Source organism: Aplidium turbinatum, chromosome 6 (assembly GCF_918807975.1).
Source record: "Aplidium turbinatum chromosome 6, kaAplTurb1.1, whole genome shotgun sequence".
Lineage (NCBI taxonomy): Eukaryota > Metazoa > Chordata > Ascidiacea > Aplousobranchia > Polyclinidae > Aplidium > Aplidium turbinatum.
This window is the reverse complement of record NC_137477.1, coordinates 19789301-19861389: the sequence shown is the minus strand read 5'-3', so window position 1 is coordinate 19861389 and position 72089 is coordinate 19789301. Positions and strand designations below refer to the sequence as shown.

Sequence of the window (72089 nt, the reverse complement as noted above, 5' to 3'; positions counted from 1 at the left end):
GCTGCTATGCCGTAATAACTGAACTCAGAAAAATAACAATTTTTTTAATAATGTACTTTTAAGTAACGTACTTTGCAATTTATTGTTACATAGGCTGCGTTATTGTAAAAATTTAACAAAAATTTTATTGCAATAAAATTAATTACAGTATGACTGCGCAGGCACGGAAAATCAGAAAAACAGCAAAAAATTTAAACATTCCTTTCAATATTGCTTTTTTGTTTATAATTAAAAACTATATTATGTTTGCATAAACTCAAACATGTTAATCAAGAAGCTATGTGATTATTTCATGTTGCCATCAATTTAAGCCAAAATTTCAATTTCATAAATGTTTAAATTTTATGTTTTTGCAGGAACGAACAGTTAATCAATTCCATTTAAAACTTCATCAATTACTTGCAGTTTTTTTTAATGGACAAAGATTAAATTTTACAGATATCTGTCAATATTTTTAACTCATAAGCTTGCTTCTGACGATTACATGATGTGCTGCTGCACTACACTATTTTAACTACAATTTTTAGAACAACTATCATTTCATCTGTGACTTTGTAACCTTTGATCTGATTGCTAAGAATGCATTTTTCTTGAAGCTGCACGTTTTACACCGACTGCCAACCAGTCAGATGAGAAGGCAATGTTTCAAATCAACCAAAATGAACGTCTGACAAAAGTGTGGCGGCTTTATTTCTTCACATGTCAATAAGCTTGACAAACTTATCAAAAACTGATCACAAATAAATCACAACAATTACTCAGCTGAGAGCCTTTTTGCAGCCGCGTTCTATTCAAGTGTGATTTACTTAAATGTTAGAATGCTAATCAAAATTAGTTTACAGTTGCAACCGCAAGTTTTCATCAAGCAGTTAAAAAATCAAAATTAACATTTTACAATGGCGAAAAGATCCTCAGACCAGTATAAACATTCGCTTTTACTAACTGCCTGGCTGGGGTCTATCAGCAGGTGGGGGATTGTGTTAAAAAAACGTTTTATTATTGTTTAATGAAGAAATTTTACATTAAATTAACGTATCCACAACATCAACATCTACTGTTGTAAAAATCACATGAAGACAATTTGGTGTTAATTTGCATTTCAACTTCAATTTCTTGGTGTTATGTTTTAGTAAACTTTTTAATTATTTGCAAGGCAGGAAAATTTGTTAACTTTTTAAAGTACTTTTGCTTTTTTTGTTTGATCATACTCCAACTGAGCACCTCAGCTGGATGACGCAGGTTCTGCAAACGTCAGAACTCAGAGTTTATTTAACCAAGAGGGTGTGATTATGAGACTGAACCCAATATATTCAGTGTGTCAAACACTATTTTCAAATTGCAATTATTTGGAGACAATTGTAGCACTAGCAAGCTTTAAGTTGTTCATATGATGATACTGACTATATTAGTAGTTGATTTTGCAGTGACATAATTGTTTTGTGGTCATGTGATTGTAACTCTTTTTGCACAATATTCCACCACTGATTCTTGCAGAATTGCAATTCACGGAGGAATGAATTGCTGCTTTTATTAACCAACCGCTGTATGCTGAATATTTGCATCAAACAATACTTAGGGGAGCCAGCATTTGCAAGGAATATTCTGAGTCTGTTTTTTTTTTTTTTGAATAGGTACTTTGGAAATTTGTTCTTTCTTTAATCAAAAGATAATTTGTTGTGGAATAGTTAAAAAGTAGAGATATTTTTTTCTATCAATTAGAAGTTAAAAGTTGATTGGTTTTCGTAAAAAATAAATCAATTTAAATTGAAAAGAAAGACATAATCAATCTCATTCCACATAAGTCAATGTCAGAAACAAATTGAACAAAACAAATTAATAGTTTTGCCGCTTTTAAGTGACTTTTAAGGAAGGTTTGAATTGCACGAAAAACTGAACAATAAAACTCAATTTGATTTCTCTGTCAATAAAATAAACCGTGAATTGGACATGATACAACTTAAATAGAGTTTGCCAGATATTTTCACGGGTCCACAAGTTTATATTATAAACATCAATAATATCAGCTTTGGGAATAATTCCATCAAATTTTTTTAAAGCTGAAAACACTCGTTTGTACAGTCACAAAAGATTCGTGACTATCATGACAGCGCACAAATGATGAAATTGAGTTTTGGCAGACACCTAAAACAAAAACCTTGCGACGACGTTTTTTCGATGTTAGTCCGACGTTTTGCAAACGTGGAGCAATAGAATAAGCAACATCTAAAACATAACAAATCGATTTTAAAAACGAACTTTCGTTTTTTTCCTTTATTGTTGTTTGTCTCCAGTGATTGTTGTGGATGAATCTGACAAAACCAGCCATCTGGAAGAATGCGATGGTCGCGGCAGAGAGACTGCTTTATAATTCAAATAAGGAGCAATCCCTTTTTAATTAATCTGATTGTTTTTCTCTCCTAAGAAAGAATGTTTTAAGATACAAATTTGATAGAAAAATTTGTAGCTTGCTTCTATAGCTCTTCTCGATTTTTTTTAAGCGGAGTTATATTTACCAAAATGATACAAAAAAAAAGTATTCATCGTACCGTTGTTTAATTTGACGGCCGAAAGTTCAAAAGTCAAAAGTCCAACAAGTTGTTAAATTGCTTCATGACAAAAAGGGAAATTGCTTTCTTTCCCTTGTTTGAAGCAAGTAAAGAATTCAAAACTTTTGCGATTATCTATAACACAGGCAACAAAGATGTTCCATTAAGAAAAATTATACCTAAAACTTAATTTCAAACAGTGGTTATCATTTTTTCACCAGCACTTTAATTTTGAATCCGGAAGGACACAAGTGATGTTGGAGATGTTGCAACAGACGGTTTATCAATTTGCTTTGTAGGAGCTTAACTTTCATTTTTCAAATTGAGTTTTTTCGAATGAAAGAATTTAATTATATATTTGAAAACTCAGAAATTTCAGCAAGAAGTGAAATCGAATTTTCTTCGTGAATGCTCTTCCGGGTCGCATTAGCCATTTAGTCGCCAGTTTACAGAAGACAGAATTAAAACAAAGCTAATCTCGTAATTAAAACCAATTTATTTAAGTTGGATGAAATTTGAAAGTGTATCAGTTTATGAGAATAGAAAGATTAAGAGTGTTTTTTTTAATTAACCTTGAAGCAAGTGAAAAGAATCTTTTCTTTAAAGAACGTTTGCACTTTGTTGAGATAAGAAATTTTCCATAACATTTTGTTACACTAACTAAAGAGTCCATGAGTAAATCGTAGCCAATAAAACACCTGCAGACAAATCTCAACCTTATTATCAAAAAAGAGGACAAAGTGATATAATGGAGAGAAAGCAATAAGAAACTTCTACAGACAGCAAAATCCGTCATTTTACAATGATTCAACGCCTGCAGACTTTGAGTCAATGCAAAAATAACGGATTTTGCTAAACGAGTCAGTTCACACCAGTGGAACGTTATCTGGAAAAGTGAGAAGGTGCAAATTGTCAAAAATGATGGTGTTTCTTGAAAGGTTTCGTAAAATGTACGTAATTTAGGTGATCCAATTTGTTTTTGAAAGTATTTAAACTATGATATTTTACTGCTTTAAAAATTTGATTACGTAGCATTCATCGTAACCTGGAGAAGCAGCCTGATTTGTCACATTTTGCAGGTTTTAATTACCGCCACTGCTACTGTTTGACAGAAACCTTCCGAGATTTTTTTTACTTTTTGGTGCTTCGTAATGATATGAAAGTTTTTGTTGTCTTGGAAGCAGTCAAACATGACAAAAGTAAGTTGAAAAACGCTGTTGAAAAGCGATTAACAGTCTGACTGAAATTTTTGAAATCAAATTATCTTTGTTTTTCAACGTCTGAAGATAAAAATGTTAAAATGTAATTTTTAAAGAAATCATTCAGGCGGTCGCAAAAAGTTGGTAAAATTTGGAAAATTCTACAAAATGTGACTAATCAAGCCGTATTAAGATAGCCGATGTAGCATTTTATTTGATGAAACCGGATACAAACGTATTTCTTTGGGTGTTAAACGAAGAAGAAGAATGTAACTCTTTGTTTTTGTAGAAAAAGTTTACATGTTCATGTCTTGTACAATGTACAGTGTCAGTGTGTGTCTGTTAATACGTTTGTGGTACAACTAAGAAAAATCTCTGTTAAAGTCTAATTTCAAAAGCACGAAGTGCAAATGAATTTGTGAACGCATTAGTAAAAATTGTCTTCAATAGAAAGTTTATGCTAGAATGAACAGTAACCGCCGTTTTTTTTTCTGGCCATTATATATTTCACGAAAATGATCGGGTTCTCACTCATTCTTACAAATCATTGCGCTAGGTTTTAACCAAGGTTTGTATCAAGATGTAACCCCAGCTAGCAAAAGTTGCCTTTTTTATAACTTTAACGTTGTCAGACGTTGCAACTTCTTCCACTTGAGATATAGCTGAAATATGCCCACTGACCACATTTTGATGCATAAACTATACTTTTGGTGCATTAAATTTATTATTACAAAAAGAACGTCCAAGTATTATTTATATTTAACTGGACAAGGAAAAGTTTTTTTTGCGGTGATGCTGTCATTATTCTAAGATTCAGGGGCTTTATCCACTTTTAAAATTCGGGGGGGGGTGGGTGATTTTTGGACAATGAGATAAAATCGTCACAGTTATTTCAACTTCTAGGGGGGCTACGCACCCCAGACCCCCATGGTGGCGTTGGCTTCATTGGTCATCAACATGCACTGGGTTTCCAAATCGTTTCAACAAGTATGTGTCGGAAGGCACTGGTGCCGAAGTCGGGGAGAATATATCCTCCCCCCCCAATATTTTGGTAGTATCCTCTTCCAATAAATCAGAAAAAAAGTATTTGCTATGAAGTTGTACTTCAATTTAGTTGTTTGCAAGCATCTGGAATTGCTATTGTTTTTCTTTTATTGATGTTTGATCACAGTTCTAAATTGTCTTGGATTTGACGCTAGACAATGACGGACTTTCATTGAAGGTATTAAGGACGAGTTGGACCAGGCCACTGGCCACAGCACTGCAGTAATGAAGAAACTGCAGAAACATATTTGGGACTTGTGCTGATTTTGAAGCCTTTGGCACTTACACTATAGAGCAATTTAGTATCACGTTGCAAGGAGAAAAGCTTGACATTGACTCTTGTGATTAGCTGTTTCAGACCCTGAAAATCACTCGAGAGGAATATCGTGATTTGGAGTTTGAGAACAATTACAAAAATGCAGTTTCACTTCCGGAAAAATTTGCTGCTAATTTTATCACGCCTTTGCAAGCACCACGCAAAAAAGAGTCCCTGAAAGATTGGATGGAGACTCCATGGAAATTATAGCCTACTGCAGACACTCAACTGCATTATAAAATAAGTTACTTTAGAATCAGTTCATGGACAGAGTTATCTTTGAACTGACCGAACGGTTTGAAAGTAGCCTGAATTCCGATTCGGCAAAGTAGGCTATAAAAAATTTGGTCAAAAATTATCCAAAGCTGAATAGACTATCGATGAGTTATCAAATTGATTCATTCAGCAAGGCAACAGGAGCAAAATCTCTGTAGGCTACGATGCTAAAAGAGCTTACCAGGCATTGTCCGAGTTGGAAAAACCTCTCTATTCTCAAATACTCCAGCTGATTAAGATCCTCTTAATTTTCCCGGTAAGCTCTGCTGCTTGTGAGAGGTCGTTTTCCAATCTTCGTAGATTAGAAACCTGGCTGAGAAATACTTTGGGACAGGAAAGGTTGAATGCTAGCATTATTTGCAACATTCACCAAAATATTCTTAAACACATCAGCATAAATGACTGTGCTAATGAGTTTTCAATGCCTACTATCGTAAGACGCAATATGTTTGGTTGTAACAAGTTCTTGTGATATGTTTGAAAGTATTTTTGTCATAAATTTGCTATTCTAGATTCTAGTGAAGGAGAGGGCAAGAAGAAAAGTATAACTTCTGTTTTTTTTGTTTTTTTTTGGAAAAACTAAGTAACTTATTCATTGGAAGGTCATATACAGTAGGTTCGAATCCCGCTGGGGGTAGCCTACCAATTTTTCTTTGCTTGTTGCTTAATCATGCAGCAGTCATTCACAAGAGCACTGGTAGCGCTTTTATCTCCATGATTGCTTGTCTGTATATTATGCTGTTAGAAGTTAATTTACCGAGGTCCGGTGATTGTTTAATAAACTTAATAGGCTACCAGTAGCCTACCACTAAAATTGTGTATACAAGTATGCATCCCCCAATGTTCAAAATCGTCTAAAATTTGATAAAATTTTGATTTATCCCCCCCAATCCTCAACTAACTTCGGCACCACTGTCGGAAGGGCATTTATGGGTAAGCAAACCTAGTTAAAACTCCACTCCACAGTGTAAACTGCCTGGTTCGTAGTTCAGGGTTGTCAAATCAAAAATTCAAAAAAGTGACAACAGCCGAAATATTTTTTTCAAAATTCGATCAATAAAATATCCCAAAACCTTTTCAAAGCCAAATGAGTGGGGGGTGATTTTGCATTGCTCACCTCCCCACTCCAATGAGTGGGGGTGATCACCCCCCTCACCCCCTCTTGGATAGAGCCCATACTAAGATTGGGTGGACACAGCTTGAAGCAAAGTATTATTTTGAACATGATGGCAGATTGTTTTTTGACTGACAGATTTTACGAAACTCATTCTATTTTACACTTTTCGTGAATAATAATTATTAATCAACCAAATCGGTCCACAAAACAAAACAACAAAACAAATTGTTTTTGCAGTAATCTGTTGTTAACAAACATCAAATAAACGTAAATAAAACTATTTTATATAATTAATAAGTGTGCTGGTGTTGGTTTCAAATCTCTTCTCGGCAGAGCAGCTTGGCTCATATTTTGGCACTTGAGGGTCATTAAGTGGCCACTTAGCGCATTAAAGTGCAACCTATCAGATTGGAAGGTCGTGGGTTCGATTCTTGAAGTGGGGAAAATCGATGTGGATTAAACAAAGATATGACAACATAAGCGTGCAATTGTGTTCTTGTCTATTTTATCTCGATTTCTCGCCTATTAACAAACGTGAGTAGATTTAAAGATGCTGGTTTTTATTTTGATTAGTTTTCGAAAGCGTTCGTAATCGTCACCCTCTTTATTCTAATAATGACTACTTATTTAGATTAGATGGAGTTGTCTCGTGACATACACGGGCTTAGCTGCAGTATGATCCATTTTATTGACAGATATTCCAATGACACTGAGAAAAGATTTACAGAAAAGAACTTAAAAGAAATTTGGACTTCGCGTATGCGATACCACTAAAGGTACACTCCTACAAAAACTGTGATCAAAATATTTGAAAATCAAAAACATGTGACGCAGAATGAAGAAAACGTTTTTAAAAATCGGGCTTTTTTTGTTTTTATTGGGTTTTCCATATCAATCTAATGTACAGTAAACAGCCGCCAAAACACGAAAAGTCGCTGCTTACTTGCTTGACATTGTTTTCGTATGTAAAACGAACATAACAGCATTGAGTTTCCTGCCATTTTAAATGCAAACCACAAGTGCAATAGCCTTAGCTTACGTCATATATGCCTGGCAAAAGTTCAAAATATTTGTAACCAATAAAATATTGCAATAAAGGTTATCTAATAATAAAATAAACCAATTAGCCTGGCAATGATCATCAAGTGATTATTTTTGGTTTATTTTTGCAAAACTACATGAAAGTGTTTCCCTCCCACTTTACAACTTGTTGTTTTATGGCTATTTCGCAAAGAATTGTTGTTCAATCCATTCCAAAAATCAACAGGAATAGAATGTTAATTTAGCTACAATTCCACTCGTTTAAACAGATAAATATAAAGTTAATGTGGACAGATTACTCACATGTGTTGGGTAGAAGCGCTGATCATTACCGAACTCGTCACAAACTGTGCCAAACACCTGGGATGGGACTGTGCAATGCATTGCAGGCTCAGACAGATGCAAAGAGAACTAAGTCGTTCCCAACTCTGCGGGCGGTGCCACCGATACGAAAAAAAATAACAGGACCCGAAAGTAGTTTGGTTGTACAGAAAGGAATATATCGCAATTGAAAGGTGTAATCGTAGTGCGTCACCGTGGAATGTAACCCACACAAAAATGAACTCGCGAAAAACTCGGCAAGACAAAAGGCTGTGAGAAGAGAAATAAATAAGAAGCGTAGCAAAGCACAAACAAAAAAAGTGTGAACAACAGCTGTTGTGAAGAGGGGCTGATTTGAAGTGTTACTTGTTGTACTGACTGCTGATCAATCAACAGCAATCACCATAAAAGAGTGAAAAAAATTGCATTCTCACTCGTTTGCACATCACATGCACAGCAAAGGTTGCGTTGTAGCATAAAGGGAAACCTATAGATAACAGAAGAAAAACGAACTTTCGCTTACGATATATGACCAATTGTTTCATAATTTCCCACTAAAGACAATTGCTAACAGTCTGTAATGTATAAAACATGCAAATACTGTAACATTGCAATTTTTCATGGCGAACCTATTTGTCATGACAAAGCACACACCTGGGCCTTAGTTGTGTAAACATACGATCAGATTGGTTACGTTAATCGCCATTCAAAACAAACACACTAATTTCAAATCCATGTTGGTTTTATGAAAATAACTTGAAACAATTAATTTTGAATTATCATTATTAAACCTAATTAGTTAAGACTTACTTAAGTCAGTCTCCTAAAACAAATAAAACATTTAAAATCACCTCGTCAGTTTTATGTCATATCATCAATGACTCTGTCATACCATCAAGCTTGAATCCATCAAAAGAACAGCAAATTGAGCAGTGACAAAAGTAAAGTGCACTGTGCCGTACCGTAGCCTAGGCATAGCTTGGAGATATGAAAAGGATTTTATCGTTTCTAAATTTTCCAATTTCTAAAGTTAGTTTTTCTCTCTTCAATTCGTGAACTATTTGGTTAGTTCATTTTTTGCAGGTCTCGCCAGATACAAGACCCTGTCCTGGAAACATTTTAGAAAGTCTACAGTAATTTGGGTAAACTAACTTTTCTTTTGTTGATTGAAACCCATAACCGTAGGAGAGTAAAACATTTTGGGGGGCAAACAAAATTCGCCTAAATGTTGTCAGTGCAAAAATACTTTCAAAAACGCAACATTACTCACAATCTCTGAGGTGGTGTATAGTCTAATACAGGGTCGGGAACCTTTTTAGGTAAGAGAGCTATGAAAGCTACATTTTTGAAAATGTATTTTCGAAAGAACCATACAATGCCACTTAATACAACTAACATGTAGTGGTAGGTGATGTTGTAAAAGTGGAGCCATGTGATTTCTGAAGATGAGAAAAACAGCGGGAGGTCTGGAGGAACTTTTCCAAAAAAAAATTGAAAAAAAAATGAATTTAATTTGGTGCTTTCTGATCGTATTTTCAGCTTTAAATTGTGTTAAAAAGTTAAGAGAAAAACTTTCTGTGAGCCAGGTGCCGTCATGAAGAGCCATATAAGGCTGGCGAGCAATCGGTTCTCGACCCCTGGTCTAATAACTACACGGTCATCAACTTGGCAGTGCACGAAAACACAGACAACAAAACATTCAACGTAGGTGAACAAGGCTGACTTAACTTTAATCTACATTCAAAAACCCGTCCGTGTCCAAATTACCGTAAATAAACCATTAAATTGAATCTTTCTTGTATCAAACTTGCATCTTTGAACAAAACTATTTTTAGTAGCCTATTTGATAAAATATTACAATGAAATCATAGTCATTTTTCTTTCAGTACCATCGTTACGTTAATAACTGGACATTCTCTCCAAAATATTTTTACAAATAATTGCATAAGTAGAATATGGACAAAGAAATCAAAAAACCAAAATGTTTTAACATGTTCAGTTGCATTTTGATCATTTCAGTTTATTGGTGCATCGTTATCTTTACGGCAATCTTATTTCTCGACGTTATTTAAGAATCAATTTGGCAATGATCGTTGTGTCTTCCTCTTTTTCGAGATTGACAAAGCTTTGGTAGAGAGTTCACGTTGTTGTAGTACAGAGTACAGACAGTTAAAACTAACTTACCGTAGTCACTTCAATGGGTTTGACATTTTTTTTTGTTTACCCGAAAAAATATACGGACATAATATGAATAAAATATTAACCTTATTCAACATAATCTAAATAGAATCAAGCTTGAGTGAAAGGAACTCATATTAGCGATGTATGCCGCGTTGAGCCACATTCAAAAACAGGTCCACATCAGTTTTAATGATTGTGTAAACTTTGCGGTGAGCAAAACCAGTATAGTAAATCATACCAAAAGTTGCCTCCTCCTTCCCAGACAGCAAATCAACCGTTTTTACATTGATTCAATGTCTGTAAACGTTAAACTTAAAATCAATGTAAATAACGGTTAATTTGCACTCTGCGTTTTAACAAATTGAAGAAACAGCACAACACACTTTTAACTCATTATTTCCTGCATTTATATCAAACAATGGGGAATTAGCTTTGTTTTCCACAAGGCAAGAAAAAGCACTGAAAGTGATTGACATGAAGATGTTGCGCTATTCTATTATGACGTCGTGCCAACTTTGTTGGAAAGTTATTGGAATTATACATGCAATGAAGTGTAAAAATACAAAGCTTACTGTAGCATAATCGTTAGGCTTTACAAACACTTCGCGTTAATTCAATACCTTAAAAAACAATCTACTGTATACGTTTGTACAGAATAAAATAACCGCTACAGAAAGCATTGTTGCAAATTGATAATGCCAAGAATACATTAAGCTTGAATACTTCTGACGGTCGCATTTGAATTTGAAAGATAACTCTTAAAATGTTTTATTATGCAGTAGTTTAATAGTTTAAACGTTCAATCATTGCCATAGATGGGGGGCATGGGCAGGGGCGCCGGAACGATTTTTGACTGGGGGGGCAAGATTACGAAAAAAGGGCACTTTTGTTTACTAAAAGGCCAATTTTTTTTTAAAGTTTTAGGTTAAGATATAGCGATAATGCTAATCTATCACCTCACTATGTATTGAGTAATGATAGCCTACAAGTGTCCGGTATACAAAGAAGGGCATCATGCTATGTTATAATGATGTAACCTACTGTCAAGCCTTAAAGCAGCCTGCGGCCATGGCCGCTAAGTAGTGCTTGAATGACCGCCGTTGCTACCTCCTCAACTGGCCAAGTTTGGCCGCCGGTCTCTTCTAGCCAAGTATTTAATTTCGCAATAGAATGATTGTGGATTAACTGTCGAAAACATGTAGTATCAAAGAGTGACACAAAATTAGGTCAGCGCGTCATAATCGCCACTGTTGCATTGTGCGGGAATATTTGTTATTGATGGAATATAGCCTATCCATCTGCGATCACCAGCGCTGTAAGTCTTGTTTGTAATTCAAGACGTTTATTTTAACAAAGTCTTAATCCGAAGTGCTAATTTACGTGGGCTGGCAATATTGTCGTTTTTATGTCGATTCGTTGTTAAAAAGAAGAACTAGGTTAGTTGACATCCGAGGGGAAAATATGTTTTGATCATATTTTGCAAAAATTATGCTTCTTTTAGTAATGTCCTTCACATCATTGAAATACTTATTTTATTACCTTGCCGTCATCGTCAACACAATCATGTCGAACGTTGTTTTTCGTTGCTAAAAAGAATTCTAGGGTGGTGGCGAACCTTTAAAATCAGCCACATTGGAGACACTCCAGTGACATAGCCAGGGAATGTGCCGGAATGTGCCGCCCGGGGTCGGATTCAGATTTTTCCGCCCCTTCAAGAAAAAGCATGTGAAAATGAAATGCGTTTTTTTTATCAGATTATAATCAAAATCAAAAATCGTAGTCTGAAAGTGCCGCCCCCAGACGTGCCGCCCGGGGCGGTCCGCCCCCTCGCCCCGCCCTAGCTAAGCCACTGAGGCACTCGTGCGAGTGTCGTTAGATGGTCCCGCAGTACTGGATTACAATCCCGATAAAGCAATTATTGCGTGGTGCATCGATTCTATTGTAGGACGTCGCCCAGGCCCAGACTTCAACAACGCTAAGTGATCATTTTAGCATTGTTGCAAGTTTAATTCTATTTACTTGTGCCATCGTTGTTTTTATTTTGTATTTTGGCCTCCAAGCACGCAGATTTGGCCGCCGAGAAGAAGCTCCCGGTAGGCCACGATGGCTGCCGAAAAAAAACGAGTTTTAAGGCCTGTACTGTGTTGCAAAATTTTGTGCGGTAAATATTATTTTGAGGCAAAAATGAAAGATTATAATTAGGCTAAAAGCGAATAGCAGAAATTGTTATATTGCAAAATGTGCAGTAGTTTACATGACATTAAAAGGGCACCATTGCCCCCCCTGCCCCTCCATCTGCAGAAAAATAGAGGGCAGGGGGGGCATCCGCCCCCCCTGCCCCCCCCGCTTCCGGCGCCCCTGGGCATGGGTGGCGGTCGCTCTCCCGCAGAAAAAAAACAAAAAAAACGTCGCGAATGTGGGGAAAAAATGTCCAGTTATTTGGACAAATCAATCTTACCATGATGTTTCGACATCTTACCAGTTTACAAACTTTACATAATTGTTATAATTTATGAGATAGGCTACATTGATATTTCCCAATGAACGTAAAATGCATTAAATCAATTTTGGAAACTATTGCATGTAGTATTGCAATTTGGGTAGTGATAAGTTTCGATTCAACATTTGCAAAAATTAAGTGTAAAAGAAGATAACTGGTAACTAAGATAACTTTCGATTCAACATTTGCAAAAATTAATTAAGAAGATAACTGGCGAATAGAGGCAAGCTTGTTCACTAGCATATATTGATTTCCATTAAGGATATGCTAGGGGATCTCCTGACTAAGAAGCAGCGGGCCAGCGATTCTCCATCAAGTATCAATTAATCATTCTTTATTACAAAATACATGGGAAATCAGCAGAGCCCTATTGGCATATGCATTTCGCTCTAACTTTAGAGCATCTTTAGTGCCTTATTCAAATAGAAACTTTAGAGCATCTTTAGTGCCTTATTCAAATAGAATTGATTCTATTTGAATAAGGCACTAAAGATGCTCTAAAGTTAGAGCGAAATGCATATGCCAATAGGGCTCTGCTGATTTTCCATGTATTTTGTAATAAAGAATGATTGTTCACTAGCATGTAGGCTACGTTTATTTATGGGTAGGATTCAAAAGCCTGCTGGGTACTGGTAACTTGATAAGTTTTTTTTACCTTTTTCTCTATGTCCTACTAATGCAGTTATTAATAAAATCGTTTGGGCAAAAATGTCTAATTATTTACACAAATCAATTTTTACCATGAGTTTTCAACATTTTACCAGTTTAGCAACTTTGTATTTTGAAGTGTTGCATTTTGAAGTACATTAACATTTTCTTAGAAGGTAGATGAAGCATTATCAAAAAGCTTTTGTATTTGGTATTGCAATTTGGGCTGAATGTTAGGCTAAACTTCGAATCAGTATCTGCAGAAATTAAATGTAAAAGAATGCAATTGATAAGCAGATGTAAGCTTTTTTCATGTAGCCTACAGTGTTCATTAAGATACTAGCCTACATTTACTCATAGGTAGGCTACAATTTTGAAAGCCTGCTGGGCACTGGTAACCTTATAAGGTTTCTGTTTTAGCATTGAAAACTTGTTTAGGTTTTCTTTTGGCACAATTCCTTCAGTGAGTATTGGCGTCGAAAAATAAACCTGAACTAAGTGATGATTTTTTACTTAGTAGGCTATCAAATTTTTCATTTACTTTTATCTATATGTTTCATGTTCTTTGTTACTTCAGCGTGTTTCCAGTTTGTTTCAATTCAAAAGATTAACAAGACAATGCTTAGTTTTATCAGGGAAATGTTTTTTTGTTGGGCTACAGTTGGAAACCCGAGTACATCTCGAGTTCTTGCCACCAAATTGTTCACAAGCAAAGTTGTTTTTTTAAAGAGGGCTTTTTAAAAGAAAAAAATACAGTTGTTTGTAACTAGATAATTAGAAATGGCTCGTGTTTTTTCAGAGTCTGTTTAAATACAAGAACGGCCTGTTTCATGTTTTGGCAGCTCGTCTCAATTTAGCGAAGTTTGTGCAAATCAGCAGTGACAATTAATTGTTTAAATAATCACTTCTTCCGCAAATACAAAAAACCACCTGGACAAAATAGAGAGTGATGAAAGAAGAACGTCTTTATTTATACAAGAATGATGGATGCGTTTTAAGAAGACACCCGACTCCAACTCGAAGTAATGACTGGAATGTTTATGCAACAAGTTTTCACACACTTTGTAGCGATGGCAAAGTTCTTGGGAGAATAAATGCCTCATCAACACTGGGCTAGCGACGTACCTTCACGAAGGCTAACCGCAGTTATTAGTTCACTTTTCATTTTAAGCTTGATATTACTTTTATTAACCACCAAAACGTTTTGTGAACGTAGACCAGAATAATTTTAATTTTAATTTGTGAGACTATGGTGAGACTAGGATTGATCAACCAGAAGAGAGGTGGAATTTCGTTGACAAATTGTTTTATTTTTCTGGCCCAATATACGGGGTACAGGCTGTGTTAAGAAACTTATGAGATCTTTCCAAACAAAAATAGGATCACACCCATAGACAAACCGCGTGAAACAATGAAACAAGCGTGTTTACATTGGTAGCCGTAAGAACGTGGTGTACACAGAAACAGAATGGAAGGGAGTTGCCAGATGGAAGATAAGATTGTGTCTGTGTAGAATGAGATGGAGGATATGGGATCTCGAGTAGTCGAGTACCATTCTCTTTAATTCCAAATAGGTAATCCGGAATTATTTGCCTTGTAACTGGAAGACATTTTCGCCCAATAAGAGGCCTTAATAATAAAATAATTGCAGATGTTCTGAAAATATATGAACTGAGTTAACATCAGTTGAGACCAAACATGTTTTTTGAACTCAAGGATAAAAGCTAAAGGTGAGTCCCATACTTTATCGAAGCATCGGGGGACGAAAAGATAAGGTTCTCATTATACCAAGTCTTCGGCACTAACGAGAGTAGGGTGGCCAGTTCCTTTTTCTCGGCCGTTTTCCTTCTGCAACTACGCCCACCCAATCTATTACACCCTGAGTAAAGGTGAGCAGTCTTCTTCAACAACCAGCTTAAGCCGGGAGTCGAACCAGGATTGCATGACTGGAAAGCGAGCGCCATCCCACCGCAAGGGCAGTTTATCCATAAAATCATAAGTCGTATTAAAGATTACTTTTCGAATATTAATACAGTTTTTATTGTGACGCCAATATTAAATATTTTTTTGTTATTTTTATAAATTTTGTTCTTGTGTTGATATCTCCAACATACACATAATAATAATAATAATAATGTTAGTTTTTATATAGCGCTGTATCCAACGCAGAATGCGTTGCTCCTCAGCGCTTTACAAAACAGACAGTGTCAATGCAGCCGTATAGAGGCGCAACTGAGTACATTATTACCCGAATCCACTCCATTGCTCAGTGCGAAGCAGGAATTAGATTCAGTACCATTTTTAAAAAGTCTTTGGTATGACCCGACAAGGTATCGAACCCATGCCTACCGATTCAGAGGCGGGCGCACTAACCACTAAGCCACCGAGCCGGTTTCACATGATTTCATATCGAAATTTCTTCCAAAATCCCTCATTTCACCTCCGTTTACTTATCTTTTCTATTCATTTTAATGTTGTCTCTGGACAACGGGGTTGTACAAGAATCAAGAGTTGTGAGCTTTTGTCATCAAAATCATTCGAGCCAAATACAGGATCGGTGGAATTTTTACATCAAAATTTTTTCTTGGCAAGCCACAAACCTTAAATTCCTGTGTCACATGTAGGCTACAACTTGGAAAATTCCTGCAAGAAAATGATATAACAACAAAGTGAAGAGAATAGCAGAGATGAAGACAACAATTCTAACTTATTCTTCAATTAAATTGTTTTGTTTTGAACTATTAACAAGCCACATAGGCTATTTACTTCTTTATTAAAAATTTAATCATTTGATGATGTGAGACGTCGGCTCGAGCTGACGTGAATAATTTATTAACTTTCAAAATCAGTTCTGTATGACCGCTTCAGTTTAATCAAAGGTTAAATTGATGACATGTGGCAACATTGTTCAAGCAAATTAACGCATCTCACTTAATGAATTTCGCATCGTTTCGTAATTGAGCTAGACCAAGGGACACGGTTTAAGCAAGGTTTAAGTCAAAATTTAAAAATTGATGCTTCAATGAACTCACTAATTGTTTTCTTCTGTTGTAAAACAACACACGCACCAGATAGAAATTTCCTTGTCAATGCACTAATGTTAACTTACATCTTTCAAAAAGTAACCACGGACGTCTTGGCTTCATAACCTTTATAACCTGAACAAAAATTTCCCGAAATTTTATGTGGAGATTTCGTCTTGGATTTCTTTTTTATAACTATTGCAAATTTTAACCTATTTAATTTCAAAAGCTTAATGCAGAGGGTTTTATAAGTATCAAAAGTTTAGCAATAGCCTATTTCCATGAGTTTTTTTTAATTTTTCAAATAAGGTGAAGTTGTTTTTTTGTTTTCAAGCGCTCTGTCTGAGTTGAGTAGTTTTGTGATAGGTGTCCATAGGAAATGAAAATACTACACAACTGTTTCGTCAATTAACTTTCTCAAATTACAAGACACAGATATCTTAATGGATTTTACCATTTTTAACAAAGTTGCAACGCCTGAAATACACAGGAAAAAAAATCCTCATTGAATAATTGTTTTGTATAAACAACTAAATAGATTTTTTCTGATGTAAGGTCAAGGGTTAATAGTAATGTGTTTTCAAGTGATTTAACCTCACAGTGTTGACTCAGGAATATTTGCTGAAGCATTTGCAAAGAATTAAAAAAGATGCTGCCAGAAAACAGTATTACACGCCCCAAAAAAAATTCCTGGTGTTTACTTTTGTTCTCTAAGCAATACGTGAAAGATGGAAGCATTTTAAAGTCGCTGGTCATAAACCGAATGGTGAAATTGACGTGTTAGCTATAAAAGTTATGAAATTGACAGGTATCATTGACAAATCAATAGTTTTCATTTGATCATTTCTATTAGATTTGTAACCAAAAACGTAGACTAATTATGCGAAAAAACATTAAAGTCTTCACTGTTGCAAATCTACAGTCGATCTTAAGCTCATGCGTTAACCAGTAGCGTAGTCAAAAAGGGTCGTGAATTTAAATCCTTCTCTAGGTAAATGGATCAGCAATGATAAGATTAAGACCAATTAAATTTATTGATTCAAATATTATCTTAACGTCACACGCGCCTTTAGGTAGGTTTGTCGTTTACAAACTCTTTTCTATAGTAACTGCTGGCGTTAACATGGCGCCAGTTTGGCAATTTAACAACAGATTGATAAATTTTCTAAATTGTAGCTCGTTTTGAAATCCAATTCCTTCCCCAAACAGGAAAAAGCGGAAAAGTTAGCTTGTCGTTTTATTTATATCCTTCCTGAAAATAGACTGGTACTCTAAAACTCAACCAATTGAATGTAGGCTTATATGTAGTGGTTAATGCGTAAGACATCATTCGAACGTCACTTTTACTTAAAAAATATTGTAGGCGATGTTGATTTGGATAAAGAGTAAATAATACATAAAAAAGATAACTTTGCAAGGAAATACAAATTAGGCCTGTATTTTTTTCGGAAACCTTGACCGTCGCTTATCACAAAACATAAGGTAGCTTTGTTGATGTGCTAGTTACGTTATGCATGATGTGCTGTACCTTACTAGTATTACACTATGTAGGCTAACACCCACACAGCAATCCATGCACAGATGCAGCTCGTTAGGTTTTACCACCTTTTGCTGTTCATCGGAGTGCTGGTATGTCGCTCAATGGAGCTAGATATTTCTTTTTTGTCTGGCATGCGTTAATGGCGATCCAGAAATGATTTATGCTATAACAGGCTATCGCATAGACATTAATAATAAGGACCTCTTCGCAGTGAGGTCAATAACTTATTCTTAAACAATTTGTTAAACTTATTGATGGAGTGCATCCAAGGTCAAAGCATAACTTTTGGCATGGCAGCTGGGTTGATGAAGAAATGCTCGGGCAGACTTGCACAAAACGATTTACTACTTCTTTATCATTTTCCTCGTAAATGCAGTCATTAAGAAGCATATTAATAAGCGAGAAACAAACTCCTTTATGGCCTGGTCTATTGAGAGTGATCACTTCGGTTATAAAACTATGCTTCTATTGCCGTGTAAGCTACTTCCTAGCACAGCAACGTCTAATAAACACAAAGCATTGTAATTTTAATGTATAACCGCGCGACCACTGACAGTTCGAAAAACTGAGGTGATTTGTTCAGACAAATAATTGTTTTCTGTCGTGTGTTCGGCTGTGACGTCACTAGCAGGTGTGCTCTTTCGGGGAGTGATTTACAAAACCGAATGTAAAACCATCAAACTTTTTACGACTTTTACGAGCTAGATTACACATATTTGTAGAGAGAAAGTTTTAGCAATCAGCAATCAAAGGACAGAGATTTGGCCAAGACAGGTGCAACTTGTCAAACAGTTGTGATGAAGTAGCCCAACACGTAATGCAAACAATCTATGAAGAACTCTCGTTTGCTTTTTTGTTCCTGTCAAATCAAACAAATCTTATTTTCAATCTTTGCGCGAAATTGTAACTTGGTATTGTGAAGCTTAAAATAATGTAGAATAAATTTAAATCAAACTGTTTTCAAGTTCAAGTGCTTTTCGTTTTGGTTGAAATTAAATAAGATTCTTCACAAAAAAATCGAAACGAAACGAAAGACAAATGATTAAATTCGGCAAAATTTCGAAACATAACCGGTATTCTCAAAAGTTAACTTAACACACGAAAACATGTGACCAATACAATTTGTGCTGTTTGCGTTTACGTTGTTTATATTATTTTGCAATTAATATTATAAGTTATTAGATTTTTGCTACTGTATCAAAGTTGATACATCTTGCTTTAAATGAATGTGGAAAAACAGAAAAACAATATAAGCCTACTGCACTAGAAATGAGAGTTGTGAAGGTGCAAAACTCCAAACATACAAAACTCGGACTCCGCGAAGTCTTAAGGATCGATTGTAATTCGGACTTCACAGCCTTTAATTGTAAATGGATATGAAGTTATGTTTTATATTCCTGAGCTGGATAGGGTTCTGTTTGGTTCAACTTCACACCTTTTGGGGCTGCAAACAACCTAGGTTTAAATTATAACTTAGTGAAGTTTTCGTTGGCTGGTGATGTTTTATTAACTGAGAATTATTCCATCCCCTATTATTCATATTTCATAAAAATCGTAAGTTAATTGGTAGAAGGACTACTGTATGTTTACCGCAAAACATGATTTTGAGGATACCTCAGACAAAGAGCATTTGAAATCAAATTATGCACTTTCTTTTTATCAGGCTATTTGCAGAAAAAGTACAGTGCAAGCAGTGGCGGCTCGTCATAAGGGACTGCGGGACTGCAGCCCCCCCAACATTTTTGTGCATATGTGAATTATATTACATATAGATAGTTTTGCCATGTTTTTTTTAATTTATTTCGCTTGAAGAATTAAAAAAACTCTCAATATTAATTTTTTTTAAATAAAAAAAAAAATTGTGTTACAAACATTAATTGGCAACTCTGGGTCTGCAAATTCTGCAGGTCCGGTGTTGCTTGTTCTTTTTTTTATGACGTAGGTTTTTCAGAAAAAAGTTTTCTAGCGTCACTGAACAAGCGCTGTAGGGACTGCAAATAGAACAGACCCTGGTCAGGGATTCCAACTTTGATTCTCGTAAATCTTTAGGGTAAGCGTGTGGAAGCTATCAGTGATTAGGTGAAGGGATCGTAGGTTACTTTAATTGATCTGTGTTTTGAGAAGTCACTGAGACAGACTAGTTTTGATGTGAAGTAAAACCAATTACTGTAATTATTGGTGCTCTTTCACAATTCGTCCTTTTGGGATAATGACGTCATGAAACGTCACACACGTTGGAATGGACTATTATAAAGGAGGAAGTACAGGAAATGCACTGAAAAACACCTGAAGAAAATTGTCTCCCATTTATTCATTTGTTGTTCAATTTCAACAAATTTGCTATTGTTGGAAAGCACAAGCATAGATCTAACCAACTAAGTTAATACCAAGTCCCATAATAGTACTAGCTCCATCTGGTGACCACCTAAACTTGACCAAATTCAAGCCATTATCAAAGTTTGCTTTAAATGATAAAAACATTAAACGACAGCCAATTAAAAGAACATGTTACTGTGTTACTAACCCTAACTCAGTGCATTTATAACTCAGTCCGGTACAGGTTTATAATTATTTATATTAGGTTAGCCTACTGGTTGATGCAGCCCCCTCATGTTTTGAGACCACGAGCCGCCACTGAGTGCAAGAACAACCAAACTAACAAACAAAATTATTAAAATATATTAAACGATTAGGCTACGATGATTTGAACAGATATTTTAAAGCAATTAACCGCTACTGCTCGCACGATTGCAAACACCGATTAGGCTATTTTCCAAATATTTTTTTGGTCAATAACGTCCTTAACCGAGACATTTGTTGAATAAAAACACTAGTAGCCTAAATATGTTTTTTATTTTATTTACGTTATTTTCTACAAAACATTTATCCTATAGGCCTATATGAGATAATATGGATGATAGTAACGGTTAAAATTGTAGGCTAAAAAGGTGTAAAGTAAAATCCTCTACACACAACAATCGCACATGCGCCAACTAGTAATGTAAAGCGAAGCAAAAATATATCCGCTGCCAGTAGAGTAAAACATTGGAACTGTCATACGTGCCTGAAGCTCACTGAGTACCAACTACTTAATGTTCAAAAGGGAGTCTGGGGTAGGCTACATTTCGACCCGCGCCTAAGATAACGTTTAAGTTCCGAATTTGTTTCAGGAGTCGAAAACAAGAAGAAATACCGCATAGCCTACTATTTGGAGTCCTACCATAGCATAGGCTACGCTATTGCATCTGCATCCATTAACAAAAATTCTTTACTTTTCTTCTTACGTTTTAGGCCGCCGCTGGTCATGTTATTAAATCCAAGCACAAGCCAATGGATTGTGTGTTTATAAAACGTTTTTAGGTCCACATATCTATCCTGGGGTCGGTATACAGGACATTGGTAGAATAATGTGGTATGCAGTCTAAAAATCTGAGCCGCATGCACAAGATGGTAAGTAGACGAGGCGTCATTGAAACATGTTACTATTGAAAAGGCTCACCTCAGTCTGCAAGCGATTGAGCTTCAACCATTCCTTGCGAGGTAGCTTAATTCTGTTTCGGGTGGTGTAGGCTATTGGTATTGGGAAGGACTGGAAATTGAATTGGTCTCGTGACGTCACTCACTGTTCCAAACTTCGGAAATTTGAAAGTTGGAGTTGCAGATAGCTGCAGCATGGTAGGATATAGGCGTCGAAATTTCAAGCGCTGGGGCCTTTGAAAGTGTGAGTTTAGGATAATCTGGTTGAGGAGGTGATCATCCCTTGACATAGTCTGTAAACCAGACTTTGTACGTGATTTTCCCTACGCATTCTACCTGGGGCAATGCCTGATAATAGCCTACTGGCAGAAAGTCAGTTGGAGTTGGAAGTAGGAAACCGGTGATTTTACTTATTTATGGTGGTGATAAAAATACTAGATAATTTAAAATACTTGTCCGCCCCGTTAGCTCAGTGGTTACGCGCCGGGTTCAAGATCACGCGGCGCTGGTTCGACTCTCGGGGTGTGCGTTTGAGCAACGCATTTCAGGACTGCTCTCCATTCAGCGGCACCTAGTGAATGGAATAATTTCTCGGCAACAACACTTCAACAATCGGAAAAACTTCACTCTGCCAATCTCGGTAACCGGCCCTGCGTCAAGAGCCTCTACAAGTATGCAAACAAGTACCAGGAATAACCTATCAAGGCTTTGTCAGTCCGAGGATAAAGATTCAAAACCAACCAACCAAGGCAGTGTCAATTTTGCTAGTGTGTACGCTACGACACCAAGCGGGATAACATATTCGTAGGTGCTGTAAACAAGTGCAAGAGCACTTGTATGTAGTGTGGAGGTAGGCTTACTAGCACACTAGGATGTTTCAGCTAAGCATCTCAAAAAGTTGTTGCGTGCTGATAGCTTAGTATGAAGGGCTTCAGCATAGAGTGTGGAGGTTAATTATATCGGTCGACTACTTCTAAGTAGTTGAAACACGGGTTGTGTGGGAGTGGGTTTCCGTTAAGAAAGACTGACAATTCACGCGTGGATTTCACGTGACTAAGATGAAAGGGTGTGACAGTGGTCTTTGCCAGGCTCAATTTCAATCTCCAAAACTTCATGTTGGCTAATCTGCGTTTCTGGCCATGTCGTCTGTAGCCTATAAGTGCTTCCTCTAAAACGTGCCAGTAGCCTACTTGTCAGAATGGAGTAGGCTAATGCCTGATCGTCAGCATAGCCATACTAACGTATAACGTGACATAGTTTTGGGGATTTTGGCATGTTACTGATGCAGTGGCGTACACAGGAATGTTTCATGTGGGGGATTTTGAAAAAAATTCATGAAACCATTCTACTCGTAACCTACATTTAGTTCACGGCACGAAAGTGAGCCTATGACAGGTCACTAAATGTACAGTGTACATTTGTCATTGTGCTGATGGTTAGTGCTACAAGATGGTCGAAAAAGTTTGACAAATATTAGCATACCTTTTTTTGTTAAAAGTTTGTTGGTTAATGCAAATATGCAATGTAAATTGTGAAGGAAATCCACTGTCGTTTCAGAATTTGGCCAGTGTTTCCTGTAGAGTAGACCTAACCTACGAAGACGTTTTTCATTTGAGTTACGTTAAGATGCATTTTGTAGCAAAACGGAATTTAAAATACTCGTTGCAGTGCTTTGCTTCTACTTTGAGACAGAAAAGGGTGTGTAAAAGATGATAAAAATCTCTAGAAACCCTGCGATTAATATTTATTTATCAAGCAAAACAAAATTTGTAAATAGGTTGTGTCTTGTTTGAAACACCCCTGAGTGAAAGTTTATTTTAAAATAAACACTTTTTACGCAATTCCACGCACTTTTGTCTTGAAGCTTTCTACCTTGTTGTAGCCTACGATTTTCATGCATTGGCAGTTCACATTTATTTTCAACGCATAACGAAACCAAATTGCCGAGATCTCGAAATCAAAGAGGATAAAATAATTTTCCTTCAAAATGAAACAAAACATTGTTAAACGTTTCAACGCAACATTAGATTTACTCATATAGGACTTAGGAGATGTCCAATCAAACGGTGGAAACTGTGGTTGTCTACTAAAAAACAGGCTAGCCATCAGCGAAAAACAGACCGGTTATTCAAGCTGGTGGCGAGCCTGGGTCCACAATAGCCTACAGTTTGGCTTCCAGCAGCAGCTGCTGTACTAAACTTATACACAAAAGCTTTGGTAGAGAGTATGCTTTGTTGAACCATGGATAAACAAAACGAAATAACCTTAGCGGGTTTAACATAATCTAGGCTATTAGGCCTACACAAAAAATATATATAGCCTAACATAACAACTCAAACGTTTTCGACACGTAGCCTACGTGTGTCCTCATCAGGAATTACTTAAATCTGCAATATAAATAGGCTACATAAAATGAAAGTGTATGATAAATTTGACTGCACTATAACTGTAACCACACTCCGGACAGAAAAGCACAAACTGAACAAGTGATACAAGAATGATTACAAGTAAATTATACGGTGGGAAATAAATCATGTAAGGAGTAAACTCAGGGATTCATAGTATAGGCTATCATTAATCCTTGAGTAAACTACAGGCATGTGACAAACAATTAGAACACACACAAAAGGAACGATGAGCCACAGGCGAATAACTGCAGGTTAAAAGATGGATTATTACGTTTGATGCTTAAGGCTTCCAATTTACAGTAGTTGTTTGCGTGACGCAAGCCAGGCATACATGGGTATGTCAACCAGACATTTGCTGACAAGGGCCGGGGAGCAGTTCAGTGACGATCGGTGAAGGAAAGCAAGGAAAGCAGTGCTTACCTGAGCGAAAACTATGCAAAATATAATGACTGAATTCTAGGTTTAACTTCTTATTAATTTTATCACGTCTATTTTAACTTGAAAGTTACTGTATTCGTGACTAGAATTACTCGTAACGCTTGTGAGTAGTCTAAGTCCTCACCAAACCGCATGTCTTGCCTATAAATGCTAATTAACGCAAACGCTCCTGTCAGAAACAACCACTGAAGCTCCAGGGAAGCAACTTTCACAGTTGCTTTCCCTACGTTCAAAAATGTCAAAAAACGTCTTCGTTTTATCTAATCCTCACTCGTTTTGCAAAACGTCACTAGCTGCTTAGCCAATCAGATGTGTTATGGTTAGAGTTGCTTTCACAGTGACGTCAATGCGTACATTCGCTAAACTAACTCGTCATACGCACAGAATGGTCTCTCGTCACGGTACACAGCACAGCATCATAAAGGCGAAAAGATTGTTGCTGTTTTTTGATGTCTCCTCGCCATATACTTTAGCCTACTAGCTTTCATAGTCATGCCTTTGCCCTTTTTACAGCGTTGATATAACGTTACTTCGCCAATGAACGTTCAGGTGCGGGTGCAATATTTAGTTCGTTAAGCTTCTATACGCAGGAGGCAAACTTATCCAGCTTTTTGTACAAATTGCTTGCGGTTGTGTTGTTTAGGCCTAAGTGTTGGTTTTTGTAGTGTAGGCCTAACTGAATATCTGAGAATGAACATTCATGACGAATTAAATATTTAGACAACTATTATTCCATGTCTAACACAGGATTTTGGTCCTGCAACGTTAAAATTAAAATTGTTCATGACTTCTAAACATTAAATGGATGTATGATCACGACATAGGCGAAGCACAATTTGACAGATTTTTATTTTTGATTTGTTTTGGAAATGCTCTCAGAGCGCACCAAATTGGAAGTGTTTTTCAAAAATTTCTGGGGGAGGCCCCCCAGACCCCGCTGGAAGTATTGCCTTCGGCAACACGCCTTCGGGCTTCGCCCGACGGTTACGCCCATTCGTGCCTACTACCTTGCTGCAGCATATTTCCAAGTTGTTTTCCCAACGGTTTAAGCCACCGAACGTCACCGGGGAGCACTTAAAGTAAAAGCCAAACTTAACAATCAAAAATGCAACTAAAGAGCACATCGCCTTTTGTGAAACGTGCACTGACAATGTCTCAATCGACCAATTTAAAATCATCTCTGGAGGCAGATTTGAATTTCAAACTAAGATCATGGAGTCTGACTTAACGGTATTCAGTTTTAGTCAGTATTAGTCTACTCAGAAGAATTCTGAATTTCTAAAGTCAAGCTAACCATGTAGGACGACAGCGCATTGTAGCCTACTGAGTTCTGGTGGTGGAATCGTTAGTTGTTCTGGTGTTTTCATTTGGTGTTCTTGTTGGATTCTGTCGTTCAGCGCTACTCAGTTAAAGTAAGTCATAATAAGCGAATCAATGGTGAAGACCTCGTGTCCCGGTCACTCAACGCCAACCGTTGAGTCAACGGTTATATACACATTGCCTACAGTAGGCTATACAAATTATCCCATGGACACATTTTATACTTTGCAGCAGATTGTGACGCTATGAACGTGAAATTTATCTTTTGTTTTTTCTTGTTCAAGCTATTATAATATATTTATTCAATTATCTTCATCTGTCTCACATTTCGATTATATGGCTAATAGGGGAAAAACGATTAACGAACTGCCCAGCATTATTGCTATATCTTATCTTAAAACTTTAAAAAATTGACCTTCTTTTCATAATCCTGCCCCCCCCCCCCAGTCAAAAATCGTTCCGGGGCCCCTGAACTAACCCCTGATCTAACGGGGCGGAAAGTAATTTGAGTGGCTTCGGAAAGAAAAGAAAAAAAATTTATAAACTTTTATTTTCGCTTTCTTTTTATTTTTTATTTATTTTAAACATTTCGAATATTCAGAACAAGCTTCGAGACCCACCACTAAAGTAAGTGACCTTTTTGTCATTCGTATATTTTCTTTGTCGTTCTGTAGCCTACATATTTGCACCAGCAGCAAAAAATAAAATTGATTGAAAATTGATTGATTGTGATCACGCTCGGTTGAATTTTTTGTTGGGGTCTGGCAACGCTGCTTTAAAGTCTGACTCTGATTTTAAGTTTTGACCAGTTTGGCTTGGCAGTTTTGACAGTTTGAAGAGTGAAGGAAACGTTCAAGGAAGTTTATTGCTGAGACTTTGTATGATGGCTTGAAGTTTGCCGTTTTTTAAAAATAACTGAGTTATTGTACTAAAATTTGAAAATTCTAATTTCAGTTGGGACATCACTCATTAAGTGTACTGTTTGGTTTGACATCAATTGCTTACGTTAGCTCAGTGGTTACGCTCATGATCACATGGCGCTAGTTCGACTCTCGGGGTCAATGCTTGAGCAATGCATATTCAGGACTGCTCTTCATTCAGCGGCACCTAGTGCATGGAATAATTCCCTGGCAACAATCAAAAACTTCACTCTGCCAATCTCGGTAACCGGCCCTGCGTCAAGAGCAAGGCGATCTCTATAACAGGCCTGGACACCACGTGCCTCTAGTTAAAAACTGGAGGCGGATGGTATAAATACACATTTCCTCAATAAGACTACCGGTACATATTTTTGTAGTCCAGGTATTTTCTGCTAAGCATGGGTCAATAGCAACTATTTGGGGGTGATGCAGGTTGTTTATGGCATCATAATGATATCATAGAAGATTATAATATTTTGTTTAATTGATGCATTTATATAATATATAGTTATACCTTGTAAGTGAATGTGCCTTGCTTGTTGGTAGCACAAGAAAAAGAGAATAACACAAAACCTTGAAACTACTGTAACTCAGCTTATTGCATTGGTTGGTTTTTGAATCTTTTTCTACATCGGCAGGGTTCGATCTTAGCACTGGTCCTCTGGCCAATGTCTAGTGCGAGTTCCCCGCAGACCAGTACGAATTGTTTCGCACTGGTCCGACTGTCCAGTGCGAAAATATCGTATTATGTCATTTGATCATTCTCGTTGATTCTCGTTGCGCTTCTCTTCAAACAACAAAACACGTGATCCGTGCGTGTTAAATCGTAAGAAAAAAGCAATCGCAACATCACGTGACGGTGTTGAATCGTAAGAAAAACGAAGCTGAGGTCAAGGCTCTGGGCTGACCACGTAACAGATCTTTTGACCATCCAGCTACAGTCAGCAGAAATAAAAGATTTCGACCCCAAACCTGCCATGGCAAACGATTCATCTGTGAGGTCAAGAAGGCCTAACACTGGCTATGTGTTTACAAGGCCAGACAAAGACACATCGGATTCCGATTATGACCCCGTGATTGTCCCGTCATCAAATTCCGATTATGACCCATCATCGGATTCAGAAATTGAAGAAGAGCCCCAAGTAGATTGAAGACTCAACGTAGATTGAATGTCTTGCCAGATAAACTGTTGTTACTGTTATTGCCATTGTACATTTCTATGTTATTGCCACCCTTCATTATTGTCGTTTTAAGGTGGTTTTCCCTGGGTTGGCCTCGTGCTTCCCACAACAATCTGGTTTTTATCAGTAAACAGGACGGACCAGTGCGAGCTCGTGCGACCAGTGCAAATGGTGAGCCACTGGTCCGGTTGGCCAGTGCGAAAAAAAGTTAAGGTTGAACCCTGATCGGTGTTAAAGCGCTACTTCTGCGGACAATACGCCATTTCACGCCCGGCTTGTTTCCGCAGTTCCGCCTTTTAGTGTTGCCCGGGTGAAACATAAATGTAACAAACTCAGTTATGCGACAAAAACTTCCTGTGCAATCTTGCTTTCCTTACAAACATGGCAATGCACTTGAATGTGTTAAACCTAAATGTGCAGGCCTAACCTCGACCACAGGCATCTCACTGATAGAGATTTGTAATAAATTTCTGTTTGCTATAGTTTAACAATTTCGATTACGCACTCACTATCGTTTTATTGGAAATGGCCCGCAAGTTGTCACGTTTTTGTAAAGTGGCCCGTAAATCAAAAGTAGTTGGATATACATTAGGGTGTTTCATTTTTTCACCATTTTTGAAATTCAAAATGCCTGGGGTCCCATCTGGTGGTATTTGGGGTAAAAAGTTTATACCCCAATTTTTTTTCAATTATGACGTCATATTGAGGTGGTCCACGAGGTTTGAAATTTTTGGGCCTCAAAATCTCGAAGTTTGGCCGTATCTCCGGAACCACTCATCATAGATCGACAAAATTAGTATCAAAATGCGCAGAAGGGTCGGTTTTCTATACCCGATGTAGAGAATATTAAGGTCTATCTGCTTCAGAAAAAAAGTTATTTAAAAAAATCTGATTTTTGGTATATTTTCTTCTGATGAACAGAGATCAGGTGATCAAGATAAGAAGTTTTTCTGTATTTTTCCATCTTGGAAGCTGCTATTGCGTAATAATAGTCCTTGTTCGTTTTGCAAGAGATGAAATAGTAATTTGAAGGTATTCATCATCATAATCCATCGTCGGTTTGTTCCCTACTAGTGGGGGTGGCAGATTGTTTCCGTGCAGCAATTGTTTTAATCCCTTTTCTCCATTTCACCCTGTCCCTTGCATCTTCCTCCTTCAGTCCGACTTTTTTTAAATTCATCCTTCACTTGTAGTTTTCACGTTCTTCTTGGACGACCGCGTTTCCTCTTCCCATCCACCTTTAGATCTAGTGCCTTTCTAAGAAAACTTCCTTCCTCCCTCCTTATCATGAAACCGAAACATGTCCATACCATCTTACTCCATTTGCCCTTGCCAGTTGGTCTATGCCTATGGTCTCTCTCATCTCTAGCATATCCAACAATTCTTCAGTCCTTTTTTCCCTTCTCGTTTTCACCCCACACATTGCTCTCACCATTGACCTTTCCTACTATTATAATATTAATGTAACCGTTGAGGAAGAGGTATGCTGCTCACCTGCTTTAGATTAAGTGTCATTATGGCATTAAGGTCAGGTAAGTCGATGCAAAACTTCAAGGAATTGGAGAGAAATGTGCTTCCCCTTAATTCAGATATAGTCAGTCACTATTTTTACTTGAGGAAGAAAGTAGCCAAAACTAATTCTAAGTTTTTGAAGAAAATACTTCATTTCAAAGATTTGAAAGATGAACTGCTGAATGATGTAGTTCGCATATGGAAAAAAGCTGGTCTTCCAGTGCTTAGCAAACAGAGAAACCTAGCACTTCTGGCATACAATCTGCCAAAGCATCGGCACTACTATGTTTGAAACAGAGAAAAAGAAATGAAGTAGTTAGATGTCTACACAGTAGCGAAAGCGACTCTGATGGTGATATGAATAGGGAAGATGATAAGGAATACGTGCCTCTGAAACCAGCTGTTTGGGGAAAAGTGTACAAGAAAGTACATTTTTTTTCCATAAAAGATAAAAGTTGTGTACTTGCTGATCTTAGGATGACTTCGGTACGCCAGCAATCAAATCTTATGAGCTCGGTTCTTGGAAAAGATCAAGTAGCTGCAATGCTGCATCACCTTCGACAGTATACCACCAACGACAAAAAACGAGAGAAAAATCTCTGATGGAAAGTGAGAATCTTCTCAACTCAGCTTCTGCCATGCAGTTATGTTATGATGGGCGCGTTGTCGATGAAATAGATCGATACGTTTTCTTGGGCCAACTTGTTGATGATAATGGCATGAAGCACGAAAGTGTCCTTCTGTTAAATCTTTTCCTAAGTGTGTCGGTCACTGCAGAACTGATTTTTGGCACCATCATCCAGGAGGCTTGCAGAGTTCACCTATCCCAAGTATATTTAGTCATGGCTGATACGACTGCTCTCAACACAGGAAAAAGTCCGGAGTCAATACTCTAATGGTCAATTATTTTAATGATGAAGTTGGTCATGATATTCATACCCCTGAATGCATGTTCCACATCAACGAAATATATCTTTCCCATGTCATTTCTTTTGTGGATGGCGCCAAGAAGAGTCACGGAGCAATGCAAGATGGGGCTTTGCTTAACCAGATAGCAAGACTAGACAAGCCCAGTACTAAAACCTTAACACCAACTATTATTACGCAATAACAGCTTCCAAGATGGAAAAATACAGAAAAACTTTTATTTTGATCACCTGATCTCTGTTCATCAGAAGAAAATAGACCGAAAATCAGATTTTTTGAAATAACTTTTTTTCCGAAGCAGATAGACCTTAATATTCTCTACAGCAGGTATAGGAAACCGACTCTTTTGCGCATTTTGATACTAATTTTGTCAATCTATGATGAGCGGTTCCGGAGATACGGCCAAATTTCGAGATTTTGAGGCCCAAAAATTTCAAACCTCGTGGACCACCTCAATATGACGTCATAATTGAAAAAAATTTGGAGTGTAAACTTTTTTCCCCAAATACCACCAGATGCGACCCCAGGCATTTTGAATTTCAAAAATGGTGAAAAAATGAAACACCCTAATATACATATAACATTGCTTAATGCTTATTAACACATACGGCATATTTTGTGCCTATGCCACCGGACCTTAAATTCGGTAGTTTATTTAAACGATTTTTCCTACAATTATTGTCATAGGTTTTAGAAAGAGATTAGAGAATTAGCTGGGTATAAATGTCACAAACTCGTGCCTCACGGTACACGACCTTGTGTTGTGGTCTGAATGCTGCGAATCCTGCAATGTCTACATAGCAAGACACAAATGATAGGCGATTTGGTTGTTGAAGCTGTGGTGGTCACAGATATCGCTTGCAGTTCTACTGCAGTGAAATTACTTTTTTAAATGATGTGAGTTATTTCACTAGTCGGTATCATGGCATTGTCAAAATACTCTATTTTTGTCGTTTCTTTAGAAATCCTGCTGAAATATTGCTATGGCCAGCTTGCTTTACTGATGTATGGAATTGAATGGGTTACATCACACGTCTTTCAATGTACAGCCTGCTAATTTATTGAATGCCATACACCGCAAACAACAAGCGTACCAGATGGCTGGCGGACACATTCATATCTTAGTAAATCGATTCCTTGCCCGTGATCAGCAGCCTCTCCAAAGAATGTTGAAATTTCTTAAAGGGATTTTGTATCATTTTGAAATAGAACATTGAACATTTAGACATGCAATTGTATGCGCTGCTCTTGTTTGTCGGTTTTGTAAGGTAATCAAACGTCATTCTTTATTGCAGGTTTTAGAGACAGTTTTTGAAAATGAAAGACTGGTGTATAAAATAAAAAATCATACTAAGATTCAACTTTGTCAAACCTCAACAAAATGTTTCGTACTTTGCTGAAACCACAACTGCTCATTGGAGCAGGGTCGGTGGTGATGCTTGGCGCTGCTGTGTATGAATATTCGATTCGTTATTCGAATGACACTGGATTTCACATCAGAGACCCGGATCCAAGGCTTCGTAAAATTGAAAAAGACGTTCTTATTCCAAAAATTATGAGAGATTTGTCTCGTACCGAAGATTGTGCTACACAAGTTGAGGCTTTCAACAAGTGCTGCATGAAATACAAGCCTGGTACACTCCAAAGCTACATGACATTCAGAAACTGCAAGAAAGAAAATGCGGACATGATGGATTGCATGAACTCAAAGTTTGTTGATTGGCAGTTTTACGAAAAATGCAAAGGCCTGTATTTGCAAGAGAAAAAGGTTTTTGAGATCACTAAACTTGATAAGAAAAAGCGAAATATTATGAAAGATGTTGTTCAAAGTGGGAAACCTCCAAATTTTCCCATGAAAGAGGATGTACAGTTTTATTATGATTCTTTGAAATCTGCCTACGAAACCTCAAAAGACATTAATAGTTATGATGAAAGTTTACTTTCGAAATGATAAAACTATTCCACTGCTGAAATGTACCAAAGAACAACAAAAATCTTTACTTTGACTATTCAAAACACAACAGTGTCTGTTAAAAGCACAAGTTATCGAAAAGCAGTTTCGTTTTAAACGATAATGCTATGTTTTATTGTGCCAGCAGAAAAAGTAGTCATTTTACTGCAATCGTGTTCAGAGATGGGAGTTTTGATGGTTTTAACACTGGATTGATTTCTATGATATTTGTCATGTATACAGTAATTCGACGTACCGTATGATTTAGTGTTTCCAGTGCAGTGGTCTTCCAACCTTTTTTTTGTAACCACTAAAACTATACAAAGTTGGTGGTGGCCCTTGAGCAAATGGGTAATTGGGTATACTGTATAAATATATTGTAACAAGATTTTATTTTTGTTTGCTGTTTTTCCACGTTTTCTTTGAATCTTGTAAATCTAACAATTGTACAATGCTATTTCACCACCACACATTCGCCAACTGAACGAAATAAACTGAACGGTCCGACTCTAAAGCTAATAAATATTCCATACCAAATGAAGCATGTGGCATACATGCAACGTCCGCGCTTTGTCGCTTCTACCTTTTTGTAGATCTGCTATGTTTGGCATATACTTTTTTCGTTGTGATAGTCAGAAGTGAAAACAAACTGAATTGATGATTGGTTCTGTATTGCGTTTTTTGCGAGTGGTGTTAACCAGCAAGCTGTGTCTTGCACAACCCAATGAGATGAGATCCCGGTTAAACGGTTTGTGGCGAAACAGTTGAATCAAGAACTGAGTTAGTAGCGTAATAAAGTGTGAATTTCACTAAAGCTAGACAAAAATTAGTAAATTTAGACGCGTTTTTACACAAATTTAAACAAATCACTTCGACAATTATTATTTTGTTACTGGAATAAATGAGTGTAATTCCTGATCAGGCTGGGCTTAATAGGCGAGGAACTGTATAGGTTATTTTTTAAATGTAATTAAAAAATATATATAGTCTTTGTAATTTTGAGCTACTTTTGTGCTTTTACCATGCAAACATTGAACTAGATTTTGGCACTTGTGGTGGAAATATGAAGAGCATCTATGTCCTGAGAACAGGGCAAGGTTCAGTTAGACAGAGGGAGGGAGGCTTGCCTCCCGTTTTTTGGATGTCACTATCACAGCAAATAACGATATTATTAAAAACTAAGAAAATGCTAAATCCACTGATCAATGTCCCTCCTGCGTACGCCACTGGTAAGGTTCGTCATTTAAAATAAAATTAGGAGCTTTGCAGTAATTTCAGGCTCAGTGGCCGGCCACAGTTTGAAAATTTGGTTTCACAAAACCGCTATTTAAAAACGATATAAGGTACATTTAGTGTAGAATTCATAATCCAAACTTCATCGGGCTGTCGTTATTATGGGTCACATGTTGGCAATGCTTGTGTATATAAGTGGTACCGTCACTAAGATTGTGGCGTTCATGATTTATGGTCTACTGATATTTATAAAAATTTGTATTTTTTTGCGTTTAATTTTTTTTTTACTTCCGCCAACGTCACATTCAATGGCAATGCAATCGTGTTTAACGTTTTAAAATTGTGTTCTTTTTGCATTAAAGATGAGGCATTTCCATACTTTTCTTATTGATTTTTTAAACTGAAGTGGATTGGAGTGGGCTAACCACAAAGTTTGAGACTTCATATGCAGGATAGTTAAGTCTTTTTATTTGATCAATGGCCGTTAGCAATAATTTTTTACATATAGTATACCTACTGCACTGAGGAGGCCGGAAGACCTAAACGGCATGCCACTGTCTGTAGTTATATGCTGGCTACATACACAAAATATGTGCGCAAGTACAGGGCCACCGAGAGAAATTAGGACTGGTCCGGAAGCAATACGAAAAATGCCCCCCCCCCCAAAAAAAAAAAAATCCTGTGTAGCCTACTTAAACCACGTTTTCCACTAGCAACAGTTGGAAATAGCCCATAACTTAGGTCAGTCGGTCCAACTCCAAACGCGAGCCGTAGGCTATGCGGCTCGTGAACAATTTGTATGCGTAATTTCCCGTGACAACGAGGCATTTCTTTTCAATAGCAATGGGAAATCACAGTGTTTGGCATGCGTTACATTTATATGAGTTACAAAGAAGTTTGTTCTAAAACGGCATTACAGCATCCAAAACCAGAAAAACAAAAACGATTACAACAATGGAACGTTTAGGAAAGCAGTTTTTGAAAATCATTTTTATTGTCCCGAACCAGCAGAAACGCACCAAAAAGTCAGTCATTTCAAAGGATTTCTCTTTTTGTGACCCCTACATGCCTACAATTTTGGTTGGTTTTGAATGTTTATCCTCGGACTGACAAGGCCTCTGATAAGTCAGTCCTGGCAGTTTTGCATACTTTGTAGATGTAAGCTAGAAGCTTTGAACCACTGACGCAGGGCCGGTTACATAGATTAACAAAGTGAAGTTTCTTATAATGTTGTTTCCTGGGAATTGTCTATGTTCATCATGATTCCGTTTGTAGAGAAGATTCTGCTTCCTCATTGCTTTCAATGTGTATTAATTGTGACGTCACACTAACATGAAGTTATCTCAAATTTGCCACTGAATTCACAAAAATGATTTCTGAGGATAATACTCGGCTATGAACGAGTTTTCTTCAGGGAAACATGATTCTTCACGTGCAAAGGCATCATCTTCAAAGTGAGTGAGTAGTTAGAAGATTTTTCTGAATAAAAGTACAGGATGTAACATATTTTTTAAGCTGCTACTGTGATTTATTTACTATTCGTTTACGTAGGGGAAAGGAGTTAAACATGGGCCACTCAAGCAGAAATTGCGATAGCTCTCGCATATTGCCTTATTTTTGCACGAAACTTGGCTTATTGATAAAAACTCCAGTATCGAAGAAGTACAGTAACCAAAAAGCCACCGAAAACGTCACACTTCCTGCACAAAGTGCCGTTAAATTTTGACCTGGCGGTGGCCCTTACTACACAGCTGCTGTGTAGCATGGACCACCGAATCGTCTTTAAAAAATAACCTGTTCTTTGTCTAATGCTGATCTAATTAACTATCCAGTTCTTAAATACAGATATATAAGTTCTCGGAACCCCAAATTATCTGGGGCTCTAGTTCAAAAGTAGCCCTGGCCTCCCTGTCAACGCTACTGCCAACTGGCCCATATTCAGGGCCGTGTTAACCGCCCCCCGGCCGGGGTGGGCCCACGGCTGTTTAGCGGCCCACTCATTTTAGTCTGTCTAAAGTTTTTTGACTATTGAAATAAGAAAAACGCTGCAATAGAAACTCGATAATTAAAAGCTTAGATCATGCAAAACCGTATTTACTGGTTCACAAACCTTAGACTGGGGGCTCATCTTGTTCCCGACAATTTTCACCAAATCAAACGTCATATAAAAACCGTTCAAGTCTACTGAATATTACGTCATGGAAATTCCTAAAGCATGTGCCAAAATTGCACCATCGTTCATAAGACCTGTTTGGACCTGTTTGGGCCTGTTTAAACAGGAAATATTACATCAGCTTAAACACCTGTTGGAATGACTTCATAATTGTCTTTCATTTATTGCGTCACAGTTACTTTCTACGTGAATTTGAGATATTGATATCTATTCTGGTCATTCGTAAAATGATTGTTTGAAAGTTGGCCGCACATTTAACTGTTGGCTTAGTGCTTGCTAGCTGGACAAAAGTTCCGTCTTTTATCCAAGTAATCTGTTGTGTAGTGACAGTTTAAGTGGTGTACGCGTTGCACCCCCTCGTTTTTGGTAGCCGTGGGCTAATTTTTACAGAAATACACTGTTTGAAAAGAAGTTCAAGTGTGTGTTTCTTCGGTCATTATATGCAGACGAAAGGATCCGGGAACTTTAAGTTACAATTTTCCCACGAAGAAATTATGGTTTACCGCTGTGACCATAAAAAATAAAAGACGATTCTCTGGCTAGTGTTTGTACGGAAGCACAGGCAGCATAAAAAAATAAAAGACGATTCTCTGTCTAGTGTTTGGCACAGAAGCACTTAGAAGCAAAAAAAATAAAAGACGAAGTTGGTTAGTTGGTAGGCTAAGAAGCACTTAGAAGCAAAGAAATAATAAAAGAAGATCTTATTGGTTGGTAGTCTAAAGAAGTAAAGAAAAGTAAAGACATTTCTTCTCAGTTTGGTACAGAAGAAAAATAACTTTGACATTCATTGGCAAGAAAGAAGATTAAAGGCAATCCATCTGTGCTTGAAGATTCAAGTGGAAGAATCCAAGCAAGTTTTGTGGACGTTTGGACTTCACATACTCGTACAGCTACGGTATCGTGCATTTAAATTCTTTTTTGTATTTTTTACGGTCTTTGCAGTTAAGTTTTTTATAACTACTGTAATTTGTGTGTTTGTGTAACTTAATTTTTTAATTGTTAAATTTAGCCCTAACATTTAATATGTCTACACTCGGTGGCGACAGGGACTCGACCGCCGTCGACTCGACTGAGTTTAAGCCTGATGATGTTCTTTGCGGTCGGGCAGGCCATTCTGGGGAGGGACCCATTAACGATGAGGCTAAGTCAGTTCGAGAGGCCCGGCATCTTAGACGGGATATTTTGACTCAAATTGGGAAACTTTCTGTGGCCCTAGGTTCTTTGAGTGATAAGCAGGAACTGTTAATTTTTCGATCTAACTTATCTACTTTAGAAGAGGAATTACGGCATTTCCATGCTCTTTTGAGTAAAATTGTTAACTCTGCAATCTTGGCAGAACTTCGTGATAGGGTAGATCCCGAATTTAACTCGTTAAAAAATAGCTTCGAACAAAAAGAAAGTGAGTTCTCAGATAGGTTGGATGCTGACATACATCCTGAGGATAGCGCCTCAAATGTAAGCACTAGGATGTCTGAGAGCTCGTCACGAATAGTTGCACAAATTAACCTACAGTTAAGACGAGAGGAGCTAAAGATCCAAGCTGAGGCCGAAGCAAGAGCTGCTGAGGCCATCGCAAGAGCTGAAGCCATACGAGCTGAGGCTGCCGCACGAGCAGAGGCTGCCGCAAGAGCTGAGGCCATACGAGCTGAGGCTGCCGCGAGAGCTGAGGCCGACGCGAGAGCTGCTGAGGCCGAAGCGAGAGCTGCTGAGGCCGCCGCGAGAGCCGAAGCTAGAGCTGCTGAGTTCGCACTCAAAGACGCTCAGTTGAGGGCCGAACAACGTAAAGAGGTAGTTTTAGCTGAATATCGTTCTGAGTTGGGCTCCCGGCGTAGCTCTAGGAAGGGCTCTTCTAGGCATTCCAGAAGTGAACATCAATCACAGTTTAATTTACCTAACCTTTTCCACACGCCTGTTCAATCCGTAAGTGGACCTGTACAATCCACATGTTTTCCAGCTGTTTCAGGAGGTCTCGGGGCCGCGGCTAAGGGTATTCCGAAGGCTGTAGAGCCAAGGTCTGCAAATTACAACCGAACTCCTCCCCCAGAGCGTACAGGTCACGGGGCCGCCATTAGCAGTAATGCTTTGCCCCCTTCACAGTTTTCTGCGCCGCTAGTTTTTGATCGCCCAGCTACACGTAATTTGGGTGGTTGTGAGAGGCGTATCGTGTCTCCTGATTTTAACGTGTTTGAGGATCGTGATCGGGCTGTGCATGTGACTGAGCCCACTCAGCCCCTTAAGGGATATAGCTTGTCTTCTCCCGCTAAATCGAGTTCTCAACAGCAGGATTGCTTTTTTGAATACCAAAATAGTAGGACGTTCTTCGATAAGGCGGCCTTGATTGGTTACGATGGTAATAATATGCCATTTGTCTTCTTTAAAAATCGTGTTATGGCCTTGATGGTAGCTTCGCCCTTTAAGGGAACTCGTTTGACTTTGTTGCAAGCAGCTTGTGTTAGAACAGCTGCACAAACGATTGCTAATTTGGTTTCTGACACTCCTGGCTTGTCAGAGGAAGACAGGATAGAAATGTCGTTAGCTCGCTTGTCCCAGCGTTTTGGGGTTCGTGGAGGTCTTTTTGCAGAACCAGAAATTAGAAAGTATCGCTATGGTAGCAAATTGACTTCTATCTCTTCCAGTGATTTGAAAGAGTTTAAAGATGAATTGTCGCAGTGTTTGCTTTACGCGAAAGCTTATGGTCAGCGTGATAAATTAGAAGGACGTTTTGTTTTGGATTTGGCTAAGCGACTCCCGTTTGACGCTAAGCAGCGTTATCTTGACTTTTTAGGTGATCAGTATGGTAGCACTGAGGAACCTACTTTTCAGAGTTTGTTTGAATTTGTAGTACGGGAGGAAACGCGCAAGTCGACTGATTTTAGCATTATGCTAATGGGCGATTCTGGTGAGTCGCAGCATTTTAAAAAGTTTGGCAAAGGAAAATTGCCTTCATGTCCGGTTAGGCAGACGTCTGTAAAACCCCATGATATTGTCATGTCAGGAAGTTCGCAGTACTCGACTGCTGTTGGCGCACCGCGCGGTGGTGAGGCTAGACGTAAAGACCTACCGGCATGTTTTTGTTGTTCATCACGTGGTCAAGTTGAATATCATTTTTTGTCTAATTGTAAAGAATTTTTGCGCTTGACACCTAAAGGTCGGAGAGATGTCATTGTGAAAGCTGGAAAATGCTTGAACTGTTTGCGCCAGCATATGGTTAAGGACTGTAATCATGCAAACAACTGTCGTCAGTGTGGGCCTAACAACGATAGGAAACACTATTTTCTTCTGCATGATTTTTATGTGACGTCACGTGATTCTCTGGATTCGGTCGGTAAAGATGATGCTGGTGCCAGAGTTCCTGTGCGTAATGTTAAGATTGGAAATGTTAAAGCAGCCTTTAACCGCGTTACTGCTGCTCGTGTTTTGAATCCAATGACTGGCAAATCGAAGTTGGTGTATTGTCAGCATGATCCTGGTTCGCAGTTGACCTTTGTTTCGAGTGACTTGGTGTGCGAACTTGGTCTTAAACCGTATGATAAAGCGTCGTTTAAAATGGATACTCTGGCTGGTCAGAAACCTACTTGTGCTGAACTTGTTAAACTCAACATTCAGTCGTTAGAGACGAATGAACTGTTTTGTGATATAACCTCGGTGGTTAACCCAGCTTGGGCTGACGATGTTAAAACTTTACCCCATAAACAAGATTTAAGTGGTTTCCGTCATTTTCATGACGTGAATATGTTTCATTTGAATGATTGTAGTACTGTAGATGTACTGATTGGCAATGACAACGCTTATTTGATGTGGGCAAAAGAAGAACGTGTTGGTGAAAATCGCAGTGAACCGCATGCTTTACTCACTCCTCTCGGTTGGTTGGCTTGTGGTGGTAAGTCACCCTTAGTTGAAAGCGTTGCTAAAGTGTGCAGAGTGCAGACGTCTTCAGAGTCGGATGTCATCTCTGGCTTTCAGCGTAAAATTGAGTCTCGCGATATGGAAATAGCAGACCTGAATAAAGTCATTCAGGATTTGACTTTGCAAAATGAAACCTGTGAATTGTCTCGCAATGATAATTTGGCTAGAGAACTTGTCGAACCGAATATTGAGTTGAAAGATGGTCGATTTGAGATACCTGTTCCGTTGAAGGAAGATATTGATTTACCTAACAATTTTGTGTTGGCGTCAGATAGAGCTGCTGCTTTAAGAAAGAAAGCTTTAAAACAACCTGAACTTCGTGATTTCCTTACTGACACCATGAAAGATCTTAAATCTAATGGCTATATTGAGCGTGCTGGTGAAGCAGGAAATGTCAAGGGATTTGAATGGTATTTACCATACTTTGTGACGTCACAATTAAAAAAGCGTATTGTTTACGATGGCAAGTCTGAATTTCGAGGAACTTGTGTTAATGATGTAATGTTTTCGGGTCCTGACTTGTTAAACCCTCTGGTAGATGTCTTGGCTAGATTTCGGCTTGGTAGGTTTGGTTTCATGGCCGATGTGATTAAATACTTTTTTCACATTTTGGACTCTTCAATTCGTAAGCCCAATTTTATTGAACTGCTTACGTACACAGGCAGTGCCGTTCGGATCGTGAACGAACGCCCTTTGGTACCTTTGAGTGACGACCCTAGGGATTTTACTGTCATCACCCCTGCCTCACTTTTGACCCCATACTTAGACCCATACTGTGCTGTTGGGCAACCACATGATCGTGACCAATTAAGAAGGGATTATCGGTTTAATTTGTCACTTTCTCATCAGTTTTGGAGTAAATGGATCGATTTTTACTTGCCAGGTCTTCAGGGCCGGAAAAAATGGCTAAAAATGGCCGAGAATTTGGAGCCTGGTCAACTTGTAGTGGTAGGTTCTCTCCAAGACATTGGTAAACGTGGGAAGTATCAACTTGGGAGGGTGCATGAGGTAGTTCCACAAATTAGGAAAGGGAAGCCTGTGGTTCGTAGAGCCAAAGTTGCCGTCTGCAACTATGATGAGAGTACGGGGAAAGTGAAAGTAGACTACGTGTTGAGGGATATTTCGTGCCTCGCCCCCGTAAAGAACACCTAAGTGTTAGGGTTTGAGCCTGGTTTTGTCTGCGGTGGCCGACCCTTGTCTGAGCCCGGAACAGTCGGTTATTAGCGCAACCATTGTATATAGCGTCATTTAGCGTGTACCTATGGTACCAATTTCATGTATCGTCGTGTTTATTCTTATTGCTGTTCATTCTTTGCATGCCCTTTGTATTTGCGTATTAACTTAAACGTGAGTGATTCAAACAATTTGTGTATCATGTGTTTTTATTCATTGGCTCACAATTGTCGTCATTTCTTTTTAGTTATGCCATGTCAGACTGTCATAACTAGGGGCCGCTATGTTCCCGACAATTTTCACCAAATCAAACGTCATATAAAAACCGTTCAAGTCTACTGAATATTACGTCATGGAAATTCCTAAAGCATGTGCCAAAATTGCACCATCGTTCATAAGACCTGTTTGGACCTGTTTGGGCCTGTTTAAACAGGAAATATTACATCAGCTTAAACACCTGTTGGAATGACTTCATAATTGTCTTTCATTTATTGCGTCACAGTTACTTTCTACGTGAATTTGAGATATTGATATCTATTCTGGTCATTCGTAAAATGATTGTTTGAAAGTTGGCCGCACATTTAACTGTTGGCTTAGTGCTTGCTAGCTGGACAAAAGTTCCGTCTTTTATCCAAGTAATCTGTTGTGTAGTGACAGTTTAAGTGGTGTACGCGTTGCACCCCCTCGTTTTTTGGTAGCCGTGGGCTAATTTTTACAGAAATACACTGTTTGAAAAGAAGTTCAAGTGTGTGTTTCTTCGGTCATTATATGCAGACGAAAGGATCCGGGAACTTTAAGTTACAATTTTCCCACGAAGAAATTATGGTTTACCGCTGTGACCACATCTCTGTTTAACGCATATTTAGTTTGTGCAGCGTTTTTGGGCTTTTACGTTAACATTAGTTAATAGTCTATGTATTTTTTCTTCTATTTTTGCAAAATTTTCTCGCTTGCTCGACCACATTTTGTTCGCTTAACCGGCGATGTTGGACATGCATAGTTCCTAAAGTGAATTAAGGGAGTAGGCCTAAAAAGTTGTTGGTGACCCACAAAAAAACTATGTAATATGCCGAAGTAAGCACTTCTCTCACTCAAATAGCCTTGTACTAGTTTAATTAAACAGATAAATTTCAGTGTTAATGAAGATACGGTGAGCTATAAAATAAAATGTGCGTGAAAATATTACAGGTGAAAGTGGGGACACCTCAGATAAATTTTTGAAGTTCTACAGTCTGCTGAAAGACTACATCACACTAGGCTATACAAATTTTCAAGAAATAAATTATAAAAATCCTTCTGTGATCGTGAAGGATTTTTTTTAATGATATAAATAGGCTAACTTAAATTTTATACAAAATCCAATTTTCATTTGATGGATTTGGTTACATACAAAGTGTGTATCTTGATAAAAAAAAACATTATTGCGCCAAAAATGAGCAAAACAAGGTTAGTTTTTTCAATTGTTTTCGGGGGCAACCCCCACACCCAGGGCCGGATTAACCATTAGGCTAATAAGGCTATAGCCTTAGGCCCTGGAAAAATTCGGCTCTCAATTTTTGTAAGGCTGATAGTGATACAGATCCAGTAGCCTACCAGTAGGCCTACAGATTTTGCTTAAAAACGAATGACTGAGTTGAGTCAATAGCCCACATACGAAGAGCCCATTTCTAAAACCACCTTGGCGCCACTTTTACTGAAATTGAGTTTAGAGCAGGGCTTTTTAACCTGGGGGTCGCGGCGAGCCGTTTTTCAGAGGTTCGCAAGGTGCTTGAAATTCCAGTGTAGGCTATTGTTTTCAATTCTTTTTTGCCAGAAAAGATTAAAAACTGTGTTTTTTTGGCAATCGTCCATTCCTCTACTTGAAGTTATTATATCGTTTAAGCTTTCAGACGTCGCAAGGCTTTAACTATAGGAAAGCATTTTATATTTTTCACCAAGTTCTTGTACGTTGCATTCTGCAGACTAAACTTAACCAGTAACAACGCTATGGTAAAAAAGCAAAATTATGTAGAATCCTATGCAAAATAGATTTCTCAGTATTGTTTTCAATGGCATTGAAAAAAATTGGTTTCGGCTATCTTGTTTGAAAGTTCTTTCAGCAATAGGTGCACGCATTGACAAACTTAATAGTTAAAAATATGCAGCACCAACCATCTCACTGAAATTGATTTAAATAAATCCATAAAAGATTGCAATAAATTCAACCGGTGAAAATGCAAAAACTTGGATTATTCTCATTATTTTTTCTTCTATTGTCTAGCTAAGCTTGATAGAAAATGGAAATAATAATCGGAGGAAATGTAATAAAAGCGTGATAACATCGCAAAAAACGTTTTTCGTTTCGGAAGTTTACGTTGGAACAGCAAAACTAAACATAACTGGATGTCGGCATGAATCAAATTTGGTTAAATTTTGCATTAAATATGCTTTTGTTGAATACTTTTATGGGGGGGGGGGGGGCGCGAGACTACATTGATTGCTCTGAGGGGGTCGCGGTGGAAAAAGGTTGAAAACTCCTGGTTTAGAGTGCCATCAAGTAAAGTATTACCATAGGTACCTACCATTCATTTCTTTTCAGAATCTTTTCTCTCTGCTTCAAATTTGACAATAAAAATTGTGTTTGTTCCCAAAGCCAATTAGCCTATGCGCCATTTTTCTGTTAACTTATGTTTATGTTATTTTGCAGTAAATAATTTCAATCTTTCTTGTATGTATTTTTATTACTTTTTGTAGCTTGGTTTGCAAAAATAGGCCCTTCTCTAGTAAACAGCCTTGGGCCTACAGTACCCTTAATCCGGCCCTGCCCACACCCCTGTTTACTTTACTACCTCAGATATTAAGTTTTGCGCTGTCCATTTATCTTATAAATTTTGTTTTGTTAAAACTTTGGTCCATATTTGGGCTAGGCCTACTACTTTTTTCGAAAAAAAATGTAGAGTTTAGCCTACTCTTTGCTGATATGATAAATGTGATTTTTTTCCCTACATTGAAAGAGTTTGCGATCGTAACCAAAGATTTTATTCTCTTATTTTTAAAACCCATCACTAAACATAGGGGTCCTTTAATGTATTTCGGCAAAAGGGGCAAGATGGTGCTCACACGGCCTTGCCCATATTATCCTACTTTTCCCTAACCACGTTCTCCATTTTATTTTTATTTTATGCGTGATTATCAAAGTTAAAAATAATAAAATGGGCCTATTCGTCGGTTTGACATAGCAGGAGTCTTCTAAAAAAAGTAAAAAGAAAAAACTCGAACCTTGTAACGTTGTAGCCTATTTGAGACCGAAACATAATAGCCTATTAAGTAGGCCAGGCTATCTAATTCATATTTAATAGGTTTTTAGAGGTGTCTTGGCTGCAAAACTCGTCGACTAAAGGACAGGGTGGCAATTCGCGCTCGATAGAAGAGAACTGTTGTCACAATAAGCTCAAAAAAAATTATTGTTATATCTAAGTTGTATGTTTCAGCCAGTTGCTTGATTTCTATTATGATCAAATGAACGATGGAAAACAAAGTTTATCGGAGCACAACGCCAAGTCCTCCAATCCTTTGGCAAGTACGAATTTTTTCTGCTGATTAAAAGCAACTAAGATCGGAAAAGGTTGAGTAGCACCAAAATGGAATATTGTTTTGACACTAAGTATTCAACCGGCTGCCGTTTATTATTTTCTTAATAGCAAATGAAATTGTATTCCAGTTCAACTTAGTTATAGCCTAGAATTAATTTATTTCGTGTAATAATAAATTAAGTTTCATGAACTAATGCCTTAGTGCACTTGATTGATGGAAAGAAATGACTTTTGTATTGTAATGTATTTTGTAGTGTTTGGTTACTTTAGCCACATCCAAGATGTGGATTCGTTATTATTTCTACTTGCAGTACAATATTACCGCAACTAGGCATAAAATACCCATGGTCTGTAGGTTACTATTGCATTATTGTGATACATATAACCTATCAGGTTTTGGTATGATCAGGTAGAGAATCTAACCTAGCCCTACAGGAAGCAGCAGTGAGAAAAGCAGTTTAGGCTACTCGTGTCTTGTAAAAATATGTTTTGCATATAACAAAAAGAACGCATAGTATTTATAATACTAGGTGGTTTGCTTCTTGGAACATTGAAAAAATTCAGTTTTTTGTGTAAAAGCCCATTTACTTTTTTAACCTGAAGTTGATGCTACGTTGCCCCAATTGCCTTCGAACTAATTCCTAGAGCTTTTATTAGGCCAAACTTCAATATTTTAAGCCTACCTGATTGAAAAAGTCTTTTTAGAAGCTTAATTTGTAAGGCAGTTTTGCATACTTGCAAAGGCTTTGAACCACTTACGCAGGTCCCTACTGATAAGTTAGACGGTGTGAAGTTTCTGCTTGTTGATGACATGCAGTTGTAAGTTCTTTGATTCGCTAGATGTCGCCGAATGTATCACTGTCGTTGAAACGCGTCACTCAAGCAAGCACATAAAAAGACTTTTCGCCTGTGATTTCAACATCTTGAGTTGATCTTACCGTTTTTGTTTTTTTTTGTTTACAGAGCTGGGAATATATTTCATACGCTAGCGGCTGGCAACGTTCTTTGCACTACGGATCGGTTTTAGGCAGGCATAAGCTTATTTTGCGGACCGACCTTCAATAAAACTATGTTTGGTGCAAGCACAATTGCACAAATGTTAAAACTCATTCAGTCATCGTAACGCTGCCTCTGTAAAAACCCTGGGCTTGCCTTGCATCAATGTGTTCGTTATGTCTAGCCAAGGCAACTTCATTATTTGTCTTGTTTGCTGTTTTTGAAGGATATTTTGGTTTAAGTATTTTTTGCAGTAAACTTTTTTTACTCGTTGGCCTTGGTTTTGCGCGGCCTAGTAACAATTCCTCACAAACCGGCACCGGGTCGCCGGCTGAAGCCCGGTGGTTGCCAACCGCTGGGGCTAAGGTACAGTAAACTACCCTTTCAACTCAATCAGTCCATGTAGAATTATATAATTTTTGTACAGAAAAAGAGCAGAAAAACACCACAAAGCAGGAACCTGGTGAATTCTCGAAATACAAAAATGAAATCGAGAAAATGTCTAAAAAAGAACAATCAACTTTGAAACCATCACAGATTGCTGGAGTTCCTCCCGATGTTGGAAAAAAAGCCTCTCGTGGTTTCCGTGGTGCTCCACCTCTTGATAACAATCATGCTTTAGCAACTAAGCGACAAAAGGCGATTTTGCTTCTCGAGACAGGAAAGAAGCTAGGTCTGAAAAAAGAGTTCATATGTATTTCTAATAGCGAAGTGCTATCGTCTTGCGATCACAATCCGATGAAGCACAGCACCGCAACGTTTCGACGATCTCGACGTGACGAAACCGCCTCTTTGCCATCGTTGGCAACCGGAGCTTTTTCGAACCTAAAGAAAAACCTCAGGGAATGCCGTTCTTTTCCCGAAAAAAGACAACAGTCTTCTTACACGATTCGACAACCGATCGCTCCCTTGCGCAGCCATTTGTCTACCGTTGAAGTGAGTAACTATATTAGGATCATCCGATCACATAATGTAGGTTTGCAGTAGGTTTGCGCTTTGCATTGCCTACCTTTTATATCTGAACAGTTATGTCAATTATGTTGAAAGTTCAACTATGATCATGATTATAATTAACGTCACTTCTTTTAAAAAGTTTCAATCACATTACAATATCTCCATGCTGGAAAACTAAAAAATACAGATTGCATTTATTTTCAAACGCAACTTTATGCGGAGTTACAAAGTTTAGTTTTCTAATCACATTTTTACTTGCTCAAATGTGGTTGGATGACGTTTTCTCAGTTTTGCAATCGTTTTACAAAGTCAGTTTTGCAATTTATGTCAGTTTGCAATATCAGACCTCCAATAATTTTTGTCAGCCATACAAAAGTTACCTTGATTGATAAAAAATCTGTTGGGACTGATGTTGTTAATAGTGACAAATATTACTTTGGCTAATGGAGAAAAAGTGGGAGTTTTTATTTGTATTTTTTCATTAAATTAGTGATTAGCCTACACTAATCATCAAAGATCAAAGAGTAGCTTATAGATCTTTTTTCTCATTCGTTAGCCTTCCTTAAAAAGTATGGAACCACTGCTTTGCTCTGCAAATGAATCTGTGAAAGAGCTGCATGAACGTCCTTATAATCCTTCGAGACACTTTTTGACTAGTTGAAATAGCTGTCTACGACAATCATAAAATATTTCAGGTCGATAAAAAAATGTCCTCTCAATCTTGGCCCGGTGCTCAATCGTCACCAGACAAACACCGAGGAATACATCGCACGAATCGCGTTCAGAGGTGTGATTTATACCAATCGCCGACAAAAAGTAAAGAGTTCTATTGGGAAAACAGGTCAAAAGGTAAAATATGTTATAAATATATTAAAAATTTTGTTGGAATTGGCAACCCAGCTTGTTTTTTTTAGCATCTAGGAACAATATTGGCCTATACAATATTTTTAAGCTTGTACAATTATTCAGTAAGGGTCTGAACTTCTTTGTGAAAGCTGTTCCAGAGGCTATAATAAATTAATACAATCTACCGAAGGTATAAAGGAAAGATCGAATGTGTTTTGGGTCTTTGGTAGCGGATGTAGAGGTGGAATCCTGGTCAGCTGCTTGTTTAAAAACTAAAACAGATTGCAACCACCTAAAGTTAAAAATCTAATTAATTTATATCGTATATTTGTGGTAGGCTAATAGAAGTAAAAGAGGTATGAAACTAATAGGTCCACAAATCCATGAGCACTGCTCAGAATTTCGCCACCACTGAAAGAAAAAAAACAAAAAAAACAGTTCTGCTCTCTGAAAAACATTGATTTACTTTAAATATGGATTTCGAAGAGATTAATTCCGAGAGCTAGGCTATGCTTCCTTCGTACGTTTGGAGATGTGAGCCAATTCAGTGGACTATTCTGTATATTACACTGCAATCGGCAATGGAGCTCTGAACAATCTTGGTGTACATTCTTGCTATTTTCAAGTAGCTACCAGGCAAAAGAAAAAGGACAGTCCTCTGATAAGCGGCTGAGAATAATATGACAGCGTGATCTTTTTTCAATCTTTGAAGTTTCTTATAGCACAATCTAATGAGTTTATGTTCTTTTCACGTTCTATTTCTCTAGCTTGAGCGAGTTTTGGTGCCTACAGATTTCTATCAACAGCACTTTTTAATTTTTTCAAAAATATTCAATCTTCCAAAGACCCGCAACAATCAGCATGCTTCTGCTTTTGCAATGATTTCGGTTTCAAAGAAAATGAAAAAATATATTTATTTTATCTCAAAATTCCGCACATTACAAAAACTATCAAGACAAAACAAACGGAGTTCGATTTTTAAAGTTTTGTGATTTAGTTTTTTGTGGATTTTGTTAATCGTGTTGTTGTCTATGGATTGCTGGTTATATTTTGGGAATTAGTTTTGTCACAAGAGTTGTTAAAAATTGCGATTTGCTGCAAACAGTGAGTGGGTTTAATTTCAATGAATGATTCAGATTTTTCCGACGGTTTAAATGAAATCAACAAAGAAAAACAAAGACTGGAATCAATCAAACGATCCTCCAACAAAGCGTTTTTACCAGGGTTCTTTGCTTCCGACGCTCAATCAAAGAGAAAGTCTAGAGATAGGCCTAAGCGAGTCTCCATCTCAAAACGTAAGTCGCTAGATTCTTTACCACACATTTATACAAATACCTACTACTAAGAGACTGTCTAGCAATTAGGCTACATTGCACTTAAACCATAGAAACTAAGAAAAGATCATGACTGATGCAAGTTCAGAAAACTTATATGCTTGAAAATATTGCAAGTTCTAGAAATCTCAAGTGCATGTTGCATGCCATTGTCTGCTGCGTGGCCGAGTGACCAGAACGCGTTGCACGGCTCTTTTGAAGACGTCACACAGACGAGGTTTAGTAAAACACATAGGTTAATGGCATATAAAATAAAAGAAGCTGATTCCATAATTGTGTGCATTGTAGACTAGTATCTTGCTAAACTAGTTTCCTTGTTTTGAAGGAGACAATTGTCACATTAAGTAACAAACTAATGACGCTTTTATGCAGTAGCGTAGCCTATTGAAATTATATGGCTTACATGTTTTCTCGCTACCGAACGTTAACTCAAAACAACTATCATCACCAGCGTTTTAGGAAGCACTTTGGTGCATCTCGACATGGTATCAAACTCGCAAATACGCAGACATTAGCGGGCGGATAATCCAGTATAGATCAAATCAAACTGTTCCCTGGTGCAGGGGCGTTGATAGGGGGGTCTAGGTGGTACTTTTAGACCCGGGCCCGGAATAATAATGGGGCCCGGATTTAAAAGATTCCCTGCGACTTGAAACATTAAGCTATCAAGATCTTAATATAATCAGATCTAAAGGAATTGCCATCAGAGGTTAAAAGAGCCATTTCAGCCGTCAGATGGTAAAGTAGGCTACCTGGCCCCCTTCCGAGTAGGCTATAGTGATTTCCCTAACCACGATTTTTTTTTTAAAACACAAAATATTTTTCTTCGTCCACTCTTTAATTCTGAATATATATATTTTTAGTCGTAATCACTTCTAGCTACTTGCGTCTACTTTACAAAGAATTAATTTCAGCCGAAAACTCCAACAACTTTAAACATACCGACGAAGATCGTGATTGAGAGCAAGGATTTCGCGGTTTACGAAAAAATACCTAATGCGTAATGGCGTAGTTGGGGAATTTTTTAGGATAGGCATGGCCACCTGGAAATGCGGCCTGATTTGTCACATTTTGCAGATTTTGATTACAGCTACTGCTTGTGCTTGACTGACATTTTTTGAGATGTTCTTACTTTTTGCGGTTTCCTAATGACATAAAACTTTTTTGTTGCCTTTGGGAAGCAGTAGCAAATGAGAAAAAGTAAGTTGAAAAACGCAAAATCAGACTGTTATTGAAAATTAACAGTCTGACTAAAATCTTCAAAATCGAAATTTCTTTGTTTTTCAACATGTGAAGGTGTTAAAACCTATTGTGTCATCTGGGGAAAAGAATAAAGAAAGCGTAAAAATCTAATTTTTAGAAAAATTTATTTAAACGTTTGCCCAAAGTTAGAAAAGCCTGAAAATTTCTGCAAAATGTGACAAATCAGGCCGTACCTTTAGGTGGCCATGGGATAGGCTACAAAAAATCTTTGAGAATATAATAATACATTTATATAAATGATATTCCTCTTAATTTTCTACTTTGAACGGCATGTGTCATCTTCATTTTAACAGCACATCAATAAAAGTTTGTAGGCTACACAACCTTTATATTCATGACATTGTCGATCAAGGGGGCCCGAAAATAAATTGGTACCGGGCCTGAGAAATCCTGTCAACGGCCCTGCCCTGGCGCATCGTTCCAATTTTCTAAGGCGTCGAACAATAATTCTGTGTCACATCTAAACTCAATTGCGGTAATAAAATGCTCAAAAGCAGCAGTTGAACTCATTATTACGAAACTGTAGCATTAAGATTTAACAATCACATAGAAAGCACAACTCCTATACTTACTTTTACTTCACTGCACGACATAATTTATAAAGGCTGGAAACACAAACAAATAAATAAAAGTGATTGAAATTACCATCGCTGTGTGTGTTGCAAGTTCAGAAAACTTATCTAAAGGCGTCGAAACAAACGAGAAATGTTTGAGAACCACTGCACCACTGCACTAGGGCAATAAATTAAAAAAATGAATGTAAATTTGTATCTCTTTCAGGAACTAAGCTGCCTGCTTTAACACAAAACATGTTTCAAATGTGCGTGCAAAACATGGGAAAGGAGAACACTTGTCATCAGCACGGAGACCTGAAAGATTTCATGAAGGAAAATGAGAAATATTACCAACGCTCCAGCTCATCATCACCCAGCTACACAACTCCAGATGAATATGATGACGTAGCAGACGTTCCCATGCGTTCTTGTGGCTCAAACCAAACAAAGAGTCGTCGTAACCATAAGAAGCTGGGAACAACCAACATTATTCAGCAAACTCTTTCCAACAGACACAAACACTTGCCTCCCATTCTAGAAAAACTTCCAAACCAAGATCCAACTCCGGTAAATCCTTCCATGTCACAGCCAACATCACTTGAGAAGACCGAACCTTCGGTTGAAACTTTAACCAATGAAGAGCAGAATACGATATCACTGCCTCCTCTCTCAACCTTACCTCAATGCCTTGACTCCAGAAAAGACTCGCTTTTTCAAGATGCCGATGACGAAGAATCTACGACTTACCAAAATATATCAAGTGAGCGTATTTATTGATCGCTACAAATTGTTTACTCTTTCCTTCCATTTGTTATTTGCTTAAAGCAAAATCTCGAGCGAATCTTCTTTCTTTATCTTCACCGTCAGTACACATTTTAAATTTGTGAAAGTACAAGCAGCAAAGATATGGTTTCCAGGCTTTTTGATTAACTTACGTTGAAACAAAGTGAAACTGGGCGCTAATCTTGTTCTTTTTGGCAAGAGGTGATGTAAATTTATTTTAAAAAAACACAATCAGTTTCATAAATTTATGCCAAGCCAACTCTGATAACGAACTTAAAGCTTGATGATTTTCACATGTTTGATTTTAACAAGTTGTTATCACTTTTGAAGCTGATGGAGATATTGCAAAGTCATCCCAACATGATCTCTCGAAACCACTCTATTTGGATTCGGAGTTTGCTTACAGAAAGTTTGCAAATTGTAAACGAAAAAAAAAGTTCAAACTAAAAGATAGAGGTGGTACGTTTGTGGCACGTTCATGTGATGTAATAACTACAGTAACAATTGGCAGTTACAAGCATATTGATGCCGATGCGTACAGACGATGGGCGTAGAACTAATAAGTGATAGATTTCAAATCGTAGCTCATACTTCGTCATCACTCAGTTGTCTGGACCAGTGGCGGCTCGTATAATGGTGCTGTGGTGCTGCAGCTCCACCAAATTTTTGGCTCATTCTACTCGTGATAAGAAATGTAAAACACGTCGTGATTTTTATAATTTTTATTAAATTTGTTTAGGTTTGCATACCTTTTCAACTTTTTCGCTTTGTTGACTAGAAACGTCTTCTCGGAAAGGGAATGCTGCAGCCAATTCACCTGTTTAATTTATTTTTCTTTGTTGTAATACAGAAGAAACCATATTGTGGAAATAAAATACCACAAAAACACCAAAAAAGGTGGAAAAACCGTAATGGTTTAAAACGTGCATGCAAAGATCCAAATCTCAGATATACGTATCGATCAGGCGCGGATTTATGGGGGGGCCCAAGGGGCCCGCCCCCCCCCCCGAAATTTTGTGAGAAATTGTTGAATGGTTTGATATGCTTCTAAACAGCTGATATTAGTCCCACAGCGGACTTACAACCCCCCCTTTGGCACGCGTGTGACGTCACGATATTGAGAATGATGCTTTCAGTCCCCATGTCTCTAAAACAAAGTTTGCCTAGTTTTAAGCGAAACTGCATTAAAAGAGCGAGTTTTGCCAATACCAAAACATTCAAACATCTCAGCCAGGAATTAGCAACAAGAAAACATAGAGACTTAGCTTTATTACCGAAAAAATGCCGAAGAAAACATGATCTTATCCTTTTGCTATGCCACCGGACAGCACCATTTTACAGGAATATTTATACCCATATTTTTGTTGAAAATGCTCTCAGAATGCACCAAATTCAAAGTAATTTTTCAAAATTTTCTGGGGGAGTCCCCCCAGACCGAAACGGTCCCCCAAATTTCTCCAGCGGTTTCTCAAAATTTGGACTTGCAACTACAGTAGAAAAGTAATGGTTGTTTTTCGCTATGTCTTAAGCAAATATGGCTATTTTTTGGTATTTAAATGAAACACTTGCGGTCTCTTAAAACTACTTAGCGGTCACCCAAACCAAACCTTAAAAAAAACCTGATTCTGCTCCCTCCCCAGTCAAAAACCGTTCCGACGCCCCTGAGTATAATATGTCTTTTTCCACAATTTGCCTGAGAAATCTACATTTTTAAGCTTGCATGTTTTACGCTCGGGAAAAAATGCCCTTTTTCCCAACATCTACGCGCGAAAAGTGCCCTTTTTAACGTAACTCGAGCGCTAAAAGTGCCCTTTTTTGAAAATTTGCCCCCTTAGTCCCAATTTGTGAAAAGATGCTATGCAGTGGATTCCTCATTTCTAAAACAACAACAATTGTTGAACGATGGCATCAAGCAACTATCACAAAAACAAATCAACACACAGCTTCCTGAGTAGGCGTTTAGGTTAGGGTTAGGCTGCAGTGAGACAGTAAGTTTGGCAGATAAGAAAAGAGCAGACATCCTCTGTACCAACTCAGTGGAAGGTTGTCTGGCAGGCAGCTGAGACTAAGGTTGCGGTCCTTAACAAGTCAATACCGGTAACTTTGTTTTTATCTTAAATTTTTATCACAATTTAGAGCTAAAAATACGCTCAGAATACACCAAACAAAAGGTGATTTTTCAAATTTTGCTAGGGGAGGTCTCCAGACCACTGTTGTTTCGCTCGCTTTCAGCAAAAACGCGGCCGGGCTACGCCCGTATGCAGCACCACCACTTTCAACACTCACCAGCAGCCACTGGTCTAGACGACAAGTAGCCTATAGCTTACTTATCGGTTCAGGAATTTCTCCTGTGGACGCTTCAGAATCTTCATCCCAAATGTTAAACAAAGAAGCAGAACGAAAAAAACACCGTAAAAAGAAGAAACTGAAAACGGCTAGCGAACAAGGTAGCAATTGGTTATTACTTTTGCCTAGAGAAGTTGAGCAGACAGGTCTTGAACATGAAGCATTTTACTTTTACAAAATACAGTATCAAGAGTAGGCCTACCAAATAAAACTACGGAATATTTTTTATAAACAACTACACTAGGCTTAGAACCTCTACCCTTTGATTGTATTTTCATTGGAAATTTAATGTGCTCGGTAAGTCCCCTTCCATATAAAACACGAACTCTCAGCTCTATTAAACTAGAGAAACTTTTGAGGCGGATTCCGAGCTCTTTGGGGTGGTCTTGCAATCAATTCATTTAAAGTACGTGGAAAATATTGTATTCCTCTATTGCCCATGGGCTCTATCCAAGGGGAGGTGAGGGGGGTGATCACCCCCACTCATTGGAGTGGTTGGAATGACTAAGGCGAGATGAAAGTTGTTGTTGAAATGACTATGACGATTTTAGCCCAGTGTTCAAAAATCACCTCCCAAATTCTAAAAGTGGATAGAGCCTCTGCTATTGCCTATGTTTGGTTAAGTCTTGCTAGTGGTCCATTTCACTGTGGCGTTTCCTATGATACTAATGAGATGTGTTCCCTTGGCGTATCTCATGAAATTGGATATTTCAATTGAAGAGTTACTGCTTGTCAAGATACGAAACCTTAGCCGACGTCACTTCCGTAATGTTAAAATACTCATTTCTCAGTCATAATGCTTATATACGTAACACTTGAAAACGTCAAGTTTTAACACTTTTTATATCGAGAGAATTATAATGCAGTATAGAACTTCTCTTCAGCTCATTTATGGTTAGTAATATGAGCTGCCAGGCGCCAGCACTCCCACAAACCGTTTGAAATAACGCTAACATAACATCAACGTATGTTACAATCCAGATGCAGTCTCGCTAAAACAGAGGGTGTTCAAAGACAAAAGGGTTTCGGTTGGATCGGAAGGCGATGACGAGATGGATGATGACGAGGAGACAAACGTTATGTTGCAGTAAAACGGCGGGAACTCATGATGAGTTTACTGTACTTGAGATTAAGGGTTAAACAGCCAAACCCCAAAAGCAATGCGGTTTGTTAATTCGGGTACAACATCACTGACTCCTTTTGTAAAATTTTTCACATGCACTTCCTGTATGTTGGAGTGAGGTTGCACGGTCGTATTCAAAGAATTCAATTTCATTGCAAAATAAATCATGAAATGTACCTAACTTACCACTGGTAATGAAAACTTGTTGTTTTTTAATAGACATCGGCACTCACGGATTTCATGTCAAAATAAGTTGTGTTTCGCAGATTCAAAGCAAAATGCTCGTAAAACTCTATTCAAATATTCTCAGCTCCGATCTTTGATTTTAGCTGCATCACAATTTAAATTGAGTCTGAACATCTCATATGATCAGCGGACATACATACGTAATTTTAATTATGAAAGCAAAATACATGAAAATATTAATTAGGCCTACATATACAATAAAATTCCTATCACACAGGAAAACACAACTTCTTTTAATTCCCATACGAGTTTGTCTTCAGGAGTAATGCCTTGCTTGCTGATGGCAAGCTACGGATAGAAATTAAACGAAGCTACGTATTGCTAACATATACAAACTATCAAAGTTTACAAAACAAACAAGCCAACTTATGCGCTTTCTCGCACAGAATATTACAGGAGTGAGCCCTCAAGTCTATTGAAAATGCTCTGACAACTTTATTTTTAAGAAGAATACTCATATAAATACAAATAGGATACAAAGGTTTGCCAATAATGGAGAATGTTCTCCGCGAATGTTGTTACTGTAGTTCGATATTACACTTGAGTCTTTTATGCGAATGAAAGTTGCATAATATTCAATAGTTCATAACATCCACCCTCTCATTCTCTGCAAACCGCCATGTTAGTTATTGTTTATAAAATACATTGCGTTGCTCCTTGCTTGGACTGCCCTCTCTTGAAAACGTGTCCACATAAATCTATCCGCTAAATGGCGCTGCTTCCCACAACGTGATGGAAGTCGTTGTCTTTGTGATGTCTAAAACTCAAAAGTGAACTGTTCAAAGGATAGATTTATCGATCGTTATGATTTCCCGTCAATGAAGAACTCTGTCGCTCAGCATACAAAGCTGGGATCGCATTCACCAAGGGGTTGTTGAAAGTTCGGGTAGAGGATCTGCAAGGCGGAACTTCGACAACTTTGCGGCAAATAGGACAGGTGTTGTGCTGCAAAACATATTGAAATATTTCATTCAACTATCACCATCAAATCTCGACAAAAACGTGAAGAAGATTTTTCATGATTACTCAGCCTGCAAATTAAAATACTGTATTTTTGCTTTCAATCCTGGTAGGACAAACTTTCCCAGTCTTACAACGGGAATCATCTCAATAAGCACATTAAGTTTAAACATGACTGAACGTAGCTAATAGCAATTCGTCTTTCACAAGTTGTCAATGTGATCAAAGTATACTATTAGTTGAAACTATTTCACTATCGGTTCAACAGGATACCTACCCGTTCCAGCCAAGGTTCTATGCAAGGCGCGTGAAAGAAATGACCGCAAGGAAGTTTCTTTGCATATTCATTCAGCTCAAATGCTTCCATGCAAACAGAACAAACGCGTTCCAAATCTGCAAAAAAAAGATCTTTAAAGCTTGGAGATTGATTCATTACATTTTGGAGTTACTCTTCAATTGTAATATGTAATGTATAGCCAGTAGCGTTGACAAGAGGGGTTCAGAAGTTATCATGGAGGCCCGGGAACGACATAACCAGTGAGTATACTTTGGGTATAGTGCATTTTTTTCAAGAAGTGTCCTGATTAGGAGCGCGAGGATGTCATTGGCACCGGGTCCAAGTTACGCTCTCCACGGCCCTGCGTATAGCCTGACACCAAATGAACTTTTCATTACTAACGTTTCCATATCCTGTCATGATCCTGTCAATGCACGACTGCACGTCCTCAGGGATTTAATAACTTTAAAATGCATGTAATTTGTATCTTGATAAATGCCAGAATTGGGATCAGAAAACCAAAGATTTTATTTCAATAGGAATTTATTTAAAACAAAAATAGCTGCATCATGTTTGGTATGGTATTCTATTTGTGGTTTATAACAATTTCGCATGAAGTAAAATTCTGGACAGTTCTTGAAAAAAAAAACACCTTAATCTCTACAATGAATACTGAGGCAAATAATGCGGCTGCGTAAACACGGATTGACCTATTGACAGCAGCATAGGCGTGCTAAACATCAGTTCGTGATTAAAACTAAAACCGCAGATAGTACATGACTTTGCAAAAGGTTTCGGAGTTAAGCTGCCAGTGACCGTTTGACCTGGCCAAAACATAAAGGTACAAGACGACGTGAAAAGCAGAAAATAGATTTCGCGGTTAGTGTTGCTATGGTGTCAGATGATAACCATAGCGTGCTCTTGCCGATTAAATCTCTTGAAAAGATCATGACAGCAAAAAGAGAAAAGTCTGCTTCAAAAATCTTAACTAGTTTGAAGCAGATCAACTGCTAAGGAGATTGAGGTTTCTATTAAATACACCATTAAATCATAACATTCCAAGGTCAATAGCCAAGCGGCAGAAGGCAGGCCCAAACCACTGGCATTTTTTTACTTACGTTAAAACAACGTTTAATTATGTTCACCAAGTGGCTAAAGTAATGACAGGCATTTGTAAGATAAAAGACAAAAATAGATGCGATGTTTACAACACAACAATGAATTACAACGTGTTGATGAGTAAACCAGCAAAAACAGTAAAATTCTATTTGTATGTTCAATCGTTTGTCGACGTGATGTCCATCTACGTGACACGTTTTGATTAACAGCAGCTAAAATTTTCATTTTCACAGTCATGTCACAGAGTGTTTGATCAGGTTTTTGTTGAAGGCAGCCTGATGTCTGGAATGCATTAACACGGTAATCATGTTCTTACAACACATTGTGTGTGTCAAAGTTGTTTATGTCCTTACCAAACATACAAGAAAACAACTTGAATCGACTTCTGCACGAGTTGTTCAATTAATTGAGCGATTAAAATGCAAAAAAAAAAACTAGAGGTTTGATAAAAAAAAAAGATTTTTTTTCGCACATCCAGACATATAACTGAAACACTACAGGGTAAGACGTAGTTTTAATTTTACATAAAGAAGTAACTAACACTCTATAAGAAAAACGTCTGGAGTTAAACTTCACCATAACCCCAATGACAGTATAACAAACCACAGTTAATATCATTGCAATAAATCAACACTTAGTCACTGAGTTTACAAACTGACATGACATGACACAGTTGTTTGTTTGAGGTTTGAGAGCAATCTGATGTGAACGCAAAGTCACGGAAGGGTCGTCAGTTAAAAACAAGATTGAGACCTGAATGTGATTTCGGGTCGTTATTGATTCGCACTTGAAAAGATTGAGCGCATTTTTCTAAAAGACTTTTTCATAAATCCTAAGCAACATTGAAATGATGTAAAACCGACAAATTTTGCAAGCCGAGAAGCTTTACTCTGATCAAGCCACTTAGCGCAGATCTTGTATGGGTTATCATTATTTCGATGGAAACATTGAAATTAACCCCAAACCCATTTAACTTCTAATTACTATTCTTGGGATACGCAAGTTATGGTTTAAAATGATATTGTGTCAGCACGAAATGATGATACTGAGGGGTATGACAAACATTTTATTCTGGAATGACACTTGGATGTTTAGGCAGAAAAACAAATCACTGTTTTCATTACTGTTTTAAATAAGGGTTACAACTTGCCATAAATATGCACTTTTTGAGAGAAAAGATGGTTAGCTCGCTGGCTGAAATAACACTTTAGCTCTAATTTGCGTCTCATACCGAAGAACAGTGGCGGATCCATGAGAAACGATTTGGAGCAATTGCTCCTACCTCTCCAAAACACAGAAAAGTAACTTTATTCACGCTGTATTTTCTAGTTCAGATCAATAGGTCTCACCCCTCCTAAGGTTACTTGCTGGATTTGCCACTGCCGAAAAATAACGTGCAACAATCAGCATTAGCTATTGAAAGACCAGAAGTAACGCGCTAATCATAGTGTGTTGACAAAACCAGAAACAAAGGTTTTTTTGAATTTAATTGTTACTTCACAATCAATTGGGATACAGTAAGTCACGTCTAACACGCCCTTTGAGGTGAGGTCACCAGTAGTTCAAGAAACTCAAACTGACGATAAATCAACATTGTTTTGTTGTAATTTCGATCTTAAAACTACTACCTCAAGAAAATGAAGTCTACGTATGTATATAAGCAGGTTGTTTGAACAAAACCACACACAAGATAATAGTGAAACAAGCACTTATGCAACAAATCAACCGTTTGTTTTGGCTAAAAATTCTTCTCTAAATAGTGAAATCCATTATTTCCATTAACCAGACAACATGTTTCGCTCTGGAGATAATCTAGAGAAGAAATCAGTCTTTTTTTACATTGATCCGATGTCGCAGACGTTAAAACAATGTGAAAACAACCAATTTGCTGGTGAGGAAAGCTTTGAAATTAATATGCAAAGTGTGTTGTATTTTTGCAGAATCAAGTCGTTTTGCTGAACGTAGCAATCGTTTTTTAAAACTGTTGAAATGCAGTACAGATTTAAAATCTAAAGTTCAAACACGTCTTCATATTTGAAAAATCAGCACATTTTGTATAGGCTATAAAAAAATAACAGCTTTTCAATTCAATTTCTTTTTCTTTGTTGGAACGCAAAAGAAACGATACTGTGGAAATATAATACACAAAACCAACAAAAGGAAAAGGTGGCAAAACCGTGATGGTTTAAGACGTGCATGAACAATATTTAATGTATTTTCTTTTAATGTATTCAATTAACATTGACCGCTTTAATGCAGGTTCTATTTGATTAATCTAGAGATGCAATTATTACAACGAAATTGATTGTATAAAATATGCTAGAGATTGGATTGTTGTACAAATGCCGCCATTCGATGAATGCAAATTAGCAGTAGCCTACGACTGGATAAAATAGTAAGCATGTGCTAAGATTCTTATTTGTTCATTGAGAATGACGTGTCAGATCCGATGACACACCTTACATGAGGCTTAAACAAAATTTAAAACAATATTTCTAACCCTTAGTTGAACCTTAATCGGGGTATCGAACATGCTTTTCGACTCAGAAGCGACATTCACTATCAGCTACGTCTAAAAGACGGTCGTTTTTTAAAAAAAATGGAATAATGCGTTTTGTGATGCTAAAATTCCAATCCGAAAAAAGTGTGCTATGTTTTTGCCAAGAAGAAATTTGCCAACTCAGAATTATCTGTCAAAATATATAAAAAAAAAATGAACACGTCTGCACTATGTCCCACGCATTACCAACGACAAGTTGATTCAGCATACCCAAACATTGTTATCACAAAGAAATAACAATTTATTCAAATCCTTTAATCTTAATCACAATCACAGCGAATAAATTCGTAAATTATAGCCAACGGCAAAATTTCTATCTGAGCCCTGAGAATTCATGCTTTAGCTTATCTTCACAGAAGGATGAACTTTTATCGACCTTGAATCGACCGAGGTAAAAATAAGGTCAAACTCCCAACAAATAACAGCTTTTCACTCTTTTCTGCGGTGATAAGAGTAAAGACCGAGTTTTATTACGAAGAGATTAAAATTATTTTCTCAACCTTATTGCTGTCGGTTGGTGTTGAACTGACATTTGCAATAAAATTGACTTTACACAAATCAGTCATGACCAACATACTGCTTTAGTTCACATTAACTGTCTCTGTTTGGATAGCCTACGTTACAATTGCTATTGCATAAATGTGAGATACGTCCAAGGTGTTGCAAAGTGCAATAGCCATGTACAAATAGCTCAACAGAAGGTATGCCCTACTTGTGTACTTACGTCTGCAGGATATACCTTGCTGGTTAAAGACGTGTGTGGTTTGATTTCTAATAGCCTACACAGCAATAAAAAGGCTGTGGATGGCGCAACGGATAAGGCGTTGGCTTTTCGATTATGCAAACCTGGTTCGACTCCCGGCTTCAGCTGGGTGTTGAAAACACATAACAGGTGTGTTGAAAACACCAGGGTGTTGAAAACACCAGGGTGTTGAAAACACCGCTTACCTCTAGCTAGGATGTAATAAATTGGGTGGGTAAAATTGCCACAAAAATGGTGGCCGAGAGAAAGGAACTGGCCACCCTACTCTCCATAGTGCCGAAGAATTAGTATAATGAAAACCTTATACCCAACACTCGATGTGAACACCTTTTTCTTTTACATTGAGGGCTGAAATAATTTGTGGCTTATAGTTTTGGCATGACACAGAAGGCCTTTCGTTCAGCATTGCATGAGCAATGAGCGAAATTTAGTTCAGTTTGTTTTTATTTCTGACCATCACAACGAAAAGCAGGGAAAGCCCAACATAGGTCAAACTTCCAGCATAGCAGAGGACTAGTAAAAGGTAGAAGCACAAAACCCGGACGTTATAACTGGCGTGATACCAAAGCAGAACAATCAGTTCAAAATATGGCACGGTTGTAACACCTTAAAAACCTTAAAAACAATTTGAAGAAACAAGTTGTTAGAAAAGTGCGATGACAACTCGTAGTTGACATTATTTTCATCACTTCAACCAACTAAATTCCTTTTATTGACGTCAGAAAATTACGTCGGCAGACATTGATTTATTCAAGAAAAATGTACGACGAGTCCAAATTGTACCAAGTTATCTTGTTGTGTATCGCGATTTCGAATATTAAATTCTCTTTAGCACAACTTTATATCAGGCATACTAAAATCTTAAGTAGGTCAGTTCAAGAATGCAGCAGTTAAGTTTAGAAAGAAACCAACAATAGTGTTTTTCGGTTCTATTCTTTAACACCAGCTCGCTGGGCGTGCAGTTGTTCTCTTGCAATATATTGCCTTTTTCATTATTTTTGCATTTAATTTATTGTCTGCATACGTTAAATCAATGTAAAAATTTACTAGTTTGCTCACTGGCATATGGCAGCCTAAGACGTTTGGCTATGACTTCACTTTGATCACCATTTGGAAACTATGTTTTATTAAAACCTCGATCAATATTTTGTTCGATGCCCATGTCTGAACAGGCGACTCTTATGATAACTAAACGGTACCGTGCATTTTCTTGTATGCACCGTCAATTTTGTCAAAAGTACCTGAACAATAAAGTCACTTACCAATATCTTTCTGAGTTACTGGCATTCGTGGTAATTTAGCGATTGTAACTTTATTTGCAGGTGGCGGTCCAGAGTTTTCTAACTGACCAAGCAATTGTAAAACTGCTGAGATTCTTTCCAAACAATCAGGTACAGAAACCATTCTTGCTAATGAATTTCGCTATCAATAGACAATGGTGACACAAAAAATATACAGTAGCTCAAGAAAACTTCAAAATCAAACGGTAAGAGGTCACTTTGAGACAGTAAAATTTAATCTTCAAAACTTTCGACTTTTGCTGATCACATTCAGATTTCAACTGATTGTGTTTTTCAAAACACGTGTTACTGTATTTAAATGACTTGCTGGCTTCACGACTCATCTCTTTTTTCTTTAATTTTCTAAGAGTCGCTTTGCCGGCAAAAAAAACAAAAGTAAATTGTCAAATTCCATGTTCTTTTCGGCCAACAAACCTTGTTCTTATTACATTGCTTTCACATCGCAAGATGATAAAGCAAAATAATAAAGACAGTTTTTGCTACGTATCTGTTTTTTCTTAGTCTTTCAGCTACATTTTTTTATGTTTTATGTGATCGTTTTGGCCAAATTTTAACCAGCATCAAAGTTTGACATTGCGATATCAAAAAACAACCGCGCCAGTGAAAACGAATTTACTAGAAAAACAAGACAACCCACAATTTCACGATACCTGCAGATTGGCATCACAGTATTCTACAACTATTTCTTTTAGATTATTCTAACAAAAATCCGATTACCGTGACTGATTCGTTTCCGTTTGTTTGACGAGACAACAGGTGGAAAGAAATAAGCTAGCGGGAGTTATAAATATACAGGCTATAATCATAGATTAAATTTTGCACGAACTTTTCTTGAACCGTCAAGCTTACATTACAACAAGCATCTGTAATCATCAACAAATGATTTACAACAAAGTAATTAAGTTGAACAACGTTATTCAAATCACGCAGCGACAAAAACAAGCAGGCCAAATCCAAGTGTTTTCGGAGCAAGCGCTTTCACCAGGAACAAAATATCCAGCACATCTGTAGAAAAAAACAAAAAATGCGAAAAATAACAATATTTTGATCATGGCGAAACCAAAGTGAGTAATGCACTCATTAAAACGGGCACAATGCTGTCATGATTGGTTTATTGGCGTGAACGTGATACCAGAACAAGGGGAGTGATAAAACAGTTAAAATAAGAGAGAAGAATTAAGCTTAAATTGATTTTTCTGGATTGTAAGAATTAAATTAGTAAACACAACATTATCAATCAAGTAACGAACGAACTCATCTTTGTAACAAAGTGAAAAAACAAATTCATCCGGTGTATTGGCACAAAGTGGAGTGCTGTCATTTGCAAAAAACTCCCTCTGTTCTCAATTCATTTCCGTTTGAAAAGTCATTGCACAATGCTCTGACTTACTATCAAAGTCTACAATAGAGTTTCGACGGTATAGCCAAGTGGTGAGAGTCTTTGTAGGCTACAGCACTCGAAAAAGTACTGGTTCGACACCGCTCAAGAGCATGCGGCTGTGTCTTTGGCAAGATACTTAAAGGCATGCCTGAAGGTGGACCCGAAGATTGGCTTCCTTACCTTCCCGTCCGTTTAATCTAAATCTTCAACCACCGAGCTAAAGCCTGGACAAGATAAAAAAAAGTCTACAATGCACTTAAAGTTTACTCCATTAGGCTACCTTTGATACTTTTTTTTTAAATATAACGCAATTTCGCAAGGGCTTCATTTTGATTTCAGTTGAAAAAAATACATTGACTGTCTAAAGCAGTGATTCCCAAACTGTGTGCCGCGGCACACTAGTGTGCCGCCACAGATTCTCGAGTGGGCCGCGAATCTTTTAGGAATTTTGGAAAAGAACTGTAGCCTATAAATATTTAAAATAAGGCATGCAGACATGCATATGCGACTTAACCCTATCTTAGTAGGCCTACGTGCTGTTTTCGTACGCGGAAAGTACGTCACGGGCTATCTAAGCCCCGTGCAAATTAATCGCTTATAACGGGAACTATGAAAATCACAGAGTTTTTTACAAGATAATAGCCATTTGTATTGTGCGCATAGAAGTTAATTTTTTCCAACAAATTTATTGAAATAAAGTGTTTAAGATGAAAAAATGTCAGGAAGTCGGTTTTCATTCTATTTTTCAGAAAATAGCTTCAAAATTTACGTAAGTGTGCGCGAGCGTTTTAAAATTATTTTAGTGTGCCACAAGCTGAAAAAGTGTGGGAACCACTGGTCTAAAAAGAAGACAGTTTACACATAAAGACGAAAAGTTGCTTGGTTCAATTGACTATGGAGTTCAGTGAAAACATTTATAGCTAAAACAATTATTAATTAAACTTTTTCTGTTCCTCTTATTTTCCAAACTTAGTGACTGTAAAGTGACAGTGGGTGGTCGGAAAAACAAGTTTGTTGCTTGAAAAGCCAACCATACATCTCTTTGTTAAACGGTTTGACGCGAGTGTGTTTTTACTTCTGGCTGTTGCCTCTTTTATAAATTATTACACCACATAGAAAATGGCTGTTATGTCCCAAGACATACTCTTGGTGGGGTGAGCTCAACAAAAACCTATCCTAGTAAGCAATTTTTCCTTTTGTTAATTCTGATATCTGCACACGTTGAACCGACGTAAACAAAGACTGGTTTGGTAACTAGGATTAACAGCTATAGATCAACCAGATCAACAGAAGTTTTGATTAATTCGTTCTGAGTAATGCAACTACAGTAATTCACAAATTATCCTAACAATTTACAAGATCAAAGCTTAGTGTTAAGTTACTGTAGATAAGAGTGATTGACTAAAAGTTACAGATCTATCAAATGGTTAAGAATCCCAGGAGCAACATATTTCTGGATTGCAACCGATCAATAATTTTAAACATCGAAGAAGTTGTTTTTATTTCTGACCATCACAGCGAAAACAATACAAGCAGTGCCATTCGTAAAAAAAGCACAGGGTATACTGTCAGATTTGCCATAATGATAAATACTAGGCTACACAACTTGCACTCAGGGGCGGATCTACCGGGTGGGCTTGATTGGTACATGCCCATCCAGATTGACAGTGGGCCCACCCAAAATCAGATTCATGAAAAAAGAAACATATTAATGTTTAACACTGTGGCACTGAGTTGTCTGTGGCATCACTATTTCACAGCATGATGCCACTTTAACAGCCCATAAAAGGCCCACCAAGATATTTCCTAGGCCCACCCATAAATTACGTTCTGAATCCGCCACTAATTGCACTTGCATCTTTATTCTACCATAACATGAATTATCAAGATCAAAATTGAACGAGAGGTACAAAATTGTTTATTTTTCTATGAATAGGCTACATTCCAAACAGTCTGCCGAGATGAATCTACATCTTTATCCTCTAAAAACATTTGGCAAGTTTTTACTAGAGTAAACATTCAATAAATGATCAGGGGCAGTTCAAAGAAAAACATTCAAGCATAAAACTCGCAGAACGAAATTAAGTTCATGGTACACCCTTGTACCATTGGTTCTCAAAGGGTTAAGTAGTTAGTTAGTAGGCCTAGTTGTCAAGAATCAGCAAGGATAGCATAGGCACTCTCTTTTAAAAACCAGAGGGTATACTATAGTTGCTCGAAAAAGCAGAGAGTATACTGCGTATACCGCCGTATACCCTCGAATACAGCACTGAATACAAGTCAACAAAGTAAAGGTCTAGAAAAAAGTAGAAGCGACAAAACGCAAAAGTTAAAACGTACTTCAGACCGAAATACGTTATTTGGTTGAAATAAATCATTACTCATTATGCTGATTTGTTGCTTATGTATGATGCCAGGAACCAGTAGAAAGCTTTTATCAAAAAAGCTTATGAACTGTGCAATAAGCCTTTTCAGTATCTACAGACATAACTCAGCAACAACAAGAAATTTGACATTACAGTATAACATAAAAATAAAATAAAAATAATTACACATTGCATAATATATAACTTCTCCACCCAAGTTTTCAATAGCCTATTTGCCGATAAGACCAAAAATAATCAAATAAGGGCAAAACAAGCTCTTTTTTTGCTGGATTTTTCACTTCGAGTTTATGTGCTACAATAAACGGAACGCTGTATCCTGTATGTTGTATTTTGAAGCGCCGATGCAAAATGTAAGAAAGAGAACTTTATATTTAGCTCGTGGGTTAATTTATTTCCCCCTTTTTAATTATGCCTAATAAATCTCTATTTAGTTGAATTGCAAGACTAGCTGATGACAAGTTGAACTTTTGAAGTTGTCATTTCAACAACATGTGCATTTATGATGCTCATTGCTCATCTCAATATAACTTGTAGGCCTAGTTGTCTTCCAGTCACAATGGTGAGTAAATTTTATAGCTGGACGATAAAATTTCGCTGACACGAAGCAAAACACCAAATAATTGCCACCTGAACTTTTCACATTGTCAGATAAGTGTTGTTATCGCCCTCCTTGTGTTGGATCAGCGCTTGGTCAGTGGTTGTGGTGTTGCTGTTGCTGAATCAGCGATAACACAACTCCACTGACTGGCATACAACAACAGAGCCTGTTCAAATACGTCAGCCTAGAATCAGACCATAAGCGTAAATTAGGATTTATGGATATATGGAAGACCTTCCAGACTATCTATACATCCTACTTGTCTGAAACGTTCGGCTAAAAATAATTTACAAAAACAAATTTGAGAAACGGACTGAAGAAAATTTCCTGGAATACTATAAATGGATCAAAGAAACGATGAATGGCATTTACTCACTGACTGCTGCGGTTAGTTAATTACAATTGTACATTGTGATTCTTGTTTCCAAGCTTTTCCAGACATATCATAGGACATTACCAGCGGTGCAACTAGATTGCTAAGGTTGTTTTTTTTTTTTGGTGTAAAACCTAAACCTAATCGAAGATAAATGCAAAAAACATCATTACTCACCTCTTCAGCACGTTTGTTGCTAAAATAAACAAGGTTTGCATTTGTCAATAAAACTTGACAAAGCAGCAAACCAAGAAATCATGAAACGACGGAGGGAAATTCCATTGAAAATCAAATGTGTAAAAATACAAAATGCGTGCAAGATAAAATTATCTAGCTTATTGTCTCTAACACTAGTTGCAACGTTCATCTGACGAAAAAGCTTTCAATAAAAGCAACGACAAACAGGTTGATTTATTGCTTCAAAATATAAAATTGACAAAAAAAATTTCAAATTAGTAGCTGAAGCTGATTTATAGTCCTTTCTTTTTTCGCTTTGTAGTTTTGTTGAACATTATGTGTCGGATGCAACAAAGTGAATCTTTTCGGTGCTGATAAACCGTCCGAATCGATGATTGTTCCGGCGAAGTTGATCCGTGAATCAGTAATCACCAGTTTTAATCAGGAGATTACTGTTGGCGCAATAAACGAAGAAAAACAATCTATGATTAAACTTTTTATTCGGTCAATTTGCTTAATCCGTGAATAATCCAGCCCTACATGTATAATCTTCGTTTGTCTTACTTGGAGCTGGGAATATCATAACGTTGCTGCTGAGAACCAGAATTGTTCTTCTGAAATGACATGAAAATTGATGAATTTATTTATTGACTAAGTAGCCTGATGAAATACTCGAATTTTGATTGGAAAATAGTCGAGTTGTATATCTTGAAGCAAAAGTGTATGATTGTGTTTGTATGAAATCTTACAGGTTGTTTGGTGATATTGGACAGTTCAGTCTTTAGATCAACCATGGCCATGGATCAGCTGTTCCCTACAGATAGCAAAGCAATTGCAGAAAATCGTCAAGTTTATATGTTTTTCAGCAGTCGAGTGTAGCAAGAAAGTCATCTGCTAACGCCAGGAAGATCGCTCCTTTTAAATAAGTTGATGCCTGTTACCTTATCCTTTTTCTGAACTTCCTATTAAAAGCATTCAGAAATCAATGCATTAGTAAACCAATTATAGCCATTAGCCAGTGTAACGTTTACGAACGACGGTCAGAAAATTGAAGTAAAACAATATTAATATTGATTTCGACACGACTTTGGATTGCTGTGGAAACAAAACTAAGAACTATTGATTTAGATGCAACTTAGATGCAATTTAGCAGTTTTGTTACGTTCAATATGAATGAAACAAATAACAACAAAGGGGTTACGTTGACTAGTTCCCTGGTAAATGTATGAGTCGCATGTTGTAGATGGCACTTTATTGCTACTGACACTTTAATGATGAAAAATATGAATGACACAAAGATGGTTGACTACTTGTTTTACTTTTTTGCAAGTTTTTGCCTAGACATGCCTAATACGAACTAGGCAAGTAAATCTGTGGAACCTACATGACCAAATGCTTTGGCCAATCGTTAATTTACATCACGGTTTTGCCTCTACAAATGGCATGGTGCAATTTTCTTGTTTTTTTTGTAAGAGAGTCCTACTTGATATAAAGTTGACAAAAGGTCAAGAATGTTTTGTTCAGCTGGGGGTGAACTTAAAATGACCCAAACACGTAGTGGTTACTCAGCGAACAAAATTAGCTTTTGTCACATTAATTCAACGTCGACAGGCGTATTACCAACGTAAAAAAGACTAATTTATCGTCTGAATGAGTGTATGACGTAGAAAAAAGCACAACAAAAGCAAGTAGCAGAAAGAATCTGGGGTCATAGAAAGTTCGCTCGCGTTTAGTGTCACTGTCGAAATCCATTAGAAAAACTGTTCCTTGCAGCAAAGTCCGCAGTTAGAACCAACTGCAATCTACATGCAGACCAAACAAATCACAAAATCACAATTATCATATCAAAATCACAAATAACTGCAATTGAATATTTGTTTCTCAAAACATATAAAAAGATCAGTTTCCAATGACTGTATTACCTGAATGTAGGCTACGATATTACGAGGCCTACAGGCTACAGCTACACAAATCAGCAGAAAGCGTGGTTCTTTCACGAAATATTGTTGCCAGTGGATTACAGCATTGGACATACAGCACATGCGTGTTTATACTATCTTATGCAAACCTTTCTTTTCAGTTAGGTTTAAAATTATAATTTACATGATATACACAAATTTAAGTTAAAATAAAATTTTGTTTGTACTGAAATAAATTTAATGGTTAAAACTTCTCGTAAAGATGACACAACAGTTAATCCGATAACTAATCTTATTAAATTCTTACTCGGGTTTCAGTGATGTTAAATCGATTGCACTGAACAATTAAGATAAGATCTTAATCTTTTCAACACGCGGTGTTGGCTTAAAAAGCTGAGCAAAAGCATCGTGCTGCAATTTGACTCCTGGTCTTGGTAATTAGATTTCTACAGAAATTACTTTCCAAGCAACATGAACCAAGGCTGAAAGTAAATTAAAAAAGCGCAACTCCATGAAGATTTTTCAAAAACGGTAGCTTATGTCAATTGTGTTTGTAGCAAAGCGGTGAAGATTAATCCGATTACAGCAACAATGTGATTACGTCGAAAATATGATACAAATTTCAAAAGCCTACAGTAGCCAGAAAGAACTTAAAAATTAAAAACGATTAGCACGAATTCAGTGTGTCGCCAGGATTTTCGGCAAGGAGCCGTATGTGACAGTGATTGGAAACGTTGATTAAAACGTCAATAAAATAATAAATTACTAGAACTGCTGAAATGAAGGCGAGTAGCCTACTACCATCTTTATCCTTGTAATGATTTATTTTCATTGAGGCGTCAGACATTTTCATTGACAATATACAAACTACAGAACCGTTGTCGCCTAGTTTACCGTCTTGGCACTGCTTATAATGTAGGGGTTATAGGCGAATTCTTCGTAAAGCAATTCTTCGTAAGCAATTCTTCGTAAAACAATTGTTCGTAAACAGTTGTTGGTGAAATGAAATCCGTAAAAGAATTTTCGTAAAGCATTTCTTCGTATACATCAAATCTCCATTGCATGCACGAATAAATGCTTTGGGAAGAATTGTTTTACAAAGAATTAAGTTTACGAAGAATTGCTTTACGAAGAACTGTTTACGAAGAAAACGTCGGACACCTAATGTAGGTGGGTTTGTTCAATCAAGGTCATTGACTATGCACTTGCTTGTGCAAAGCAATGACTTTTCGTAGGGGTAGCAATTTACACCGTAGCCTACGTATGATACAATATCAAGAAATGTAGGCTACAATCGCTATAACAATTTACGCAAACTATATAAATACTGACTATGCAATACATACAATGTACATTTGCATTTACATAGAATCGGCAATCTACATAAATGTCCGACTAGATCAATTGGTGAAGCTCTTGGTCGTAGGCTGTGACCGAAGAAGAGACAACATCAAGCAACGCTGGTTCCACGCAAACGTTTCACTGCCCGTTTAAAGAACATGTTTCTATTTAGCAGTAAATAGATGAAGTAATCTACAGACAACGACATTGCAACAGCAAGCAGAAACTTTGGTCAGTTCATTTTGATGACCGGTTTGCGTCTGTGCCAGTGAATCTATAACTATGCAAATCTGCCATGGAGGCTTTCTAAGTCCAAAGACAAAGATGCTCACAATCAATCAATAACAGTACTGATGCAATTGCATACAAATAACATCTAAACAAGCGACTTTTGCAGCAAGCCAGCAATGCACTGCTGCTCTTTTCTGTAAGTGTTTGACGAAGTTAATTGCTTTTTTGTCACAACGATAAAAACCAGCTGAAGACTGAAAAGTTTTGATGTCCATCAAGTTTTTGCTGTTTCGAAATTGCAATGTTCGTAAGATGAAAGAAAAAGTAAAAACAGTAAGACATGAGTTGTTTTATTGCTTCAATGCAGTTTGCCGACCATGACAATGCTCAATCCAAGAGCTGATAGTGTGGACTGGACTACCGAAAATGTTTGCAAACACCTGTCGTACTCGTATATTCCAGTGTGTATTGGAGTTTGGGTGATAGCAAGAGTAAAAAGTTGATTCAAAAGAGTGTAGAAGTTTTAAAATTGTTAACAAAACTATAACGATGGTTACTGTTTTGTCGAATATCATACAACTTTCGAATTATCAAGCACGAGAGGAAATAGTTGCATCGATTAAGCATACAGTTGCATGGAACAAACCCAATTTCTGAGCTTTGGTGATGATGAAAAGTTACTATAGTTTTCCTTATGCTTCTAACACAACGATGAAATATGTTTCAAATTGTATTGTTAGCTTGTGTTAACCCTTTGCTTTTCAACGTTTTTTTGGAAGTTAACTGCTCAAGGGGGGGCCGTTTTTGGATCAAATTCAATCAGCTGTTACGTGTTATCCACTGATGCTATTTCAACAGAAGTTGCACTGGTGTGAAAGCAAATCATTTGTCTATAAGTTTGAAAAGTCATTATTTTAAAATTTTATATGTTAAACTTGATATTTCAATTTTTGCAAAGGTACCCAAAAACGACAATTTTGATTTAACTTGCCGCTATTTAATTACCGTGCTAATCCGATTTCATGCAAACTTCTAAATAACAAAGAGCTCGATCGAACGCACGAAGTGTGTGTGCGGTGTGCCGAATCATTGCATTGATTAGAATTTACGACTTGCGAGCAAATCTTATTGTAAGCTACTCACTGATTCTAAAATAGTTACAATCAGAGTAACATTGTTACACGAATTTGAAAAAAAACAAAACTGCGTTTGTTGTCTTACATTTTTATCCTAAACTAATGCATTCCGAAACTCATGGCTAGCTTCTAGTTTTATGGAACCAAATTTCTCATAAGTAACACCTTAGCCTGCTTGAATAGCTGTTTACATCTTCGTTTGTGTATTTTAGGTTTACAATTGAGTTTGTAGTATGAATATTTTTAGTAGAGAGAAGACAATTGAACAAGTTGTTGAAATTATCTGAAATTTCTAAGTCAAATTAGGTGCTTTTGAAATTGTGGATTTGTGTCAAGTCGCATCACAAATATCATGCCGGCCACATCATAAGTCATTTCGCTTACGGGTGTTTATAAACATGACTCATAAATTACATCCACAAAAAATACAGCATTTACATCAACAAAGCTAAGTTCGAAGCTCACTTTTTATTGAAGATTGTGTCAATCAATTTGAAAATACATTTTTAGTCCGCCAGGGTCGAAATAATGCAACAGCGAATTGAGGAACATGCGTGAACAAAGGAAATGTGAAATAACCCATAGTCAGCAAATCTACATAAATTTAACGTTTACAAATGTTGAATCAATGTAAAAGGACTGGATTGCTGACTGGGTCCTTATTGTTTGAAGCACTAAAAATACGCGTAAAAGCGACAACATCAGCAAGGCAGTGATTATGTTTCTGGCCAAAAAAAAATAACTTTTGACTTCAAAGATAAAAATGATTATAACGAAGCTTCAAAGTTTGTCGTAAAACATTTTACAGAGATACAATAAACATAATCATTTTGTGCCAGATTGTGAGAAGACTTCCTAGATTCTTTCCAACCATTTGCATGATTGCAAATTATTTTCTATAACTTTATATTGCTAAAAGATTGCTTCTTTGTTGAAACAACGTGGCTACAATTCTATAAAAAATTCTTAGGCCTACTACATTGAAGCATGGCCACCTTGAGATGCGGCCTGATTTGTCACATTTTGCAGATTTTGATTACAGCTACTGCTAGTGCTTGACTGACATTTTTTGAGATGTTTTTACTTTTTGCGGTTTCCTAATGACAAAAAACTTTTTTGTTGCCTTGGGGAAGCAGTAGCGAATGAGAAAAAGTAAGTTGAAAAACGCAAAATCAGAC

The 72089-nt window shown here is 37.4% G+C and overlaps 3 protein-coding genes across 6 annotated transcripts; 2 read left to right on the top strand and 1 right to left on the bottom strand.

The window, feature by feature from the left end:
* Window positions 1-31238: 31238 nt before the first annotated feature.
* On the top strand, window positions 31239-32882 carry LOC145771999 (uncharacterized). Its single transcript, XM_082583799.1, has one exon. The coding sequence runs from the start codon at window positions 31317-31319 to the stop codon at window positions 31884-31886; it is 570 nt and encodes a 189-aa protein (XP_082439925.1). The 5' UTR covers window positions 31239-31316; the 3' UTR covers window positions 31887-32882.
* Window positions 32883-34494: 1612 nt separating this feature from the next.
* Window positions 34495-54140, top strand: LOC145772681 (uncharacterized). Of its 4 annotated transcripts, none has more exons than XM_082584552.1 (9): window positions 34495-34573; window positions 43842-43930; window positions 45367-45875; window positions 46589-46742; window positions 47876-48034; window positions 50117-50650; window positions 51004-51132; window positions 53013-53120; window positions 54001-54140. In XM_082584552.1, the coding sequence occupies exons 1-9, from the start codon at window positions 34515-34517 to the stop codon at window positions 54108-54110; spliced, it is 1851 nt and encodes a 616-aa protein (XP_082440678.1). In that variant the 5' UTR covers window positions 34495-34514; the 3' UTR covers window positions 54111-54140. The 4 variants fall into 4 exon arrangements, with proteins under 4 accessions (XP_082440678.1, XP_082440679.1, XP_082440680.1 ...); XM_082584553.1 differs by having other exon boundaries at window positions 34520-34573; window positions 43842-43926; XM_082584554.1 differs by having other exon boundaries at window positions 34558-34573; window positions 43846-43926.
* Window positions 54141-54316: 176 nt separating this feature from the next.
* Window positions 54317-61615, bottom strand: LOC145772685 (E3 ubiquitin-protein ligase RNF115-like). The gene is made up of 3 exons (XM_082584556.1): window positions 61330-61615; window positions 55626-55741; window positions 54317-55333 (listed from the first exon to the last, which is right to left on the bottom strand). Exons 1-3 carry the CDS (start codon window positions 61469-61471, stop codon window positions 55181-55183), a joined length of 411 nt encoding a protein of 136 aa, XP_082440682.1. The 5' UTR covers window positions 61472-61615; the 3' UTR covers window positions 54317-55180.
* Window positions 61616-72089: the final 10474 nt, after the last annotated feature.

Excerpts from the sequence above, each read along its gene's own strand:
- LOC145772685 (XM_082584556.1), bottom strand. The coding sequence starts at position 61,471 with ATGGTTTCTGTACCTGATTGTTTGGAAAGAATCTCAGCAGTTTTACAA. Across the intron at positions 55,742-61,329 it reads AGTAACTCAGAAAGATATTG|ATTTGGAACGCGTTTGTTCT; the intron begins GTAAGTGACTTT and ends TTTTTTTTGCAG. Across the intron at positions 55,334-55,625 it reads TAGAACCTTGGCTGGAACGG|CACAACACCTGTCCTATTTG; the intron begins GTAGGTATCCTG and ends TATGTTTTGCAG.
- LOC145771999 (XM_082583799.1), top strand. The coding sequence starts at position 31,317 with ATGTTTCGTACTTTGCTGAAACCACAACTGCTCATTGGAGCAGGGTCG.
- LOC145772681 (XM_082584552.1), top strand. The coding sequence starts at position 34,515 with ATGAACGAGTTTTCTTCAGGGAAACATGATTCTTCACGTGCAAAGGCA. Across the intron at positions 43,931-45,366 it reads GTCCTCCAATCCTTTGGCAA|AAAAAGAGCAGAAAAACACC; the intron begins GTACGAATTTTT and ends ATTTTTGTACAG. Across the intron at positions 51,133-53,012 it reads CAAACTAAAAGATAGAGGTG|GAATTTCTCCTGTGGACGCT; the intron begins GTACGTTTGTGG and ends TTATCGGTTCAG.